General features: G+C 37.6%; 4 protein-coding genes across 9 annotated transcripts; all 4 read left to right on the top strand.

The window, feature by feature from the left end:
• Window positions 1-17,036: 17,036 nt before the first annotated feature.
• LOC141599413 (reticulon-like protein B11) lies at window positions 17,037-22,451 on the top strand. Its single transcript, XM_074419414.1, has 6 exons — window positions 17,037-17,305; window positions 18,246-18,426; window positions 18,541-18,682; window positions 18,928-18,997; window positions 19,097-19,277; window positions 22,223-22,451. The coding sequence occupies exons 1-5, from the start codon at window positions 17,245-17,247 to the stop codon at window positions 19,267-19,269; spliced, it is 627 nt and encodes a 208-aa protein (XP_074275515.1). The 5' UTR covers window positions 17,037-17,244; the 3' UTR covers window positions 19,270-19,277; window positions 22,223-22,451.
• A 2,110-nt stretch (window positions 22,452-24,561) lies between these two features.
• On the top strand, window positions 24,562-25,775 carry LOC141599412 (polygalacturonase inhibitor 2-like). Its single transcript, XM_074419413.1, has one exon. It carries the CDS (start codon window positions 24,590-24,592, stop codon window positions 25,742-25,744), a length of 1,155 nt encoding a protein of 384 aa, XP_074275514.1. The 5' UTR covers window positions 24,562-24,589; the 3' UTR covers window positions 25,745-25,775.
• A 14,289-nt stretch (window positions 25,776-40,064) lies between these two features.
• LOC141599410 (dehydrogenase/reductase SDR family member FEY-like) lies at window positions 40,065-50,749 on the top strand. Of its 3 annotated transcripts, XM_074419405.1 has the most exons (9): window positions 40,107-40,243; window positions 43,697-43,817; window positions 44,497-44,614; window positions 45,755-45,891; window positions 47,541-47,642; window positions 48,264-48,356; window positions 48,472-48,544; window positions 50,065-50,294; window positions 50,692-50,749. In XM_074419405.1, exons 1-9 carry the CDS (start codon window positions 40,107-40,109, stop codon window positions 50,704-50,706), a joined length of 1,026 nt encoding a protein of 341 aa, XP_074275506.1. In that variant the 3' UTR covers window positions 50,707-50,749. The 3 variants fall into 3 exon arrangements, with proteins under 3 accessions (XP_074275509.1, XP_074275506.1, XP_074275508.1); XM_074419408.1 differs by having other exon boundaries at window positions 40,065-40,243; window positions 50,065-50,749; XM_074419407.1 differs by lacking the exon at window positions 40,107-40,243 and adding an exon at window positions 42,375-42,667 and having other exon boundaries at window positions 50,065-50,749.
• Window positions 50,750-54,302: 3,553 nt separating this feature from the next.
• Window positions 54,303-63,768, top strand: LOC141599411 (dehydrogenase/reductase SDR family member FEY-like). 4 transcript variants are annotated; one of them, XM_074419412.1, is made up of 8 exons: window positions 54,303-54,553; window positions 56,975-57,095; window positions 57,559-57,676; window positions 59,328-59,464; window positions 61,376-61,477; window positions 62,052-62,144; window positions 62,251-62,323; window positions 63,347-63,768. In XM_074419412.1, exons 1-8 carry the CDS (start codon window positions 54,336-54,338, stop codon window positions 63,607-63,609), a joined length of 1,125 nt encoding a protein of 374 aa, XP_074275513.1. In that variant the 5' UTR covers window positions 54,303-54,335; the 3' UTR covers window positions 63,610-63,768. The 4 variants fall into 4 exon arrangements, with proteins under 4 accessions (XP_074275513.1, XP_074275510.1, XP_074275511.1 ...); XM_074419409.1 differs by lacking the exon at window positions 54,303-54,553 and adding an exon at window positions 55,848-56,052; XM_074419410.1 differs by lacking the exon at window positions 54,303-54,553 and adding an exon at window positions 55,848-56,052 and having other exon boundaries at window positions 56,923-57,095.
• Window positions 63,769-72,089: the final 8,321 nt, after the last annotated feature.

The following is a 72,089-nucleotide window of genomic DNA, read 5'->3' as shown; positions in this document are numbered from 1 at the left end:
CTCTGTCCAATAAGCCGCTCAAAGCTAAACAACTTCCAGGATCTGGCAAGAAATAGCATAGAAAAATACAATATAAACAAACAAGTAATAATTGATGTCTGAGAATCAAAGTAACAGGGATGGAGTAAAACAATATCACACAATCTGCTAAACAATATCACATAGTCTGCTAAACAATATCACACTGGATACATATCACAACCATCATCTTTTGCTATATTCGAGAATTCATATCACAACAATAATCTTTTGTATGAATATCAATATCACAACTTAATGAATATCACAACGATCATCTTTTGTTATTTGCATCAAATAAAACTGAAAATAACAATAAAGGTAGATGAACATAAGAATTAAAATAGAAATAAATTAAAAATAGGTACGAAAATTATAAGAAGCGCAGTAAGATGCCTACGAATTGGAAATATATGTACGAAAACGAAAATAACATGTGATTTTAAGTTGAAATTAGGAATTAAACAAAATAAAAAGCTGAAATCAACAACAATAACGTACCTAACATCGAGATTATGATTGAAATAGGATGATAATCGATCAGAACTCGAAGAATGAGCTGAGATTGAGATGAAAACCTAGAAATCAGGACGGAAACATAACAAATTTAGGGAAACAGCAAATAAAGTTGAAAATAACAATAAAGCTAGATGAAATTGAAAATATAAACACAAAATTAGAAGAACAGTAAGATGTGTGCGAATTAGAAAGATATGTACGAAAAATGAAAAAAAAAAGTGATTTAAAGCTAAAAATTACAAATTATTAAGTACATAAAGCTGAAATTAACAAGAATAACGTGCACAAAAACGCGATTGTGATTGAAATTGTATGATAGTTGATCATAAATCGAAGACTCAAAAATTTGAGATCAAACAAAAAAACTAGAAATGAGGAATAAAAAGTAAGGAAAATTAGGGTTTTCATGGAAGAGAGAGTAAGAGAAGAGAGAAGGCAGAGAGAGACGTTGGTTTGTGAGAGAATGATGATTTTGGCTGAAAAAGGGGTTTATATATGGGTGCGAGAAAATGACAATTTTGCCCTTAATGATCCGCGCTCAATATGGGACATTGGATCTCTTAGATCTAACAGCTGGTATTAATCCTCAATCCTCAAATATATGAGTCATACTCACATGATCTCATTCCTATATATATATATATATATATATATATATATATATATATATATATATATATATATATATATATATAAGAAGGATCAAGTGAGTCCACCTTAAGTCATTAAGTCCATAAGTCACATTTAGAGCCCTTAGATTGTGAGGATGAATGGCTAAGATTACACCAAAAAGCAACTTATAACATTATAATAATATGTAGAGTATTTACCTCTCTCCTTAGGGTGATAGACTCACTGTTCAAATTTTGCATGTTTGTTCCTTCATCAGTCATACACACGTTATTCAACTTCCCTCCACTATCTCATACAACTCCTCTAATAATTTTAAAAAACCGTCCTTACTAATTCCTGTCTTTCATCTCACATTTCTTCCATTTTCTTTTCTACATATCCTCTTCCTTACCAAATACAACAAATCCATTTTCTTCTCTATATTTTATCCCATTCAAACGCTCGTAGTTCCTATCTTTGTTTCTTTACCTCACTTCGAAGGTAATTCATTGATCATCCTTTATTCTTTTCTTTGTTGTAATTTTTTCAATTTGTAAATTATCCTTCAGTCGTAATTGTTATATTGGGGTTATTTCATTTTTGTATTTTGTTATTTATAAGTTTATGATTTTATTGCATGCTTAAATTTATGTGATTTTTATTATATTTGATTATCCATAAACATTTTGATTCATTAGTATGTTTGAATTTAATTCTAAGTGGGTAATGTAAATATTATAGTCTTTGAATTGCTAATTAAATTGATAGTGTAAATCTGAACTGATGGGTAGTGTGAATGTATTTGTTAGGGTTTCAATCGAGCCTGTTTTTGGGGATTGTAAATCTGATGTAATTGGGACTGTGAATGTGAGGACAACCCAAGTATAAATGTGAACCAAAAAAAAAGTGTAAATGTGAACAAATAGAAAGTGTAAATGTGAATATAGGAGAAGTGTAAATGTGAACAAATAAAGTGTAAATCTGACTAAATTGGAAGTGTAAATGTGAAGATACTGAAAGTGTAAATGTGAGGATAGAGTAAGTGTAAATGTGAACACTTAAAGTGTAAATCTGACTAAATTGGAAGTGTAAATGTGAAGATACTGGAAGTGTAAATGTGAAGATAGAGTAAGTGTAAATGTGAACACTTAAACTGTAAATCTGACTAAATTGGAAGTGTAAATGTGAATATAATGGAAGTGTAAATGTGAGGGTAGGAGAATTGTAAATGTGAACAAATAAAGGGTAAATCTGACTAAATTGGAAGTGTAAATGTGAAGATACTGGAAGTGTAAATGTGAGGGTAGGAGAATTGTAAATGTGAACAAATAAAGGGTAAATCTGACTAAATTGGAAGTGTAAATGTGAAGATACTGGAAGTGTAAATGTGAGGATAAGAGAAGTGTAAATGTGAACAAATAAAGTGTAAATCTGACTAAATTGGATGTGTAAATGTGAAGATACTGGAAGTGTAAATGTGAGGATAGAGTAAGTGTAAATATAAATGTGTAGCCTGTTATAGGTTGATTGATATTGTGCATTTCTTATGTACTTTTTTTTCCTCATTCAGATGGTATCTGATGGAGAACTACCTGAAAACGAAGAACAACCACAAGTTACCCCTCATTTTTAGTTAAGTGTCGCCCCAACAGGCTTCACAAGCTTATTAGTAAGCTTAACATTGCTCAACGAGCCGCTGTACAAAGGATTGGATTTGGGGGACTGCTTCATCTTAAACTCATAACTTTCCCGCTTTCACATGTTCCTGAATTTCTCGAGGCTTTCAGCGATGGTTCTTATGTTTTCAGGGCGTCGGAGTTGAAGGAGTTTATGGTTACTAAGTATGATGTCTATGACCGTTTCATGTTACCTGTTGGTGAGAGAGAAATGGAAATAGTACCTACTGGGCATATGCCTGGTGCTAAAGATGAAAAATATGTGCGCATTAAACAACTGTGGCGCAAAAAGTTCAAAGTGAAATCAAATTCTGATTCTATTCCTTTAGGATACGTCTTCAATTATATTGAGTCAGAGCATTTCAAAGATGGAGGGGATGAATTCTGCCGCCTGTTTGTGCTACTTAGCATTTCATCATTCCTTGCGCCGACATTGAACAACGGCATTGAAATGAAACTTTTGAAAGTGGTTGAAGATGTGAGTGCCATACCGGAGTATGACTGGTGCTCGTATGTATTAGAATGTTTAGCTAATCTTTGCAATTTGAGGCTCGCAGCGTGCAGTCACATCTGCTTGGTTGTATCCCTTTCCTTATGATTACTTATTTTCAGCGGTATGATTACCGTGGTATGAGTTGCCCAGACGGCCTTCCACTTATTCAGCATTGGGATCTGAAAAGTCTATCGAAGAGGTTAAAGGATGAGCTGGACATGGGTCCATTGGGTCGACTAACTTTGTCGAAGGTGAAGTACCCCCGATGTCAAACCAAGACCCCTGATGAGAAGGACACTGGTAATACGATGTTGGCCATAGCTGGCGCGACCAAGGCGCCATTGGCAAGCCCTATGCCTCTTCTGATTTCAACGTCGGGTACAACACCCGATAAGAAGTTTATTCAGATTGAACTCCGCCCCGGTGTTGAAGATGACGATGAGTTGAAAGCTAGGGCTATAGATGTAAGTTTTATGTTATGAATGTTTAATTAATGGCATATTTTTTTTAATATATATATATATATATATATATATATATATATATATATATATATATATATATATATATATTGAGGAGGTATATTTTGTGTATCTAGACTCTTAAATCTTTTTTTGTTACCAACTGTAGGGTGTACACAAGCTGTACTTGAAGATTCAAAGGAACGTTGTGGCCTTCTATTCCTGGTATGCGGATGCAGCTGCAATGCTTAAGAATTTAACAACAGGTGCTACTTCTTCAACTGGTCTTGTTCCGTCACAAGCGACGCAAGCTTTTTTTGAAGGTGCAAAGGTGAAGGAATATGTTGAAGAAGTTGGAAATTTAGCTTCCCAAATGAAGAAATATAATGATAACGCTCCCTCATTGTCAGATGTTGGGAAGGTGGCCAAGAAAAAAACAAAGGCAAGCAAGAAAAAAAAGACCAAGGTTCCTAAATTCGAGTTTACGCCTACTGTAGAGCTTGTATCACTTGCAGAAGATTCTGATTTGGGTGATAAAGCAGGCGATGCGGCGATGTCACAGGTAATGGAGACCGCTGATTTCTACAACACCGCTGAACTTAACGAAGCCTGTCGACGAGAGGAAGAGGAATGCGGGCTAGATTTAACCGACGACTTGACTCAATTAACGGATCGGTAGATTCTAGAGAGAATTTATAGCCCGGATGAATTTCAAGAAGCTTACACAAAGCCCTCATTGAACGAGGAGCAGAAAAGTTTGGGAGGGGAAGCGCCTGTTACTAGTGGTGCCCCTGAGAAAGCTGAACATGTTGTTGAGAAGGGTAATTCAGAAGCAACGAATAAGGTGGATGCGGATGTGGTAGGTCGATCAATCAAGATGGTTCATCTTCGATTCAACTAAAATTTATTTCGATCTGATATTGAGAACGCGCCGCAAGGTTTGGACAGATATTGGTGATGGTGGTGGTGAAGCGGCAGGGGTCGCGTCTGAGAGAGGTGAGGATGAGTTTGTGCAGGGTATGGATATGGAGCTGGCTCAAGAACAGGGGCATGTTACTGGTGAAGGGGAAGTGTCTTATTCAAAAGTAAAGAACAAGGTGGATGCGGATGTGGTAGTCCCGTCAATTGAAGATGGTTCATCTTCATTTCAGTTAAAATTTATAGCGACAGCTGATATTGATAACGCGATGAATAAGTTTTTAGACAGCGGTGACAGTGAAGTGGCACAGGGTGGTGCATCGAGAGAACGGGACGAGGCTGTGCAGGTCATGGATATGGAGCCGCCTCAAGATCAGGGGCCCTGTCGTGGGCCCGAATCACCGGTAGTTGGACTAGTGCCTGGCGAGGATGTGGATGTTAGCGGTGCACCGAGAGACCAGGACGAGGCTGTGCAGGGCATGGACATGGAGCCGCCTCAAGATCAGGGGCCCTGCCGTGGGCCCGAACCACTAGTGGTTGGACTAGTGCCTGGTGAGGCTGTGGATGTTAGCGGTGTGTCAAACTTAACCAAGGTGGCAATGTGAATGTCTATGTGGCTTTTCCACATCCTACGTGGCTTTGTCTAGTTGTCATTTTTTAGGATGCCTTTTAATAGTATTTATAGATTCTCTTTCTCTATGTACTCCCTCTGTCCCGGTGGATTGTTATCTATTTCCATTTTGAGGTGTATCATTCATCTGTTATCTATTTCTATTTTGGGCAAGTATTGAACAAGTGGCTAATGTATGCAAGTGGACAATTCTTCCTTTATTTTATTAGTTTGTTTCACATACATTGGTCTTTGTGTAAAAAGGAATAGATAACAATTGACTGAGACGGAGAGAGTACTTTTTATAGTTTTTTTAATCCGCTACTTAATACTCGTGCAAAAAGCAAACATGCGAAGTGGAGTTGAACGGAGGGAGTATGTAATTAACATGTTTGTATAAATAATCATTGGAGATGTAAGAGTTACGAATTAGAATTGTTGGATATGTGTAATGTAGTACTTTTTATTTAAATCAGATGGATAGTTATAACTTTATGGTATATGTCTATGTGGGACTGCATGCTCATTGCATTATTATGTCCATTTAAACCTGTCAATGCTTGACCTGACCCGTAAACCCGACCCAACCCCGTATTTAATGGTCAAGCCCGTCAAGGACCCGTAAATTTTGACCCGCGCCCCGAAATAAGCAGTTATTTTAGGGTCAAAACCGGACCAGACCCGTTCGATGGGTCAAAGATAAATCAATAATATTAATAAAATATTGACATTTTTATATTTTATTTGAAATTATAAAAAAAAATCTTTTTAATATTTTAAATAAAAAAACAAATTTTAAAATTAATTTTAAAAAGTAGACTCGTTCGATGGGTCAAAGATAAATCAATAATATAGTTAGGATATGTAATTAATATAATTAATTTAATATTAAATATATTTAATTTTAAAAAGTACGTTTTCGGACGAAAAATGGTAAAATAAAAGACGTCATTAACTTTTTTGTACCTTTATTCTCACCTTAATCCAACTCGAGATTCGAGACGTATTTGACCCGTCCCGTATGACCCAGCCCGTTTGTCAGGTCTATCGGCTATGGTGGATGTCACAAAGGTGGTTTTTAAGCCATGGATATGGTGATGGTGTTTCCTTGGGTCATTCTTTTGCTTAAATATTAGTTCCGTGCGATTTGCGTGGTAGTGTGTAGAAATGCATTGTGTATTGGCATGTATTTATATGTTTTTCTTTTTACCATAATATTAGATGATAATATAGAAATAGGAAGGAATACGAATGTAAAATTATACATTTTTATTTTATAAATGGTAGATTTATTACATGAATAACTAGTTTTATAACCCGTGCAAGCGCACGGGATTCATTCTATTTCACTATCCAATCAAAATCATCATTAAGTAATAAAATTTAAAACTTGTGAAATTCAAGAGTTAAAAGAGAATATTCCTCGATATGTGCCTACAAAGGCCCTACATTTAGAACAAATTAGTTCTTTTAAGGGCTTACTTGGAATAAGAGTAATTATTAATAGAGTAATAAAGCTAAAATAAACTAAAAAATGGAAGGAAGGGATGGGGGTTGGAGATAAGAATGGATAGAAATGGAAAAATATAGTGTAATAGTCACCCCATAAAGGGAGTAATTGTTCCCTACATCTCCCCAACTAATGCATTACCTCCATATGGCGGTAATAATTCCTCCCTCAACTCCTCTTTCCACTCTCCACAGCCACCACAAAGCACCAATCTTCTCCTATTTCTTATTATTTTAGCTCTCATTACTCTCTTAATAATTACTTTCATTTCAAACAAGCCCTAAGTGTTATTTTTTTCTTTCTCGTTTTGTTAAGGAAATATATTTATACGTTTTAGACAAAAATTAAATAAACAACATAAACATAAATTAAATCGTAAATTGTAGGGGTGAGCAAAACCGGATATCCGATCCGGATTTCAAAACCGGATCGGATATCCGAATTTAAAATTATCTTTTTTCGTGATCCAGATCCGATCCGAATAATTCGGATATCCGAAAATCTGGAATCCGAAAATTCGGAAATCCAGATTTCGGAAATCGGTTTCGATCCGGATTCAAAAGTATAGAAAAAATTCCACAAGTCTGGTATGCCTATAGGCTGTATCAGTGATACTGGGCTATTTCGGTCCATTTTGTTCCCATAAATTACAAGTCTTGGCATAAATTACAAGTCTCGAATCTCGATCGCATAAATTACAAGTCTTTATTACAAATTTCAAAACAAGTCTAGCAACCGCGTAAACTAAACATAAAGTTTCAAAGCAAGTCTAAAAACTAAATCGGGCAAACAATTTCCGCATGTTCATTCAACTATCATCAACTACGATCTCAGGTTGCCCCAACACCAAGTCTTCCATTCCTGCCATTTTTAGATTAAAAAAACACAATTAGTACGAGTTCCATTCCTGCCATTATATATACTGGATTTCAAGCCCGGGCGTTGCCCGGGTCATACCATAATAGCGGCTTCAAAGTATCTTTCGTGTCGTCCTTATAAAAGAAAATTTCTTTATTTAAAATGAATATTTACTCGTATTTTAATCAGTTTGTACACTTAATATTAAAGAAAAAATAGGGTGTTGATAGTTCTCGGGTAATATAAAATCAGTCAGTCTCTCCTAAGACGAAGGTATCCATCTTAACAATAAAACGGGCCAAATATCACCCGTTTGGGTATATAAGGCAAATAGGCTGTCTTTCCCTATGCATTCTACTTCATGTAATTTTCCTATATACTCCTTTCGCTTAATTATTTATTTACCTTTTTCATTCTTTGCGATGAATATTCTAATTCAAGGTAATTAAATAACTAAGACAAATTAAGTTCAGATGCATATTCTCGAAAAATTACTATACGGAACAGGGGAGTGTCGGATGAGGTATCACTCTCAAACTAATTTACTTGTCTATTATAAGCTTACACTTAAGTGATAATATTGTCATACGGAATACATAAATCAATTTATTTTTCAATCCTAAATCCCAATGTTGTAACATCAAATCTCATGGCCTTTCTTTTAATTAAATCCTAAATTTACATAAGTAAACACAACTCTGGCATAATACTTACTAAATTAATGTTATTTTAAAAAAAACAAAAAAAAAACTTTTTTTATTTTGCTTTTATCTTAAAACTAACTAACTACCTAACTAAAAGTGGATTTAGTGCGTATGAAATCAAAAAAGTAGATAACAATGAACGATTAATACACATCACTTCATTGAGATTAAAATCATATCTACATATATTAGACTCTTATCCTCCACAAAGTTTAGAACATCCTATAGCTTAAAAATATTAACTTTGATTTTCCCATTTTTCTTAGTCTCACATAAATATGTCCAATAATCAATGTATAAGGAGATGGATTATACATAGTAAAAAAGAAAAAGTTAAGTGAATATTGAAGCAAAGACTTAATTGCAGCGAGTACTTCCGACCAAATTCATGAAAGTTAATATGACCAAATTGCATTTATAGTTTGTATATTGTAATGCAATTATGCAAACATATACACATATATCAGTCCGTAGTCCGTAGACAATAGTATACATAGTGTGATTATAGTCATAGTTACCCGAACTCATATGCACATATATAGATGCTCATTTGACATCGTATCTTAGCTTTCAACCAAACAACCATGCATTCATGATGAGCCGCCTAATAATAAGAGAGAAGTAAGAAATATCATTAGGAAACTTGTTAGAACGACAAAAGTTATAACCCAACTAATCAAGAATGAAGAAACAATAATTAAAAACTATACAATTAAATGGTATGACATGAATCAATAACGCAAACACAATTGAAGAGTAAGAGACGACATATGGAAAAATAATAAAATGAAACGATGTCGTGCGTGATGATATGTAGTAGTAGTATGCAACGTCAGAGAACAGAGAGAAAAAAAGCAGATATGAAGAATAACTAATGAGCATGCAAGTTTAGGTACGTAGAGAATGAAGTAGTATATACACAATTAGGTTATTGTGTTTGCTTAGGGTTTGTTTTCTCTAGAAATATTAGTTTATTATTAGTAATAATAATCAAATAAGGGAGTCGGCAGATTCTTTTAATTTGCATTATCTTAGGATATGGAGTAATTTCTTTATCTTTATCTTAGGATATGGAGTAATTTCTTTATCTTGTAATTAATAGTTATTTATCTTTCCTATTTATATTTTTAAATACACATAATTTATTGAACAAAATCAGTAGCCAATGAAATCGCTGGAAAGTAATAACCAATGAAATCGTTTCAAAACTTCCTCTTTTAAGTATATATATTGATTATACAGCTTTAATAAATACTCTATAAGAAGAGAAGAACAATGAGGCAAAGTATGAGCAAAAACATGTACAAGACTATAATGAAAAATGATGCGGCAGACGCAACACTATGTAGAATGTTAGCTGCTAGTAACTTTACTACATAATTCAAATTTAAATCATTTTTCATAAAAAAAAAAAAGATAGAAACCAAACCACAAGTAAGAGATCAGAGAATAAAAAATGGACTCACCTTCTTCAATTCTCTCCATGTCAAATAATGTGTCTTCAATGCAAAGTGGAGTACCGGAAGTACGGAGCCAATCTTGTGCGCATACAAGAGCCTCCACCATTCTTGGAGACAAACAGGTACGGAATGAATCAAGAACCCGACCGCTTGTGCTAAAAGCGGGCTCTGAAGCCACCGAGGAGACCGGAATAGCAAGTACATCGCGGGCCATCATAGTAAGTACGGAATATCTTTTTTGGTTATCCTTCCACCATTGTAGGATGTTAAAAGACGATTCCCTACTTTCTCGAGGATCATCCAAGTACTTCTCCCATTCTGTTTTTCTCCCCACATTCTCATCACCCATTTCCATTTCAAACTCACTACTCAAAAGAGCACCAAAGTTAAAGGTATCATCTTGTTTTTGATCCTTTGGATGAACGCTAGTTCTGGTTATGTTAGTGGAACTAGAAGAAGAGGCAGCAGCCTTTGATTGAGGAATAGAAGAAGAATACTTCTCAAACAAGGTTTGGAAAACGTATTTGATATTCAAGCTTAAAAGTTTACCATTGTCTTCACCAAATGCTTTCTTCACCATCCACTCCACACGAACCAACTTCCATCTTGGGTCAAGTATTAATGATATGAATAAAAGCAAATTTAAGTTCTCAATCTTACCCCAATACTTGTCATACTTCACCTTCATTTTAGCTGCCATTTTTCTAATGTCGTCATCTTTATGAGTGAGATGCTTAGAGAGCACCTCACCAACACCAAATATCACCTCAACATAAGAATTACTAGTGACATAAAGAGAACCCGACATTTTCAATGTGGCATCATAGAAAACTTTCAAAAAAGGTAACAAGGACGACACTTGTTTCCACTCATCAATCGTAACATCATCACCATGCTTGCTCATTTCATTTTGGAGAGTGGAGTCTTTCACATATAAAAGGCCAAATGCCTTCTTAAACTTTAAAGAAGACTCAAGCATCATGTAAGTGGAGTTCCATCTAGTCTCGACGTCTAAACATACGCTACTTTTACTTGCTATTTTCTCCTCTAACACACATGCCTCAAATTTTTTTCTTCTAGCAGGTGAGGACCTTACATATTTACATAAAGCACGAATTTTGGTAACTGCTTTTAAAAGTTCATGTAAGCCATATTTAACCACTAAGTTTAAAATATGGGCAGCACATCTCATATGTAAATACTTGCCTTGCATTAAATCACTTTAAGAATTATTGAACTTCCTCTTTAAATAATCAACAGCAACATCATTAGAGCTAGCATTGTCTACCGTCACAGTCAATATTTTTGTCAAATTCCATTCAGACAAACACTTTTCAACCGTTTGACCAATTATTTTTCCCGTATGACCAGAAACTTGACAAAAGTTAATGACTCTTTTATGCAAATTCCAATCACGATCAATGAAATGAGCAGTTAGACACATATAACTTAAATTCTGACCAGAAGTCTACAAATCAGTGGTAAGACACACCCTAGAAGACATAGTTCCAAAGAAATCATGCAACTTTCTCCTTTCCTCAATGAATAAATTGTAACAATCTTTAGCTACAGTAAATCGTGAAGGAATGGTAAATAGAGGTTCATGTCTTTGCAAAATCCTTTAAAACCATTTTTCTCCACAGTGAGAAACGGTAACTCATCCACAATTATCATCTTAGCAAGCGACTTTCTAGTTCTATCATAGTCATAGGCCCACAATGTTGGAACACTAACATTTTCGATGGAACCGTCTTCATTAACATTGGTCGTGGTCTCAAAATTAAGTAACTTTTGTTTGATATCAACATTGGCAGGCACACTTGGACACTTTTTTAGATGGCCAGACATAGTACTAGTCCCATTATTTGATTTGCAATTTATAATATCATGACAATAAATACAACTTGCAGTTTCTCCATTACCAACTTTTTCAAAATGATCCCAGTAAGGAGATCGATTTTTTATAACCTTACCCAGCTGAGTTACAGTACTATGGGTGGGTGTTTTTGGTGGTTTACCTCTCCTTTTGGTCGTTGATGGTGGAGGATTCATTCTCGCCTTTTTAGTGGAAACATGCTCTTCACTAGCATCATCATCTTCAAGATCGATGAATCTCGCATCACTATTGTCATCATAACTTGATGTCATCTGCATAAAATGAAGAAAGAAAATAGAGATTTGCATCATAAACAACTGTAAATAATCATCAAGCTATAATCACACAGAAAACCCACAAGTAACTAGAAGAATGCAGCCGAAAATAAGATTCGAAATCAGGATAATTAGAACTCCAACAGGTCTACTACAAAATACAAATTGCCATAAAGTTTTGTGGATCATGTTTTATACGCAAGAAGTCAGACAGTATCATATTGAATAACATATACCCAATACAATCAAATGATAACAATGTATTGGTGTGAGAACAACAATATAATGTTACTGGAATCAACAAAATTAAATAAGTAAATCAAATATCTAATCATGATGATTATTTATCAAAACCGTCTGATTTCAATTAAGTAATTAATAGAATAGGGTACATAAATTTCAGATTAAACACAATCGAAAAACAAGAGAAATTAATTACCTTAGTGATGAACTTATGATTGATGATGAGCGATTGTCGATTTGAGATGAGCGATTGATGATATTGAGATCTGAAAGAGAGTAGGAGAGGATAGAGATGGTCAGATGGAGGCGTTATTTCATTTTTAGGGTTTCTACTTTGTAGAAAATAGAAATGTGATTGACTGAGTGGTTTTTACTCTTCTCAATTTTCATTTTTTACGTTTTTTCTTTTTTTTTCTTTTTTTTTTAAATCCGGATCGGATCCGGATATCCGGTTTTAAGAAAATCACAATCCACATCCGATCCATTTTATTCGGAAAAAACCGGATCGGATATCCACTTTAAACGGTATCCATATATTCGGAATATTTTTTTCGGATTTCGGATCGGATTCGGAAAAAAACCCGGATCGGATACTTTTTGCTCAGCCCTAGTAAATTGTACTCCACATAAGTTGTCGTCAGTAAATAATAACTTAGATAAATGTTATCTTATCTTGTCCACCATGTTTAACCAAAACTCTTTGATGTACACATTTAAATAAACCAACTAATGAGAATTACCTATTCGTATGTTAATTGTGACACAATTATCGTAATTCCATTACTCTAGTGGGATTAATGGAAACAAATAAGATGTTTGCGTAGGGCTCATTCTCGCAATACTCATTACATCCGTACCACGTTGCTTCAACTATTAGTTGACTTGACTCTTGGATGATCTGCTTTGTGCCTCTGATCAAACCCGTTAATACACTTTTGGAGATATCCATTATGGAATGTTTGCTTTGCGCAAGGTAAATATAACACTGCAGCAAACCAAACACCGTTATGGCTGTGCACACACCTAACTCAACCAATCCCACAAAAGCCCTTCTATGGGCCAGTAGGCCAAAAGACCGCATAGCAGTCAAATCCTTGCCAAAACCACTTCCTTCCGAGAAACCCTCAATCAAATACTCTCATAGTTTTATTTTGAAATTTTTCCATTCTTTTTTTTTTTGAAGGCTAAATTTTTCCATTCTTTGTTGTACAATGATTTTGGACTGGGGTGCTTGCGGATGATAGGAGGAAGTATCTATTAATGCAAAATCACTATCATACATAACCCTCATAAGGAAAAATGGGTGCCACAGGGTGATAATAAGATTGTTATTTGCTACCATCCGGTAATGCCCTATCGTTATCCCCTATTAGAGCACTATAAATAAAACTAAAAGTCTAACTTCATTGTTATGGTGGTTTATTTTTAAACTGAGATTTGAAATTGTACCAATTTTGACTTTTGCCAACAGAGAAGTTGAGTCCTACAATTTGTTATGCTGCAATGCTTTAAGAGTGAAGACTTCGTTTTGTATGAAGACACCTTTGGCTTCGTTATTTGGAGTGACTTCATACCGATTCGCCTATTTGACATAAAAGTGTATGAGCAAGCTTTCAATCATGTATATTTTGAAAGGTTTTCTTATATATATTTTTAGTGTTTAATAATTTGTATTAATCAGTAAAATATCATTTGATGAGTTTGAGGGAAATCTCCGACACAAATTTGCTTAACAATCAACATAGTTGGGGTACTGAGTTCGACAATCCAATAAGCTACAACATTGAGCTTAAACCAAATAAAAATTCATATCATCTTCATAAAATGGCAAATGTACACATACAAATTCTAGCACCATTTCTAAGACCATCTTAACTTAAAATGACTCTCACACCCGATAAAAATAAAGGTGGAAATAAAAGGGGGTTGTGAGGGGTCTTAAGTTAAGAAGGTCTTAAGCAAGACCAACCGAAGTAAAAGAATATTCCAGCTTTTAAAAGGAGCATGAACGTTTAAGATTAGTTTTTAGCGGACTTTTTTAGATGCATCTCCCTTAACTTATTTCTCCCCTTTATAAAATCACAGCTATGTAGATTAGAGTTCAAGATTTGTCATAAAATATCAGTATTTCAAAATATCATATAAAGTCCTTAAAAAACATTTAAAAGTAAACTTAGAGTCCTCTTACATGTCTTGGTTGTCTAAGTCCAGCCTGCTTATCGAAACAGATTAAAGAACTAAAATAACTCATGAAACTAAAGAACCTAAATTAATCATCACGAATACACAAACATGAGTTGCGAGTACACAACGCCTACCATATATTCTCACTTGAACAATTAACCACTGACACGTCAATAAGAAAAGTAGTCCTTGTAAAAGTTAAACAGGTGGGCTACTGGTCGAGATTGGATTCTCTCTAGTTCTTAAAAAGGATGTTTTCTATAATTAGTACCGACTTGCAATTATCGTGTAGAGGCAACTAAAACAGCTATATATGGAGTAGCCATACTCAAGATTTATGGATTCTTAATTATTTATTTATCTTTTACTAAAATACCAAGGTAAACAAAATGAATAGGACTCAGGGAGCAACGCAAAACCAATAATTGGTCGTCTTCACATGATTTTAAATAGCTTTCGAAAGTGAATCAGGGATTGGAATCTCTAAGGCGGTAATTTTAATTAAAATTGGAAAAATAAATTGGGAATACAAAAATATAGACTCAAGAAAAGGGAAGTGAGAAAATGTTGTTGCCAAATACATTCAAGTATTGCACCTGTGGAAAATAATACTCTACGAAAATTGCTGCCAATTCAAACTCTACTGGGTTTTGTACATCTAAATCTAAATAATCTACCCCTTTTACCATCTAGTAATAATTTAAAGAGAAGACCATCTGAACTATTGAATAAAACATAAAAATCAATTATGTGGGAAAACTTCTTTGTAATTTAGTAACGATTTCATCCTAAATTCTCGTTCTTAAGGACAGACAATTGTATATTTAGAAATTTCATTATATACACGATTAAGGTTCAATGCATTTGATTAAAGTAGCCTCACAAAGAATAAAATAAAAGGCAAAAAAATTATTGTGACGGAGGGACTATGGAGTATGATTCATTCACAAACACAATAATAGAAAAAAAGTTTGAAATTAAAAGAAGAAACCTACCATTTTTCTGTGATTGTGGAGCAAAGATGTATATATAGTAAGGGGATATTCAACCACCAAGGGGGTAACTAAATCGTTACACATGCAATTCAATAGAGTTTTATCAATAGAAAGGAGCCGAAGAGATGATATAAATTATATAATGGCAGATGGTCTCCACTCTCCACTAACTATTGAATTGGGAACGATTAACCTTTTTCTTACGGAGTAGTTCTAAAGCTAGTGGGGTTATCTATTTTTTTTTCTTTTTATTAATTTTTAGTGAATGAACTTAGACTCTAGGATAGACTATTGTGTGTATTACTCCCTCTGATCCACACCAAAGGTAACATTGACTTTTTCACACTTGTCGAGACACGTTTTGCAACGTAAATATCTTTAGCTACACATTATTAAAAATTATAAAAATTTGATATTCTTATAGCATTCATGACGGTGAATCAAACAAGATCTCACATGAATATATTTTGTCTTATAGATTAAGAATAATATCGAAGATTCTCTACGACCATGAATAGTGCCAAAAAGTCAATGTTACCTTTGGTGTGGATCGGAGGGAGTATGATTTATGATGAGCCCACGTCATATTAGTTCATCTTTATGTATTGTCTTTTTATATTATTTATAGATATTTATAGGCGTTTTTGAGGAGAAGAGTCATTTATGATAAATGATGAATTATGAGCATTCATGACAAAGAAGCGTTTTGAAAATAAGATGAATAGAGAGAAAATTTATGTTAAAGTTTATCTCTCTATCTTCTATCATTAAACATTAATTAATTCACTATAATCATCGGTTTTTGCTCAACTTCAAGCAATTTTAACCGCACGTGGCATTCCTTAATCAAACGTGTCATTTCATAATCCTACGTGGCTTTTCATAATCCTACGTGGCTTTGTCTACGTGGCGTTTATGAGTCATTTTAGCCTAGGCTTTTAATAGTATTTTATAGATATAAATGAAGATTGTGGTCAATGCATTTAGTACGGGTATATGGGACAATCTTGAATGCAATATATGGACATGGAATATAAACTTGCCATGTAATCATTGCTTCACCCATAAGATGTTATGTCAACGATTATGTTAGAAGATTAATACTCCCTCCTATTCTTAATAACCCTCCGCTTTCATGGAGGGCACGAGAATTAAGGGAGAGGGAGTATTATACGGTAAAGTATTGTAGTGGGGGTAGGAGATTGGAGAGAGGGAATGTATTGTGTGATTAAAATAAGTATTGTTGTGGGGTAATGTGATTAAAATAAGATAAAATATGAGTATTGTGGGGTATTGTTGTGGGGTGAGGTGATTAAAATAAGTATAAAAGTTTGCCAAATAAGGAAATAAGGAGAGTATTGTGAATAGACGAAAAAAGAAATAAGGAGAGTTATTTAGAATAGGAGGGAGTATATATATAGATAGATATCGAAGATTCCTTACGACTATGAATAATGTCAAGATTCTCAATGTTATCATTCGTATGGTATGGAGGGAGTATATAAACTGAACCCATATATTTTATCGGACCCAAAATACTTCAGACCGTTATTGTACCTGAACCCAAAATTACCATATCCGTAACCCGACGGTTCAATACATTTGGAAGGTCTAACCAGTAGGTATGTAGTGCTTGAAATAAGAAAGGAAATAAAATGAAACCTGAACAACCTGTAAAGATAGTGCAACGGCACCAATTTATTCAACATCACCTTTTGCATCAAAACTAACCTCCCTTAACAACTCTCACCATCTTTCTTTTCCGATCCCATTGCCGGAAATTCGCAAACCCTAATAGTTCTCACAATCACGAACCCTAATTTTCTCCCTAAATGGACGATTCTCATACGATTCGTCGCATTTCTGTTCATCAATTTCTCGGTGCTGGCTCCGGTATTTTCCCCATTTCATTTTTTTTTCGTTTTTCTTTTTGCTTTTTCATTTGATCTTCCTTTCATCAATGATCTTCCGTCGGGTTGAACTTCGATCGTTGCGATTAATTTATGATTTGAAAGTTTTGTGTGTAATTCTGCATTTACTGTCATGATCACTTTAGTCACTGTCTTTATTTGTTGGATTAATGTCGTAGTTTTGTGGAATTCATGTGTGATTGTGGTGTAATTGATGTTGAATTTTACATAATTACTGATTTCTAATTTTAAATTTGCTGTGGCGGATTAGTTAATGATCTCCAAGTTTTGTATGCATTTCTGCATTTACTGTCATCAGCATCACTGTAGTTAATGTTGTTTTTTGTTCGATTGTTTTGTGAATTGATATGTGATTTTGGTGTTCAAATGTTGAATTGAACGTATTACTGATTTTTTATTTAAAGTTTGCTGTGGCGAATTGATTTATGATAATGCAGGTTATGTAATTCTGCATTGCTGTCATCATCACTGTAGTTACTGTCATGTTTTCTTCGATTAATGTGGAAGTATAGCTGATTGATATGTGATTTCGGTATAAGGAACTTTGAATTGAACATATTACTGATTTCTTATTTTGAAATTTGTTGTGGCGGATTAATCTACGGTGAGCAAGTTTTGTATATAATTCTGCATTTAATGTCATCATCACTGTAGTTACTGATATTATTTGTTCAGTTAATGTCAAAGTTATGTGAGTTCTGTGTGTTTTGACACAGAAAATGTTGAAATTGCAGTGGCGGATTAATTTATGATATGCAAGTTTTGTACGTAATTCTGCATCTACTGTTACTGTCATCTTTAATGCGATTAATCTCGAACTTTTATGGATTGTTTTGTGATTTTGGTGTGACGAATGCTGAATAGAACAGATTACTGATTTTTTTTTTATTTCAAATTTGCAGTAGCGGATGTGTTGTTGTGGAGAAAATGGAGTGGAAGTCTTCTGTTGCTATTCTCTACGACGTCATTGTGGTTTCTTTTTGAACGCGCTGGTTATAATCCATTGTCTTTCGTGTCAAGTGTGCTTTTGCTTCTTGTTATTATCCTCTTCTTTTGGGCTAAGTCCGCCTCGCTGCTTAATAGGTAGTTTTCGATATTAATGATATTAGGCTCCACATTTTTATAGTTGATAGTTGATGGTGTTTTACTTAAAGGTGATATACTGGTTTTAATTATGTTTTTTTGATCCGTTTTTAGACCTCTTCCACCTATCCCTGATATGGAAGTGTCTGAGAAGTCGATTGAGCAGGCAACTGCTGTGATTCGCATCTGGATTAATCGTGGATTGTCTATTGCTCATGAGATTGCTGTTTGTGGAAATTTGCGAGTTTTAATTCAGGTTGTGCGACAATCTTTGCCCTAATATAGGGATTTGCTAATTTTCTCCACGTAATTTTCATTTTGGTTCATTAGGAAACAAGCCTTTGTGTGTTTTTAACATAGGGATAATGTTGCATGCATTCGAGTTTCGACCCCTCCTACCTTGCAATTCGCGTGAGGTATCTAGGCACCGGGGTAATATTGTTATTGTTAAGATCATTGTATCGATGTATGTAATGAAATAATGAATACCTTTGTGTTCAGGTTGCAGCATTGCTGTGGCTGGTTTCTTGCGTGGGTAGTCTCTGTAGTTTTGTGACATTTGTATATATGGGTGAGTAGCTTTGACTTTGTTGTTACTTGTTAATTCTCCATTCCTGTTGCTCTTGCTCATAAATGGTGGATTTTGTTATATTGGTTGGTATGTGTTTAGGATTTCTTCTGGCTTTATCAGTCCCAGTATTATACGAGAAGTACCAGAACCGGATTGACGATAAGCTGTGTGTGGCATGTAGAGTTATCGAAGGTGGTTATCGAAAGTTTGATCATATTGTGTTGAGCAAGATTCCAGTTTCTTTGTACAAAAAGAAAAAGAAGAGCCAGTAGGCTATATGGTAATCTTTTCTTGTATGTTTTCAGTTACTGACAGACGTGTCTTAGTTTCTTATGAAAAATGCGTGGTTCAATAATTTCATATGGTATGATTATAGCAAGTTACATATGTGCTCTTTGAAGCTCTCTTTCCCCATCTTCCAGTCTAGTGTTTTGTATCTTCAATATAGGAAACTTATTCTATGTATTATCATGTCCGTTTATTATATTGTCTACCTGCTTTCGTGAATTCTACTATTCAATATTTTTTGGTTAGAGGTCTTCTCTGTCTTTTTCTGCTGAAAGGTACAAATTTGCTTTGAAGCTGAATTAGGTACTTGAAATTGGAAACCACTGTGGACAGTAAATGTTGAGCCATGATTATAAATATATGCTGGTCTTTTAATAGACTGCCAGTTTTGATTTTTGGATAAGTCAATTAGTCAAGTACCTTTTGATTGAAAGATGATCTCTAAGAAGCTGTATGTGAAATTTCATTCCTTTAAGGGAACGGTTTGCTGCAGTATCTTCTTGTATAATTTGTGAAGATCTTTACATCTTATGTTGTCGGATAATGTCAAGATTTCGACTTAGTTCGGGGAACAAAGTGCTGAAGTTGCATTTTAAAAAACTTGGTTGCCTCTGTTCGTGAACTGCTGTTTAGCAGTATGTATTATAATTCTTAGAAAGAATGTCTGTGATGCGAATATGCTCCTATTAGATGAAGTCTCATTGCATTTATGAAGGGATATTGAAACAGTTTAGTAAGAGAGGCATACAGTGGTGATTGCCAACATTCATCGATTTATTTGGATTATTTGAATTGAAAACAATTTGAAAGTCGATCCGAAAGTGTATGATTGATGAACTTGGCACTTTGAAAATCCTTGATGCATCGACTTGGATGGCTTCTTTGGTTTGAGGTATTAGCATGGAAGGATAGTAATGAAGTGAGCTTTATGTAGAATGTCCTTTATGTAGAGCCATGGATGGCCTTTAAGGCAGAGCTCCCAACCAAGTATATGTGTTTTGTTCTTCCATTTTTATTGCCACATGTCCTCAGCTTTGTGGTAACAATAAATAGTTAATAAAGAAATACGCACTTCAGGTGGGATATTTGTACAATTTACTAACAAATTTCAAACTCCAAGAATTTGAGTTTTGAAACTGCGGGTGTAATGGTGTTTGCTTATACGTGTGAATGGCTGATGGGTAACTTTTTACTAGTCAAGTTGAACAGAGAAGTTGGGGAATTTGATTATGATTGATGCCTTTGAGAGAGAATTTTCGGACTCCATGCCATGGGCAGGTCGCTGGTATATAGGCTGTTGGAGTGTATGGACAAGGATAAAGATTAGAGAAGCTGTCTGATTAACTATCTTTAGAGAGTTTCTGGTCTTTCAGGAATGGTAATCTGAGATGTGTCTGGGAGAGGATATACTCTTTTACCTCGGGAGTTTAATGCTGATATTGATTTTAGTGTTTGATAAATAACATTTTCATGGTTAGGAATATTTTGCTGGAGCATCGAGTGTCTATGTACATTAATGTACTGAGCATTTGAGCAAAGGTGGTCTACAGTTTGTACCGACGCTCAACTCATGTATTTAGAGTTTGTTCATATCTGAACTGGTCTGAACTTATGATTTGCTATCTTGAAGTTTAGAACTATGTTTGTGTGCCATCTTGAAGTTTAGAACTGTTGAATTCTACTAGAAAATTCTCTCTCGTCTATATTTTAGATGCCCACAAATGTTGATTTGTTATATACTCCGTACTTGATACTTGAAAAAGTTTATCTTGACAGTCACAACACGATAGAAGCATAGAGCTGGTTTGCCGTCAAAAATATTTTTTCTGCGACGCCTATCAGTCAGAGTGTTGGGCCGTGAAACATTGTCGCATTCAAAACATGAGTAGATGAGTGTGGTGGAGATGCGTATGTTGAGGTGGATGTGCGGCCATACAAGGAAAGATCGATTAAAGAATGAGGTGATTAGGGAAAAGGTAAAAGTGGCGTCAATAGAGGACAAGATGATGGAAAATCGTCTAAGATGATTTGGCCATGTGAGAAGGAGACCTATGGACGCACCAGTTAGGAGGTTGGAGACTTGGAGAACAGAAAATGCCCCTAGGGGTAGAGGGAGACCGAGACAGACATGGTTGAGAGTGATAGAGCACGATATGAGATTTTTGGGGCTTGAGGAGAGTATGGTGACGGAGAGGGCACAATGGAAGGAAAGGATATATGTGGATTTTTAGTATTTGGTGTAGATTTTTAGCAACCACTTTCTTATATATTTTACTTGGTTTACTTTTAAGGTATTTCGAATCCTTAAATTCTACTTTGGTTTTCAAAATCGTTTTAATCTTTATTCTTGATTAAATTTTAAGTTTTGATAAAAGAACTCCGGAATTCGATTTTAAAACCTATAACACCTTGACTTTGTATTATTTTTCGCTCTCCCTTTTGTTTTTCATTTTTCACTCATGGACGGTTCTAAAGAATGATTCATGTCAGCCGACCCCAAATCATTTTGGGATTAAGGCTGTGATGTTGTTGTTGTTGTTGCCTATCAGTCAGAGTCTTAATAAATTTTTATCATGTGTTTTCTTAATCTCGGTGTTAGTGGTGCGGTTAAGAATTCCCAAATCTTAATCACTCATTCTGCCAAATCATTAATTCTAGGATGTGTTGTATACTTGTATTGTGCAGTTTTATAGCTAATACGAAGTATTTAATTAGTACCGTTGCTATAAATACGGAGTATTTAATTAGTACCGTTGTTATAGGTTTCTGCAAGGGTTGAATGCCCGAAGATGCATTGTACCATACCTGTCAATAAATCTCGATTTTGCTTGTGTAATGATACAATAAATTGTGATGTGATGCTTAGTTTGGTCTCAGTTGCAATGAAATAGATCATATGCTCCATGTATTGACCCAATTTTTTTATTTTTTTTTCAGGATTCTTTTGAGATGTGCATATTACCCATCCGTAGAAAGCGAATGTTCAAGACTGATGGTTTTCAGATGCTGATAACAGGGGGGGCATTGAGGTTTGCTTTGCAAGGGTTTTTGGTAAATCGTAGCTGGAAACTAGTCGGGTTTTTTCTTGTTAGATTGTAATATGTTTTCACATTTTAAACTGGAAGCCGTCATGTTTTGATTTTAGAAGTACCATTAGCAAATATCACTGTAACTGATCAGTAGTTTCATAGCGGTTTCTGATTGTATTGGTACGCCATTGATCACGAGTTTTCGTCTCCTTATCGACATAGGAAAAAAGAATTTAATGTGTCCCCATTGAGCACTAGTTGAAGGTCATCTCCCACAGTTATCTCCCATCTTCCATTTCATAGTCTGTTTTATATTTGCACTTTTGTAAGTTCTTATACCATATTGTATGCAGAAGGTATTCTGAAAAAGGAGTTAGACATTATTTTTCGGACGGATCATGACCCTAAACTTTAATACTTATTCAGTACTTTGCTATTGATACGAATTGTAAGGATCCGAATCATAGAAGGTAGTTTCAGTTGACCCGTGATAGATATGAGCATGCTGCATAATCGTATGCGATGGAAGTGTGGACGCGAGGAAAGAAAGTCTAAAAACGGCTGCCACATTATTGATCGATCGATTGCTTTGGGAGTTGGGAGATACCAGACACACCATTTATTTCAAGGGATTTTGTGATATTAAATCCATATATTTCTAGGCCCAAAAATATAAAAATACTCTTAAAATATGTACAATCGGAGTATCGTACAATGCTATTGATGTCGTTAGATTCAGATTTTTTTAAAGTAAAATTAGAAATCACTCTCTTTTAAAATTGACAATATTTTTCACCTAATTTTTTTTTCCTCCTTTTAGATGGTCATTTTCGTCTGAAGGTTTTAGACGGGCTATATGCCTATATGTGACCAATTTACAGCGAAATATGATTCAATTTAAATGGTTACATTTAACTAAATAAATGACTGGTTTTATACGGAAAAGTTCTAAAATGAGAATTAGTGTAACCCAATTGGCTAATATATTCTCATATGTCCCCCGTCCCAGTCAATAGTTTAAACTTATATTATTTTTCTCTCACATAATAAAGTAACTATAAACTATTCATTGGGACGAAGTATACTACGAGATTCTTATCAGTAAGTATTATACTCCCTTCTATTCACTAAGTTCTTCCACAATGTTGGATTAGAATTTAGCGGTATGGTGATGTGTGGATGTAAATGAAAGTAAGTGAGAGAAAGTGGGGTTATAAGTTATTATAACCACAAGTATTAGATAAATAAGAAAAGTGAAAGATCTTTGTGAATTTATCATTTTAAAAAATGTGGAAGATCTGTTTAAGAGGGAGTATTTAATTATGGGTTATTTCATAACAATAATCCATCTTATTGATGGTATGCAATAATCACTCCATCCTATCAATAATCCTAATTAAATCCAACCTAAGCACCATACCTTCTAATAATAACCCAACTGATATTTTTTTGAAGTTTATGTTGAAATATTTGATAGTTTTTGGACAACCAAGCTGGTATATGTGAAGTTTATGTGTAATATTTTCAAGTGATGAATCAAGAACTTGGTTTATTTGATGCACATAAGCATCACAAAATATCAGCTGGTTCGTTATTAGAAGGTATGGTGTTTAGACTGGATTTAATTGGGATTATTGATAGGATGGAGTGATTATTGCAGACCACCAATAGGATGGATTATTGTTATGAAATAACCCTTTAATTATTTATAGCATGAGATTTTTGATCATGTGCATAGTATCTTTATGGACTTAGAGCATCCGCAAAGGTGAGGCTCCCCATATTTTCTCTTTCCTTTTCTTATTCGTCCACCTCATTTTCCACTAACTTTTCCATTTACCCTCCTCATTTCATAACTACATCTATACAACAATGAGGTTCCCCAATTCACACACAAAAATTTGGGAACCTCCCCAAAAATAACACAAATTGCCTTACTTTTCTTTTGGGGACCTTCTCTAAAAACAGTGGAGCCCCAAATGTTGGGGAGGTTGGTGCAACAATGAGGAGCCCCATATGAGGAAAGAGAGTGTATATGGGGAGCTTGATTTCCACCTTTGCGGATGCTCTTAAGCACCCATAGAAGCATACTTCCGCGAAAGGGCATTCTTCTCCACGTGGTTTCGTTTTATGGGTCTCTATTTCTTTTGCATTCCTCTATAAAGAATGAGCTCACAACTCGCAACTTACAAATCAGATACCTTTCTATTATTAGCTCATCAACACTACCACACTACAAAGTATTTGGTACTACTAACATATTTGTTGAAGAGAAATGAGTCCATCAAAGTTGAACTCATTCCCTCTTCTCTTCTTCCTCCTCCTCTCACAAGCAATCGACTTTTCTCATTCTCAAAGCACCCCGGATCTTTGCCATCCACACGACAAACGTGTTCTCCTACGTATTAAAACCGAATTGGGCCACCCTTCTTCATTTGGTTCATGGGATCCGAATACAGATTGTTGTTTCTGGCTTAACATCCAATGTAATGACCAAGGCCATGTCACTTCCTTAAGCATCACCGAAGCCAATGACATCCATGGCCCAATCCCACCATTCTTGGACCGGCTTCCTTCGCTTACTGGGCTCTACATTTCAAATGTTCCCAACCTTTACGGCCCAATACCGTCGTATTTAAGTAAGTTAACGAACCTCATATCCCTAGTCATCTCCGGGACCAAAGTGACCGGCCCAATCCCTAGTTTCTTAGGCCAGTTCACAAACTTGGCCCAACTTGAGCTATCCTCGAATAAACTTAGCGGCCCAGTTCCTTATTTTTTGGGCCAGCTGAAAAGGCTCACGTACCTCGACCTCTCTTCCAATGGGCTAACCGGTGTACTTCCTCCGACTTTAGCCCAACTAGCCAATCTCGCCCTCCTTCGCCTTGACTCAAACAAGTTATTCGGCTCAATACCCAAGTATCTAGCCCGTTTACATAATCTAAACTCGATATATTTCGACTCAAACTCACTTTCAGGCTCAATTCCAACATCATTAGGCCAAATGCCAAACCTGACAAGCCTTTCATTGTCCAACAACAACTTATATGGTCCCATTCCACACACTTTAGGCAGGACTAATCTATTTACCCTTAACCTTGCTCACAACAAACTCTCTGGTGATGCCTCATTTTTATTTGACAAGGCTAACACAGCCCGAATTGACATTCGGGTCGATTACAACCTTTTGAAGTTTGATTTCTCAAATGTAGACTTGGGTCGTAACTTAGCGGGTTTCAACATAAGTCACAACATGATATACGGGTCTCTTCCAAAACGTTTGGGTCAAGTACATGTCGATTCAATTGACGTGAGTTTTAATCAACTATGTGGCCCAATACCAAATGGCCGCCGTTTTAAACGGGTTGACCCGACTATATTTTCTCACAACAAGTTTCTTTGTGGTGGTCCTTTACAAGCTTGCAAGTGATTTTCATTAACAATGTTCATGGTTAGCCCTTTTTTTTAATGAAAACCAGCATGTTTGATTTACTTTAAATTATGAGTTCAATTTGATTTAGCAAATTATGTCCGAAGACAAGGTTGTGATAATATGATGGTAGCATTTCCACCTCAATTAACATTTTCTTGAACTTATCAATCCGATAGAGTTACATGATCCAAAACGTCAGTTGATTTCTTGAAAAATCATTATACAAAGTATATTAACTTGTAATAATTTATACATCTCACTTAGCAATAACAACTAAATGAACTACATAAACAAAATAAGGTTATTATACTATATACAGTTTTGTTTTGATGTTTGCGTCTACAACATATGAAGGACAAATAACCCAAACACTACAACACTAGGTCACTTGACTAAATTCTTAGGACTAGGGCTCAACTATTGGAGGTGCCTAAAAATTGGAACTTCATAAAATATTTAAGGTTTTTTTTTAATAATTTTTTTTTCCATATTTGAAATTTATTTTTCCATATATGTTTTTTTTATTATCCCATCTAATACCCTTCTTTTTTTTGGTTAGTAATATTAATTATCAAACAACCAAGTGATACAACCTTGACATCCTTACAACCATTTTGAACAACTTACTAGACTACAGCTACTAAGATAAAACAACATAATCAAATCAAACCAGCAGCTCTACACCATATACTATCCTTACTACTTAATTGACCTTGAAACATGCTCTGAAACCTCCTCCTGCATTCAATACGAACAAGCTTAACCAGATGACCCGGTTGCATTACATAACTCTCTAACCTGCAGACATTCCTACACCGCCAAATCCAGTAGTAGACCCCAACCACAACAGCAACAGTGAGTTGACGAGTGAGCACAGAGGATCCTCTAAGTTTCATCAAGCTTACACAGTTGGAAAGATTATGAATAGGGATATGGAGCCAGTCTGCAACCAACTGTAAGCATTTCTGAGTGAAAGAACAGTCCTGAAACAGGTGTACATGACTTTCAGAATGTGAGCCACATAGAAAACAATCTTCAGGCACATTCATCCCCATTTTTGTCATCCTGTCAAGTGTGAGTAATCGTTGGTGCTGAACCAACCACATGATAAATTCCCATTTAGGGAGATCATACCTGTTCCATACTACATTATACCAGGGAACTTTCGAACTTGGAGCAGCCATTAACCATTCATATCCATCAGCTATAGAGTAAGTATCAGTACCTCTCCATCTACCATTTATGTAGCCATTTTTTAGTGTGTTCTTCACTTCACAGATCTTTCGCCAGGCCCAGGAACTGTAACTAGTAGGATCATAAGATAACCACGGAGTATCTTTTAAATAGATGTTATCAATCCATCTAATCCACAAGTGGTCCTGTTTAGAAGCAATCCACCAGACTAGTTTACCTATAACTGTTGTATTCCAAATTCTACTGTCAATTATACCCAATCCACCTTGTTTTTTACCTTTGCATAATACATTCCAGGCAACCAGAGGGACTTTAGAGTACTTATCATCACCATCCCAAAGGAAGTTCCTACAGAGAACTTGGATTCTGTCCATGACACCCATTGGTAAAACAAAAATTTGAGACCAATAAGTATGAATAGTGGATAAAACAGCTTTAACTAAGATAAGCCTTCCAGCATAAGAGATTTTCTTGCTGTTCCAACCTCTAATTCTCTTAAGCATCTTATCAACCAAAACATTGCAATCAATCTTAGTCAGTCTCTTATGAGAAATTGTTACTCCCAAATACTTAAAAGGAAGCTCGCCTTTCTTAAAGCCAGTACCCTGGAGGACTTTCTGAACTGTTGCAGGAGCCATGCCATTGCAGTAGAAGTCAGACTTATCTGAGTTTATATGCAGTCCAAAAGCATTGGAAAACCTCTTAAAGACCTCCATAATAATACAAATAGACTTGACACCCCCTTTGCAAAATAACAACAAATCATCTGCAAACATAAGATGATTAAGCTTGAAATTTTTACAGAGGGGGTGAAAGTGAAAACCTGGCAGGTCCCCAGCAGTAGACAATAATCTGCTCAAATATTCCATACAGATAGTAAATAGCAAAGGAGACATTGGATCCCCTTGTCGCAGACCTCTACAACCATTAAAGTAACCATGCACTTGTCCATTCAAACCTATTGAGAAGCTAGTGGTTGTCACACATTGCAAAATCAGATGAATCAACTTGGGAGGGAAATTCAATCCATTCAACATTTGTTCAATAAAAACCCATTCAATAGAGTCATATGCTTTCCTTAGGTCAACCTTCATCAGACATCGAGGAGAAACACTCTTCCTGGTATACAATCTGACTAAATCTTGCCTAATCAAAATGTTACCAACTATACTCCTTCCTTGAATAAACGCACACTGATCAGGGTTAATTATCTGAGGAAGACTACCATTAATTCTTTGATAAATAAGTTTAGAAATAACCTTGTAAAGTGTATTACAACAGGCAATTGGTCTGAACTCTTTAACAGATCTTGGATTATCCACCTTAGGAATAAGGACAAGGGTAGTACTATTCAGTTGCTTAAGAAGTCTCACATGCTCAAAAAAATCCTTAACTGCAAGACAAATATCCTCCTTTATAGTGTCCCAACTAGCCTTAAAGAAACAACTAGTGTACCCATCAGGGCCAGGACTCTTATCATCTGGAATAGAGAAAACTGTCTTCCTAATCTCTTCCTCAGTAGGGATAGCACACATCTGATCCCAATCATTCTTATCTATTTTGGGCCCCTGAGCAACAATATGTCTATAAAAATCAGAGGTATGGGCTTGGGTGCCAAGCAAGGTTTCATAAAATTCCACAAACGCTTGGAGAATCTCATTTGGGTCAGTACACTCCACACCAGCACTATTCTCAATCTGGAGAACTTTATTGTGTATCTGTCTTTGTCTAATAGCCTGATGAAAAATATGAGTATTTGCATCTCCTTCTTTAGCCCATTCACACTTAGCTTTCTGTTGCAGATAGTCCTCCCTCGCTGAAGCCAAAAGTAGATAAGATTCTCTAACTTGCCTCTCTTTATCCATCAACAGAACATTAGTAGGATCAGCTTGAAGCTGCAGCTGACAATCAGTAAGCACACTCTGAGCCACATCTGCATTCCTCTCAATATCAGAAAAGAGCTCTTTGTTGAGTCCTTTTAGAGCAGGTTTCAGACACTTTAATTTCCTCACTACCCTGAACATAGGTGTACCACTGACATGAGAGTGCCAAACCTTACTCACACAGAGCTGGAAATCATTTACTTTGGTCCACATATTAAAAAATTTAAAAGGTTTCTTCTTCCCTTCATCCCTCACACCAGAGGATATAATACATGAGCAGTGATCAAAATAACCCTCTGGTTGATAGTGGACATTCCAGTCAGGCCAGAGATTCAGCCAATCACCATTAACCAAAACCCTATCAATGCGACTAAAAACTCTAGTCTCACTTGGTTGCTTATTATTCCAAGTGAAAAAAGAGCCAGTAGTATGCATATCCTGTAGATCACAAGCATTCACAGTTGATTGAAAAGGCAACATTTCATCATCCTTAACCAACTTCCCTAATTTCTCATTAGCAAACATGACATTATTAAAATCACCAAGCACAACCCAAGGACCAGCCACATTAAGTCTCATAAGAGCATTCCAGAGAGGGACCCTTTCCTCAATTTTATTATAAGCATAAACAAAAGTAGCCATAAACACCTGTCTAGTACAATTATCCTTTATTCTAACATGAATATACTGAGCATCCATCTCAACAATGTCAAGGTTGATCTTATTCTCATTCCACAGAATCCAAACTCTACCCCCAGAGTGCAAAGAGGTATTAGTGACATAACTCCAATTAGAAAAAACTTTACTAACAATTTTATTTAGAGACGCAGGCTTAACCTTTGTCTCAAGGAGCCCAAATAGGTCCACACCATTTTGATGTAAGAACCACTTAACATCTTTCTGTTTACTATCACTATTCAGGCCCCTCACATTCCACACTCCAAATCTAATCATTGGGAGGGCATATCCTCCCCCCTCCACCTCCTTTATCAACCAATCCTGAGACATTAGAAGCTTCAGCTAACTCAGCATTAAAATTAACAGTAAACCCTCCTTCCCTACCTTCCACTACCCGAGACTCATGCCTAGTCATTCTGGTAATCACACGAGCAGGGGTGAAAACAGGACCATGAGTAGCAGGAGCCGGGGTAACAATAGTAGGTGGGACAGTCTCTACACTGGGTCCTGAAGCAATAGGCACTACCTGAGTAGGAACTAGAGGAGGGAACTCCTTTGGAACAACATTAGCCTTAGTACCAGGCAGTTTTGGCTTCACGACTTGTCTAACATGCTTCTGAGGAACAACCCTGTTTGGTCCAATGACTCTCTTCCTGCAAGCATTGGTTTGATGGCCTATCCCTTTACACTTTTGACATGTAATAGGGAGCTAATCATACTCAACAGGAACAGTCACCTTAATCCCTAATTCATCCTCAAAAATTATACGATTTGGAAATTTCTGGTCAAGCTCAACCTCTACCATAATTCTAATGAAATATACTCAGTAATATTCTGGTGCATCTAATACCCTTATTATTATTATTTCGTTAATTTTCCATCTAATACTCTTATTATTATTATTATTATTATTATTATTATTATTATTATTATTATTATTATTATTATTATTATTATTATTATTATTATTATTATTATTATTATTATTATTATTATTATTATTATTATTATTATTATTATTATTGATGGGGCATATTCTGCACCCCCTGACCGAGTCAACATATCGAGCAAGGTCAAGGATCAAGAGACAGCAAGTCAACATGTTAGACCGCCTTTTCAGCCTCAGCCTTGACCCTCTCAGCTTCCTTCTTCGCAGCAGCGAGCTCAAGCCTGAGCCGATCAAGCTGTGGGGCAACTTCAGCCATGATCTTTTCTTGCTCCATAATATGAGCACCGACCACATCAGCCCACTTCGCCAGCATCCTGGACAAACTTAGGCCCTCCGACCTAATCTGGGCGGGGGTAGGCTTCGGGAAGGAGGAGACGACGGTGGCATCTTTACCACCCGTCTGCGCGCAGGTCGCTTCTCGACGCCGTTCAACGGTGTGTCCTAGAGACGGTGGCGGTTGATCTACAAAAAATTCAATCAAAGCATTCATGTCAACATTCATGGACATACCCGAGAGCATGTCATCGGAACGCCTAATGAACCGAAGCTAAGTCCGAGCCACGGAGTTAGATCTGTACCGAGGCTTGGCCTTCTTGGCCGGAGGACCCATTTTTTTTGCCCCTCGGCGACGAGAGAGAGTAGAGTAGTAGCAGCAGCGGCGCAGCAAAGAATCTCTTTTCTCTTGCGTAAGAGAGGAGATTCCTCTGCCAAGGTGACCTCCTCCTCGGTAATATCAACGATCTCCACCGTCTCCTTTTGGACTGAAGGGATTGGAGGTGGAACTGATGTTGACGCCGTCGCCGCCGAAGACTTTATTTTTCGCGTTCGGCGCGGTATGTTACCGGCAACCTTCGCCTGGGCCGCCGACACATCTAAGACCTTCAACTGCTGGTCCATGAGGTCGTTTGGCGCCGGTTTGCGATCACGCGTATCGGCCTTCAGATGCATCTCAACAACGTTCTTGTCTTTGTCAAGTCCCATCTTCAAGAGGATTTCCTCGGATGGTCCGGGCCAAAACGGTGCAGAAAAGAAACGAAACAAGAGTTAAACAAAAGAAATAAATCAAAGTTCAAAAAACAGAAACATTAAAAGCAGAGATGGGCCTCACACCGACCCCACTCACCCTGTGCTAGGGCCGATATGAGGCCGACGTGGCAGAGCGGCTCATCTTGAAGAATGATCTGCGTCGGGGGCATCCATCCCTTTGGCGACCCATCCTTCTCAGTCTCAAACAACTTCATTGTCCGCCGTTCGTCCGCATTAAGAGGGACCTTCAAGGCGTCCATCTTAAGCTTGCCCCGGGATACATATTTCTCACGCTCCCCTTTGCTCTTGCACCGCAAATTGACTTGGTGCTGGAAGGACCGAGGCAGTGGATAATCCCCTGGAACCTCAACATATACCCACCGTTTCTTCCAGTCCTTGCAGGAAGTGAGCTTGGGGACGGTGAGATAACCTGCTCGATCAGATGCTATACCACCCCCGCCACCTTGGACATTCAGTCGAAGGTGATGAAGCCGGCGGAATAGGTTCACCGTTGGGGCCTCCCCCTTAAACTGACATAGCCACACAAAGCCAACAAGCGTCCTGATGGCCAACGGATGCAGCTGTGCCACAGCGACGTTCATCGCCTTAATTATAGCAGCAACGTATGTATTGAGAGGAAACCGGAGCCCATACTCTAGGTGTCTCATGTATACGCCGATACAACCCGGGGGAGGGCAACAGACGGCCTGACCCTCTATAGGAATAACAATCTTATACTCCCTGCCGAAGGAGAAATGATGTTTGAAAAAGTCAGGACCAGAACAACTGGCGAACTTATGAGTCCAAGCACGATCAGGGCCGATTTTAGAGGCGTCGCCGTGGTCCAGGATTTGCGGCCTCTCCTCATCAGGATGAGTCCTTTCCTCATCATCACTGTCATCATCACCGTCATCATCACCATCGTCATCATCCGAGAAACCATCAAAATACTGATCATCAACCTCAGGAGAAGGAGACCTAGGGCCCCCAGACCTTATCGGGATGGCGGCCAGTGCCTCCTCCTCATCAAGGCGCGACGGGGAACCCCCCGGCGCAGGATTACTAGGACCGGCATCGCGAAAGACATGTTCACAACAAAAACTTAACAAGTAAAAAGTTGGAAAATTTGTTTGTTTACCTTGGGAAGAGTGTTACGCCGAGTAACGCTTCGAAGACTAGAGAGAAGTTTCGTCAAAGAAAACTAAGCGAAAAGAAGAAAATTTTTGAGAGAATGAATTTGGAAGGCCAAATTCAGGGGCTAACTCTCCTATTTATAGGGCAAAGCCCACTCAATCCGACCAATCAGGGCAAAGCCCATGAAGCGTCAAGCAATCAACAACGAGACACATGTCAAGCATGCAGCCACGGAATGTCAATCGTCACAACAGTTACCAATCTTCTTTGACACGCTACTTGGCAGAATGCCAATCGACGTATCTTCTTCAACACGCTCCTTGTTATCTACTTGCCAAACGGCGGTGACCCAACCAAGCTTGGCAAAGACCGGGTGGGGCAATCAACGCATCCGGCACTCTTAACCTTGGACCCGCCGGCCAGCGACATCTTCTTTTCCACATTTGATGTCCATTACACATCCATGTGGAGGGGGGATATGGTACGGCCTGAACAGAAGCAAGCCGAGGAAGAGGAAGCCGGGGAGGAATTTTTAACTTGCGCAGAATACGCTCAACACTCATCGAAGGTCCATACCACGACATAGACTACGCTGGGGGCAAATTGATGGGGCATATTCTGCACCCCCTGACCGAGTCAACATATTGAGCAAGGTCAAGGATCAAGAGACAGCAAGTCAACATGTTAGACCGCCATAACTGACGCAGCCTGTCGGCCGGTCACCTGGGTCCCGGCTGAGCCATCAGCCGACCGGGAGACATATCCACGTGCTCATATCCAAGACCCCTCGGCATGGAGTCAACCGGCCTGCCATGGGCTCCCCGGCCGAGGGTAGAACAATCTTTCCACCTGCTAGCCACTTGGCCACTTGGCCACTACGTGACAAAAGGTGAAAGTCTATAAATACTCCACTTCTCTCATTGAGAAGAGGATCCACAATCTAACCTAAAGTTACACTATTCATCTGGTATAAACTCCCTTATCTCTCTACAATATACTTTGTCAAGTAACATACAACTTAATCCCTTTAAGTTCACTGACTTGAGCGTCGGAGTGAGTACGCTCGGTGCAAAGCCGAGCCCTCAGTTTGTTCATCGTTTCAGGAGAGACCGAGAGGAAGAGTCAAGGCAAGGAAGGACATCCATTCACCGAGCTTACGTGGTAAACAATACTGCTCTGGAATTACACCCGGAACAATTATTATTATTATTATTATTAATATTATTATTATTATTATTATTATTATTATTATTATTATTATTATTATTATTATTATTATTATTATTATTATGATTATTATTATTATTATTATTATTATTATTATTATTAATATTATTATTATTATTATTATTATTATTATTATTATTATTATTATTATTATTATTATTATTATTATTATTATTATTATTATTATTATTATTATTATTATTATTTCAATTCAGTTCAGATAAATTCTAATTCATTCAGTTGAGTTCAAATCAGTTCAGTTCAACCAGTTTCAATCTAAAAGAACTTGAAATCTTAATCCTAAAATGTTTTAGGACTAGGTAGTCCGATTCCAAATGGCCAACGTGTAACACCCTCATAGTTCAAGTGCCTTACCAGGACCACCCAGGTATAAGGATGTTACCATCTCGGTTACCCGAGGCAATGATAATCAAATAAACAATAATGAAACAACGTTTAAATAGAAATACTTTAGTGAAAGGTTACAATCCAAAAAAACGAAACCAAAATACGTATACATGCTCTCAAACCAAATGTCTACTGATCTAACTGAAATGTTTATGAAAACTACTAAGCTACATCGGAAGACTTCTAGCATCAGATCGTGGCACATCCCAGCTATCCCAGTACTTAACTCATACCTGCTCAATATCTGTTCACCATCCCCGAATGGATCGCCGCAGGTTTTAAAACAATAAACCGGGGTCAGTACTATTCACACAATTATATACAACCAACGATACAGTAATCAAGATAGCTCAAACAGTCACACACAATCACCCACTCCAATCAATCTCCATCACCGACGTCCACCGGACCCGCCACGCCAAAGGGGGGGACGCAGCCGTACCCACCAAATCCCCGCTCATCATACCGAGCGATAACCCTGTCCCATTAATGTGCACATCCCCTTCCGTGGCGGGTTCCACGAAGGGCGAAACTAGGGCGTGAAGCCACTCCCGCAAGTGACTCCACTGAGCCGAGAACGCATCTCGAGAACCAGAGACAAACAACCACAATTACAATACAACAACACCATCCGTCTGAATCAATCAACAATCACTAACTACAGCACAATCACCACGCATTATGTAAATACTACTGAGTAGGGAAACCCTACCTGAAATGCAACACAAACATCAGACGATCTAGCAGCTGTCTCAAAACCTTTCCTCTACGAACCCTTCTCCTAACATACAAACATATAATCACTACCAAGTATAACATACTACAAAACCCCCAATTCCCCAAATTAGAGTTTAACCAACTTTAAAGAAACATTATAAAAATGGTATACAGGTCTTACCCTCGACGCAAGGATCACAACGGTATAAAGAAAGGTGAAATCCGACCTTCCAAGCTCCGGGATTTGCCAACAATGCGATTAAAGCGAAGAACGTACTTTGTTTTCTCTCTTGACAGTAATTAGGTTTTGAAAAGTGTTTTAAGAACAATGACGGAAGTATTATATACTCTAATCGCATTATTAACAAAACCCGAGAAATCATCTCCCGTAAACCGGCTACTCGATCGAGTAGATAAGGTACTCGATCGAGTGCCCCCTTACTCGATCGAGTACCCATATTACTCGATCGAGTACCCAACAGGTCAGAAACTATTTTAATCTGCAACTCGCCCTTACTCAACAGAGTAAGGCCTACTCGATAGAGTACCCCGAGACTCATAAATACGTAGTATTACACAACGTCTCCAACAGGTTGACCCAAATATATTCGTTCATAACAAATGCTTATTGACACGCCTAAAACGTCGCTATTTAAGACGGTCAAATTAACAATTTATATACCACAATACGTACTAATCAAGACTAACTATAAAATAAGTAAGTAACAAGTAATGGGATAGAGCCCGAGAGAAGGGGGGTTTGCAAAGGTGATTATCAAATATGAGAGGAAAACATAACCTAATCATCCATGTGGTGAACCTCTAATGGTTGATCCTTAACACAATCAATCCCCAATTAGTTATTATTACTCTATTGTGAAGACAAATCCATAAACCTCCTTAATAATGGTTAATGACAAGAAAATCACACTTAATCAATTAACCCAACTCATCAATCCTACCAAGTAGAAACCACATACATTGGTCAAATTAATAAGAGGATAAAGTATAAGAGATTCAATAGGGGTAATTAGACACAATAGAACACGATTAATGCATAATCATAAGTTAATCCCTTTCATGTAGATCAAGTTAGGAAGAGATCACACTCACTAATTCAAACACAGGATGCTAAGATAAAATTGCAAGGAACCACACTTAACAATTCTAACAACAATAAATTAAGGGACTTGATTTGATTAAGAAACAAGGAAATCACACTTAATTACTCAAATCAAACAAAGTTTCCAAAATTCAAACAATAAACACAAGGGATTAACAATAATAATAAAAATTAGGGAAAGATTAAACTTTTACAACCAAAATATTACACCTTTAGGATTGAATTAAGAGAAAGGATTAGTTCTCCCTTCTAGATCTAAAAACCCAATTAAAATGATAATCTTCAAATTACAACTTGATTAACAATAATAAAGCATAAGATGATGAATCCCTAATGGTATTCATCTATATATAGTTCTAGGTTAAAGAGAAAATGATGGGCTTAAGTTGGATGGAAGCCCGTAATCAAAACGTGAAACACCCAGAAAAGGCGCACGGTGCGCCCTTGCCCATGGACTGTATTTTTCAAAAGGCCATATCTCTCTTGTTACTTGGCCAAATGAGGCGTGTCACCTGTCATTGGAAAGCTAAGAACGTAAGCTTTCACCTCCACTTGTTCTTGCATCTATACGAGCTCTAGAACTCAAGATATACTCATTTGAAGTCGATCCTTATGCAAACGAAGCTTCAAATCTTCGATTGCTTCATCCTTCTACTTCTTCATGTCTTAGCTAGTCTTCCTTCTTGCTTGTAGATGTTTGTATCATGATAGACTTCAAGACATGCCTTTACTTCAAAACATCACTCAAAGGTTCATTACCAATCCGACATTAAGAATATGGTAAATGTGACGTAAATCATGTGAAAACACGTCCCAATGCCGCTTTATTATGCATAAAATAAACCAATTATGTAGATGGTAAGATAATGAGCTTATCAATTTATGTGATGGTTCATTAGAGCATCACCTGCATGCAACTAATTGCAAAGGCTGGCAAACATAAATAATGTTAAGTAACCTTGTCCTTACTTCTTGTTTTCAATCATCCTCTTGTATAATCTAATCCACCTCATTTTTTGATAACATCCAAACAAGTTTTAACTTTTAAAACTTTTGTATGTTAGTTTTACACCACTCTTATTTGATAATCGGGTAATGTACAAAGTAATAAACGGAAAATTATGGAGTGTGGGAAACAAAACTAGTTTTTATTAAGAAAATTATGTAGAACGTTAATTATTTTACATTCATTTTATCCTATAAAGCATATTTTTTCAAAAAAGAAATTCTAAAACGCAAATAATATTTTAAGATAGAAGTAATCTATCGAAAAAAAATGTGTGCCTCCAACATCAAAATCTTGCATCAGCTACTAATTTGTTTTATCTCGCCTTGTTTTAGTAATCCTTAGCTTTAGTTATAACTTAATTTAAACCTAAATAACTAACGAATGAACTTAGCAACTAAGGCCGTATTCTTCGAAGTTTTTGCTTAAATGGGGTTGAAACTCAAACTATTTAACAAAATAGTGTCGATTTCAAACTATTTACCAAAAATGGGTCCACGTCATTATTTCCGGATTCCTTTTTTTTATAAGTTCTTAGTTTCTCGCTGTCCCGGACAGCGAGATATTGATTGACATATTACGGTGATAGACAAGCAACTTTCGTCCTCGCCGTTCTCCTTGCCCGGACTACCAAATAACAAAATAACACCTTCATTCTCTTCTTCACACTTCCCTTATCATACGCACATCTTTGTTTGAGTTATTAGCTTAATGTTTTGCGTAAAAGACGACCCGCAATATCATTGTCCACTAACGATTTCGGTTTTGTGGCAATCCATTTATATTGTCTCAATCATCTTTCTCTTGAATCTGTAAAAGTTGAAATGTGACAAAAACTAGCAAACGTATAGTAAGGAGTAGCCAAGAAACCTGGAGTTCAACTTGACTAGGGTAGACTTAAACAAAACTCAACTATGTCAAGGTTGTGAACTATGGGGATTTGATATAAATGGATTGTCGCGAAACCGAAATCGTTAGTAGGCGGTGATATTACGGGTCGTTTTTTGCGTAAACCATTGAGCTAATAACTTAAACAAAGATGTGCGTATGATAAGGGTAGTGAGAAGAAGAGAATTGAGGTGGTATTTCGTTATTTGGTGGTCGGAGCAAGGAGAACGGCGAGGACGAAAGTAGCTTGTCTATGATTGTAATATGTCCAGCAATATCTCGCTGTCCGGGACAGCGAGAAACTAAGAACCCATAAAAAAAAAAAAGGAATCCGGAAATAATGACGTGGACCCATTTTTGGTAAATAGTTTAAAACCGACACCATTTATTTAAATAGTTTGCGTTTCAACCCCATTTAAGCAAAAACTTCGTATTCTTCCTGGCTTAATTTCATCTCATTTTTGTTCAATATAGCTTTATCATTTTGGGATTAAGGCTCTGATGTTGTTGTTGTTGTTGTATAGCTTTATTAAGTTGAGTTCAGCTCAATTTAACTCATCTCTTCACAAATTAATTGGACACTGTTTTTTTGGACATAATTTCAGCTCATTTTAGTTCAATTCAGTTCACATATTCAAAAATTTAGGCTGAAAAGAGGTGAACTGAACTAAATTTAATGGGGTTGAACTGAATTTAACTGGATGGGCTTAACTGAACTGAAATAAGAGTTAATTTGTGAAGAGTTGAGTTGAGTTAAAATAAACTGAACTGAATAAAAGTGAAATTAAGTCCTAAAAAACAGTGCCTAATTAACTCTTACTTCAGTTCAATTTAGTTTAGTTCAGTTCATCTCTTTTTAGCTGAAAAAAATAGAGCCTCGCTTCAGCTCAGTCCATTTAGATCGGTTTATTTCAGCTAAACTCCATCCCCATCCCCATCCCCATACTACTAAGAGAATAAAAACTCTTAGTAGTTTTCCCGCCTAAGAAAATAACTCTCAAAACTATATATGGAAATAATATTTCATTTATATTTACCTCTTTTACAAAAAAAAACAATTATTATCCCTAATTTATTAGTATACAATCATTTCCATAAATATTATCATTCATCAGTTACACTCTAAAATTACGCAAATCTCATTTTTATAATATGGTTTTCTAAATGACGTGACAATTTTTTATGTAAATAAAAATAAAAAATATTAGTTAATTATTTGTAAATTATCTTTTTTAAAGGCGTAGTATCTGTTTTTACCTGTTTTCGTTATAAGGTAATATTCATTTTAATTAGATCTTACATCACTTAATTTTATTTTATGTCATATCAGATAATGATATAACATTATAGTGTTATTTTTAACAGTAAAGTAAAAACAGTTTCAGACAAAAATAACTTATAAAGTGCCTTTTGATGATAGTAAACTTTCGTTTTCTACCTCTTACTAAGATTATATTTAGTACTCCGTACATTATAACATTAAACTCCAAGTATAGTTAATTTATACAATTAATTTAATAAGAAATTTTCTATATAAAACAAATCTAAAAAATACTGTGCTGTAGCACGGAACTATACTAATTTAATTTAATTTAGTTCAATTTAATCTCTTATCAATGGAGTTCGACACCCTACTGGCTACTGGCCTACTCTCATACTCATAATTTGGTGGTTAGGATTATTTTACTTTAAAACTTGGTGTGATGACTGTAACCTCATTGGCTGCTTCCCTTACCTTACGGAAACTCAAACTTACGTAAATCCATTTATTTTTTTTTAATATATGCGTTTTTCCTCTTCTATTATTAAAACAAAAATTCATTATTTTGATCATACAAAAGTCAAACACAGCCCAAAATGACATGCATGCACATGTTCTGCATAAATGCACACCATCAAGCGAGGAAGAAGAGGAAGAAGAGAAACACAAATTCTCGACGGACAAAACCCGTCACTTTGAAGAGACGTGAGGCAAAGGGGCAAGTGGAACTGTGGAAGGGCAAGTGGGGAGAGGCTCTAAGAGATCTGTTTGAAGAGTTCGTCACAAGCAAGACTAATTGGTAAAAATAGAGGAAGAAATAAAGATGAAGGATAGTTTAGGATGTATTGAATGGATAAAAGGGATGATGAATGTGATTCATGAGATGTTTTTTCAAAAATATGATGCTAGACATCTGCATAATCCAATGCAATTACCTTCTCTTCATAATCTTACCTTCATCGTTACTGGCTCTACTAGTGGTATCGGCCTCCAAACCGCCAGGTACATACTCTCTATTTCATTTTCATCCCTTGTCTTTTAAATCTCATCACTCCTAGAGATTCTTATGCGTGCAGGGTTACCAGATTCACTTGGGTAGTTGGGTACCATACGAATTGCGAGTCGTTAAGAGCGAATTCTATCATGTCTCTTAATGAAATACGCATAACATACATTCTGTAAGAGCAAAACGCAAATTGATAAGGGCATATTCATAGCGAATCTGGTTACCATGTTCTTACGTCCATTGGGTATATATACCGCGTCCTTGACATCTAATCTAATATACATGGTTGTAACATAACTTTTTCATTCTTTTCACTTGTACCTAGACTTGGCAAATGGTCAATCGGTTTAGGTGTGGGTTGGGTTTACAAGAATTCGGATCACACCGAGTCGGCTTAGGCTGGGCTGGGTCACATTGGGTTCTTGTCAATTTCGGGTTTGTTGTTTCAAGCTTTCTAGGGACAACTATTACTCTGTTAGTGCATGTGCAACAATAGACATTCGGATCTAGGGTTACAGGTCAAACTTGAATCTTCACTTCGGATGTCGTGTTGAGTAAGGGTGGGGTTATTCAAGTAGGTCACTTAAGTTAGGTCGGGTCAATTTTGTCAGAGCTACTTATATAATCATATCCCTCTTTGTTTTGAAAAAGAAAAGAAAAGAACTTTGACTAGAAATAATTCATGGTTACAGCCTTACAACACATTAATTTTTTCGTTAAAAATTACATGTGTTTACATAATTTTCAGTTTGAAAAAAAAAATTTTTTAGTTCCTAGTCAGCAATTGTGGTCCATCAAAATTTTTTCACAAAACAATAAGAACGATTTTTTTCCCAATTAAGCGTCTTCACAAGATCTTTAATTTGGGAATAAAAATTAGCATTTTATGACTTGTAGCCAAAGAGTAAAGTATTTTTTTACTCCCTTCGTACTAGATCAATGGTAACACTTACCTAATACAGTCGTACCACACCGATGATAACATTTCTTATTTGGCTCACAATTTGACCAAATTCTCCTCATACCCATTTGATATTTACACAAAATGTCAATACACACCCACCTACCAACCCACAATCTAGGTTGCACGAACACTCCTCATAATCAGCGTTCCCGTGTCGGACACCCGTGTCAGACACGACACTCGTCGGACACACGTCAAAACGTGTCGGACACTTGTAAAGCCGTGTCTAACTTTCACCTTTTATTTGGGCACGTGTCCGACACGTGTCCATGGTATTTTGAGCCGTGTCCATGGTATTTGGACACACCTCCAAACGGAATCAAGTTGAATTTAAGGTAAATGGCGAGAGTTGTTATATGGTTGAATTTGGTGGGGAAATAAGCTGAATTGGAGACAAATGATGTTCTTTAGACTAGTAATGAAATGTCGAAATAGATTGATTATAAGTTGGTTTTTGGTTTTGAAAATGAGAATGAGTTATAATTAACGTAAGTTTTACTTTAACTTATTTAAATTTAATATTCAATACTTTTTCAAAAATAAAATCACACATATATAACTATAAAATATATATTTTATTAAATTTAAATGACGTGTCCCGTGTCCTAAATTTCATGGGATGCCGTGTCACGTGTCCGTGTCCGTTTTGGTGCAACCTAGCCCACAAATCCACAATTACATACCCACCTATATTTTTTTCTCTCTTTACCCTTGTTTTTACCCTCTTTTCTTAAAAACCTCATTTTTTTTACCATGTTACTTTTGGTCTGGTATGAAGGGAGTATAATATTGTATGTTTGAGAAATGAAATTGTCAAGTAAAGTGAGAAAAGGTAGGATATTGTCATATTGCTAGACTTTATAATATCAACCTGATCCGAAAAGGTCAGATTGACTTGAGATCCGAAATTGACCCGGATTACAACTTTTGAATATGATCTGAAATTCGAATTGACCCGACCTAGCCAAAACATGACTTGAGCCTTGCTGACTTGAAACTGACCTATCCCGAAAAGACCCAATTCTAAACCAACCGACCAAAAATAACCCGACAAAACATATCGTTAATTAAACAAAGAAAACTTGAAATGACTAATTTATAAGTACACTTATTATTTCGGTGAAATAAAGAATCAATTACCAAAACTAAACTAAACTCGGTGATATTACCAAAAAGTAGTTTTTTTCTCTCTTATTCAATGGCCTGATCGCTTAACCCGAAAATGATCCGACCAACATACCCGAAACAACGTGACCCGACCTCACCCGATAATATGCCAGACTCGAACTGGCCCGACCCGAATACGCCCCATCCAAACCCGGCACCCGTTTGCCGGATAGTAGATATTGCCGAGGTACAACCGTACAAGTGTGAAATAGTAGCAGAAATACTATACAGAAGGAAAGTAGGCTTCTTCTTCGCGAGGGTGTCCGGTGACATGGGACATTCCGGGGACGTAAGAAATTTTCCTTGCTTTCTGTCCTAATTTGGGTTTCTTTGTTCAATTTGGCATCTGTGTTTTGTTTAGATTACTATGTTGTCAGCTTATAGATCAATTTCGTATATGGGGTTTGTCTAAATCCGATGTGTATGTTTTTTGTTGCTGTAATTTGAGTTTTTAGTTCAGTTTGGCATTTGGGGTTGGTCCGGATACTATTCTGTCTACTTTTTAATTTTCTGGTTCAATTTGACAAATGGATTGCTAATAATACGGTTTCGTCGATACGATGTCTGCAGTCGACTTTCGAGTTTGTATATTAATGATGGCATTTAAGGATGGTTTAATTTGTGCATACGATGTAATTGTATGTTGGGATGCAGTTCTGTTTTAGTGGGTGAAATCACTGCTTGGGTCTTAGCAGGGCCTCTAGCAGTTTCAATTGTAGTACCAAATAGTGGCCTAGTGGTTACTGAGGTACAATGTGATGTAGATTCGGCCTCTAGCAGTTTTAATTGTAGTACCTAATGGTGGCTTAATGGTCACCGAAGTCCTATGTGCTGTAGGTTCGAATCCCCCTCCCGTTTTTACTTGTAATGACCTTGTGTCTTTTCACATCACAAGTAAATTTCTATTGTCGTTAGCTGTTGATGATTATGGTTTAGAACTTTAGATCTGTCTTGCGGTTAATCTTCTCGCACAGATTAAGCTTGAGAGACTGAGAGTACTTGCAAATTTGCAATGGATCTTTCTGAAACAGTCCACCACCGCACTTGCTCTTTTTCTCTGTGCTCTTTACGATTTTTTTATAAAATAAAATAAGTCACCTTGTCTTTAAATTTAGTCGTGACTTTGCTGTTTTTAGAAGGTGAGAAAGGACGGGAGACCTGGGACTCTAGGAGTGGATGGCAAAAGATTTGTGTCCTTATATGTTATAAGCTACATTAGCTCATGTCTTTAACATAGTCTTTATGACCCAATGCTCTTCTGAACAAGCTAATATTGCTTCTTTCTCTCATTATGTTGTTTCTGTCGTGTACAAACTAGGCAACTGGCAGAATCTGGTGCACATGTTGTAATGGCTGTGAGGAATACTAAAGCAGCACACGAGTTGATCCAGAAATGGCAGACTGAGTCGCCTAGTGAAGGCCTTCCTCTTAATATCGAGGTATTAATGACTTGGTTGATGATCATGAATGTAACTTTCAAGATTTTGATTCTCCTGCTCATTTAGTAAATCTGAACTACACTATTCTTAGGCAGTTATGAGGATGGATCTCTTTCCCTCTCTTTTCTCCTACACTTTTTCTCCTTAGACTCTTAGTAGTTGGTACTAATGAGGGGACTGACACGACCCGCAAAAACGACCCGAATCCGACGCGAAATTAACGTGTTTGGTTTTAGACAATGACCAATTTATGTAAGTTGCTCGACACGAACACGAACACGAGATTTAATTGAGTCGGGTTTGGGTTGAGTTTTCTAAAAATGAAACGGACACGAATAACCTATTTATTAAATTAGCCCTAAATTATTTTAATCCTGCGTCACATGAATATATTTACATTTTCAAAACATTGACATGACATGAAAACACGGCACGAGTTTGACGCGAAATTAACGGGTTTAGGTTGAGGCTTGATGACCCATTTATGTAGCTGAGTCAACATGAACACAACACAAGATTTATTTGGGTTGAAGGATTCATGACACAAACAGGAACCCGACACAACCTAATCTGTTTGTCAAGTCTAACCAGTACCCTTCCGTCCTTATTAATGGAAATGAGCAAGAAAGTGCAAGGCAATTAATTTCAAAAGGCTATTCTAAAAACCTGTTTATTGAAGGTTATGGAGATTGATCTTCTGTCACTGGACTCTGTTGCACGATTCGCAGATTTATACAATGCACGGTCAGAGCCTTTGTATGCCCTAATAAACAATGCTGGAATATGCTCAATTGGAGGTTGTTGCCTCTTCTTGTTTCGTCCTATTTTTATTTTATATTATTTTACTTTGTGTATTACCCTTAACCGTATTGGTGGATTCGAGCCTAAATGGATTTGGATAATGTTTCATGTGAGCCGACCCTTGTGAGTTGTGACTAATGCTCTATTGTTGTTGGAGGTTGTTGCCTCTTCATGTGTATATGCAATTTTCTTTCAAAAAAGGCTCTTGATTTATGCAAGCTTTTCGTGTATAATTTGAAATTGGAGGCTAATTTTGTCTATATCACAAGTTTATCTTCCAAAATTTACAGTGGCTGATTGAAGCAATACAGATTTGTTGGTACCCAGGGACCTATCCTAGTTTAGACATTATATGATTTTTCTCCTCTTCCTTTTCTAGCTATGATTTCTGAGAAGAAGAAGAAGAATATACTTTGAATTTTCTTCGAGAAAGAAGCAATAGCATTGGCTAGGCAGCATCCTAAACAAGCTAAACTTTACTATACGATGGAGGCGAGCAAAATGATTGGGATTTATCCCTAATAGGCCGGACGCCGGACGGTGGAGAAGGAGGCCCTCTCTACCCTTCAATGGAAAAAGAGGAAGGAGGGAGATTTCCGTTTCTGAGTAGTTTTGTGGGGATAAACCCATCCTTGTACCTGAATCCTAGAACTACATTCCAAGTAACAGCCTGCGAGTTCTAGAAGATCGTAATACAATGCAAAAACTCAAGGATTGTTGTTCTTGCACTAACGGAAACAGGAATAAGTATGTTGTCAGTGAAAAGATGCGAACATCTGCAGAAGAGCATTACAACGATTCTCTGGTTTTACAATGCTGCAAAATTAAGCAGGCCGCGGGGTAAAAGGTGCAGCAAGAGTAAAAATGAAAAGTTAAAATTGAGAGCTAAATTTGGGCAGTTGTTAACTGGCTGTAAATCAAAGAACTAAAATCTACTTACTTTCTGCTACATTTCCTTCGACACAAAATATAACATCCCTCGTGATTACGTTGATGGAGTTTTGCCTTGTATGCTGATTGTTGATTGGCGTTACCTTGATTGTGTCTTCTTAGTTCGTACGAATGCACCTAGGCTGAGGCATTTGTGTGATCGATTGTTTATTAATTTTTTTTATTTTTTATTTTTTGCTTTGAAGTGCCACAAAAGTTCTCAAAAGATGGCCATGAAGTGCATATGCAAGTGAATCATTTAGCTCCAGCACTCCTAGCGGTGCTTCTTTTGCCATCCCTCATTCGAGGTTCACCAAGCCGGATAGTCAATGTAAATTCTGTGGTAAGTTCTCTACTCATAAATCTCATTTAACTCAATTCGATGTGCAAATTTCAGTGATTTTTATTGTCATAATTCTTAGTTTATAAGAACAAAGATTTTGCTTGATGTATAAATACCGCTAGAAGCCTAGAATGTTGGAGATAGAGTCAATCACAAGTCACCATTCCCTTCGGCAAGACTCATATTTTTTTCATTCCTTCCCATGTTCATCTTCACTTATTTCATTGGAGTTTGGTAGTGAAAAGGCTGGGTTAATCTCATGTGGGTTCGAGATAAAAGGTGGGAGACCACCTAGGTTACTTCGACTCGTCATTTGTAGGATCGTACCACTATCTGACATAGTGACATGACACTCAAGAATATAGGTATAAATTTGCATCACTGGAAGGCTCACATAGTCACATGACATAAGTAAGAGGAAAGGCAGAAGAGATGGTGTATGAAGTATGTACTATATAGAACTATTTTTGTACTCGTATGATATTAATTAAGCCTTATTTCTCAGACATCTTTCTATCTGCATTATAAACTCTAGAAAATTCAATACAACTTTACCCCCGTGTCTCAAACTCTCAATAGTAGCTCCTTGGCGCCCGCAAATTGAGGGGTAAGGGGGTTGGATGTATGCAGCCTTACCCTTGTTAGCAACACAAAGAAGAAGTTTTTGAATGACAAAGATGAAAATTGCGTCCAGGAATCGAAAGACCACTACTTCGCAAGAGAAACTGAGAAAGAAGCGCAACCACTTTAGTGAGCGATTTTAATTTATTCCATCATCTAGAAATAAAGAGTAATGAGTCTTTGAATCCATTGGTATGGAAATACTTTAGAAAATTCAATCTTATAATTAAACTTTTTTTTTTTTGAAGACGTGACCCCAACCATGTCCGGAATTTTTTTTTTGTGTGTGTGTGGGGTGGGAGGGGGGGAGGACTTGAGGGGGTGGTAAAAATTTACTCATGGCGAGTTCGGCAATTGTTTATTGGATTTGTACCCGAGTCTCTCACTCATAAATCATACCAGAGTCCGAGTAACATCTTGGACCACTGAAAAGGGCAAAGTAATTTGTTGCATAGACCAACAATATATAAAATTATATAGTACTTGTATTAGTTGTATATATTAGCGTAAGTTTGTGTCTGGTAACAAAGTTTTATTTCAAAACGTTGATTTGGATTTGAGAAATTGTGGAATCTAAATACTATTCCAGAGTTTGGCAAATTTGAACATTTTAAAATTAGAATTCGAAATTCAATTTTACTGCACAATGACCTGGTATGAGATTAATTCTCAAACCAAGATTTCATACCCATGCCCATATCCTTCTATCCCAGTTCACATATCATGAAAATTTTCACGTAATAAGATCTGATCCTCGGTCTCCTTTAGTATCTGTTTACCCAAGTCCGGGTAACATAATGTGCTCGCTAGCATCAGTGCTGAATATTTAATATTTTTACATGAGAATCGTGGGTTCTGCTAGATGGCTATCTTGTACATTTAGAGATTCACATACTATATTTTTTTTAAACAGTTGCTACTTCTCTTCCCAATTGTCCCTATTTGGACAAGTGAAGATCAGTTAGATCACTGATATGTTTTTGAGTTTCCTTCACCAGTTTTGCATGAAATTTCGGCTCTTGGTTCAGGTTCATTCTCTTGGATTTGTTGACCCTGAAGACATGTCTTTTGTCAAGGGGAACAAGAAATTTACAAGTTTTGTTGGATATTCAAGCAGCAAGCTGGCTCAGGTTACTCATGCAAATAGTATTGATATATTCTGTCCTTTGGTGTTTAAGTTCAGTGATCTCTGCTTATTGAAGAAAATGTTGTTAAAAGATTTTTAGTCGGATAGAATATTTATAGATTTAAGCTTAAGTAATTACTTGTGTCTTTTCTTTTCTTTGAGAAAATAGAATAAATTAAGGACCTACACAAATTTGTTTTCCAGCTTATGTTGCTCAGAATTCCTTAAAGTGCCGGACATGAGTGCATGTGGCAGCATCCTATTTTGTGAAATTTGTGTTTACTGGAATAAAAGTGTCTAAATCATGGTGTCGTAATTAGTGATGTGTCAACTTTCAGCTAAAGTGAAGTGTCGAAGTAAGCAAACTTTGAAACGTTAGTGTTGCAAACTCCATTCTTTTGGCTCTTTTTTCTGGAGCAGTGGAGGTGGAGGGCAGGGATTAGTTAATGGAGTCCTTAGATTGGGCCATCGATTAATTATGTGAAGATAAGATGGTGTGTTGTGTGATATGGCTCTATTTAAGCCTTTTAAGGGGATACAAATGGACTACCGAAGTTTACATTTACATGACAAAATACATCTTGTGCATAATGACTCAAGTCTCAAGTTGGTTTGTCTGTTTCAGGTCATGTTCAGTGGCATTCTCCAAAAGAGGTTACCAGCAGAATGTGGTATCAGTGTTGTGTGCGTGTCCCCTGGCATTGTTAAAACTAATGTTGTAAGCTCATAATTTTCAGCTCTGGCCTAAATGGCTATATGTAATATTTGGTTGTTAAATTTAATTACTCGTGCTTGGAAAAGAGGAAAATAAATTAACTCGCTGTTTCTCGCAGGTAAGGGATCTTCCTAAAATTGTTCAAGCTGCTCATGCCTGGACACCGTATATCTATTTAAGTCCTCAAGAAGGTAATCGGTGGCTCTTGTTATTTCTTTGGTTCTTCTCCAGTTCTTTCATGACGAGTAGTATTATCGCTCTTAGTGTTGCAGTGCACCCTCTTACATGAATTATGAGTTGTGTCTATTGCATATTTGATGAGGGAGAAGATAATCTGAGGTGGTCTAGGATGCAGTTGTTGGTCATTTGCACTCTTTTACTTTCAATTCAGTTTGAATATTTTTTTAGACCTCGATTTTGGCTTCCCCTGGCAATATACTCGGTGTTATTTTAAAAAAAAAAATAAAAAAAAACTAACATTTAAGATTAAAGGATATGAAAATTCTACAGACACTAGTTAACTAAGATAAGCGTCTCCCTGTCTCAGGAAGACCACCCATGTTTTATGCTCCTTTTCTTCATGTTAACTTGCCTATAACTTTGCAGCTTAAATAGGACGGAGTACTAGTTAGTCCCTCCTTTTCTTCATGTTTGTCCCCTTTTCCATTTCGAGAAATTTCAGTGGAGGTCGCATTTTGACAATTTTACTTGTTTGGCAAAAATAGGACCAAATTGTCCTTATAAGCTCATTGTTTTTACCAGAACGCCATTAATTGAATCTAATTGGCGTCCTTGTAAACCTTTTTATCTTCATTGATAACACCATTTAGAAATGTAAGTCTCTGTTTGCTGATTGTTCCTTTATTTCCCAACCTTGTGGGCACTGTGCAGTAGGGTGTAACTTGTAAGGTTCAAACTCCAAGGGCAACCTGGTAATAAATATATTACTTTGTATGTAATTTTATGTAGTGAGATGGGTATAATCTTAAAGCCTGCTTTGACCGTTAAAACGTATACTACATCCATTCAAGTTCAAATACCTCATTTCCTTTTCGACATTATTCATGTGCCTAGAGAACATTCCAAATTCTTTGCAATATACGGAATATAAGATTGAAATAGTATTGCGGCATCTTGTTTGATTTGTTGGGTTAAGTCCCACCTGAGACTATGAATCTTAATCTGAATTCGTAACCTGGCGCCCTCTCCCTTTGATTGGCCGGGTCGAATCCTAGGGCCATGCCATGGTAGAAGAATCTGGCCCAGTTAGAAGAATTTCCTTTGAAAACACGGATACGGATAAAGTTAAAGCCCTCAGACAAAGCGGAAGATCATCGGGTTCCCTGTCCTCGGAGCTGTAGATACACGGGCCCCGCTTTACAAAACGAGAAAATAAGGAACGAGAGTATAGAGTGAAAGCATCTTGATGAATAGGGAAAGCCCTTACAAAGACAAAAACTAGTTTGATGTTGGCGGGTGGAGGGAGGAAGGGAGAGGAGCCCTCGCGTTTGTGTTATAAGTACAATAAGTATGTTAAACCTTTATAATTTTGTACAATGTAGAATTAAAGATATTCACATTATAATATGTGCATCGGGATGTGTGAAAAAGCAAATGAGGTATTTGGAGAGTTCGGTTATTTGGACTCTTCGCTTTGATCATTAATATCCCTAAATTATAGAAAAACAGTGCGTGTTCTCATAACTTGCAGGTTCAAGAAGCAGTCTATTTGCCGCAACTGATCCTCAGGTTCCAGAGTATTGTGAGTCGCTAAAAGCAGATGAAAGATCAGCTTGTGCTTTTTTCTCTCAAGATTGCCGGCCTTCAAATCCTGCGAAAGAAGCTTGGAACACTGAAACATCAAGAAGGGTATGGGAGAAGACATTTGAGTTGGTCGGTCTACCTGTTGATGCTGTTAACAATCTTGTTCGAGGAAAAGAGGTCAAATGCTCCTTCGGTGATCAGTACAGATAATTGTCTCTTATGTTTTACCTTTGATGGATATATGATACTCCCTCCTATTCCGAATAAGTGTCCCATTTGGACAATGACACGGAAATTAAGGAATATAGTTAAAATAATGAAAATTATTGTATAGGGGTAAGAATATATGAGTTAAATAAGGAAAAGTATTGAATATGATGGGTTATGGGTGGTTATGGTGGTAAATAAAGAAAAGAGTTAAGGGTAGGAAAGTAAAAAACCATGTCCAAATATGGCAAATGGGACAGTTATGTGAATAGACGGAAATGGCAAATGGGACAATTATTTAGAATAGGAGGGAGTATATCATATCCAGTACCCTTTGGTCATTTTGTCTTTCTTTTTGACAAAACAGGCTACAATTGTATAATGACGAGATAACACTTTAGTACATGACTCGGGTTGATTGCGTATGCGCTGTGATTTTCGAACTCCTTTTTAAGTTGAAGCAAATCTGACTGCGAGATTAGTGAAGAGCAGATATCATACATTCTAAAACCGCAAGTCTCAGCCGAGATATCCAAGGTTTCGACTGTGTACTACAAATGTGTTTCCTGATATGTGATATATGTCCCAAGACATCTAACATCTTGATGAACTTATCAGTCGATACAATTACACTATCATAAGTTCATAACATACTGCAGTTGATCTCTTGAAAAATCGTTATACAATGTATATTAACTTATAATAATTTATGCATTTCGTTTAATTTTTTTTTTTTTTTGACAGCATGAATTACATGAACAAAATAAGGTCATTATAATAATACGGTTTGGCATAGGATAAGAAGCTAAAATAGGAAAGTGTTAAAATGTATTTTTTGTGAAGAAAACTAAAAGTGATGAGATATTACAATTTCCCATGAAAATATCATTTAATACTTTCTTTTTTTGGTTTATTATCCTATGCCTAGTGGGCATAGGATAGAAAAACCCATAATAATAATATTTGCGCCTATGAGAGGATTCAAACTCCAACATATGAAGGACACATAACCCAAACACTAGGCCACTTGAATAAATACTCGTAACCAGGGCTCGACTACTGAAAATGCCTAAAAGTTGGAACTAAATTAAATTTTTGAGGTTTTTTTGGGGAAAAACAAAAACGCCGCTATTCTCACACAAAGTTTAATATTAAGTGAATTAAACGTTTTCCAACCCCAAATCTAAATTCACTTCCATGCAATAATTATAGTTAGAGTTCAAAAATTTACTTTTTAATTGAATAATTTGTCTATTTACATCAGGCCTCAAGTTTACATTTGAAACAGGGCCTCCAAGGACCCTGCCAAACACACCAGCAATGACTCATTTTGAAATAAAATAATGGGTGACAAGGTTTGAACAGGTGTACTAGTTTTATACCCATGCAAATTGTACGGGATTGTTATTTAGGTGGTTGTAAAAAAACGTGTTAATAGTGGTTGCTCTTTAGATGAGTATGTATCCAAAATATCTAAAATATAGCAATAATAAAGTTGTATCTATCGAGAGTATATATATTAATACAACAATAAGTCAATAACTCCACGAAAATGCCAAAGCATAACAATAAGCCGTTACGGTGTAAAATCATAAGTAAATTGTACTATAATTTCTCGAAAACTTCTTTATAAATTACGTTATTTGTTCTAGTGGACACGCTTTTATCATTATCGCAAATCAGAATCCTCAGTCCTTTTTTGCTTGTGACTCTTGAAATAGCCACAAACTTGTAAAGGTGAATTGGTCTGAATAGTAATATACCCGTGCAAATTGTTAAACCTGCTTTTCATTTAGTGCACGTTTGTAGAACCCGTGTAAGTTTAAAATAATTTTAACCCATTTTTCATTTAGTTTGTTAATTAGTAAAATAGGACAAAATTAAAATCGTCACTCGTGCACATTTTAAAACGCTCGTAATATTATTAACACTACTACAAATCCAGGCAATTACAACGCCCCTTCAACAACGATTATTCACGAAAATCACAATAGACGTTGTAGAATGTATGGCGCGAATTTTACTAAAATGAATTACAACGGGTATGGTTATAAAAATCGTTGTTATAAGTTTTAACAACGGGTTACACATGCACAACCGTTGTTAATAATTTGGCGCAAAATTGACGCAAAGTTAGTGAAAAGTAATCACAACGGTTACTTTTGGAACCCGTTGTTAAAAATTATTTTACAACGGTTGTTGATTTACAACCGTTGTTAAAACTTATTTGACAACGGTTGTTCTTTATAACCGTTGTCAATACCTTCCATACTATAAACCACACAAACACAAGTCTGCTACAGCCACAAAACACAAACCTTAATACACAAACACAAACCCAGCAGACAAACACAAACACAAACACAAACACAAACACAAACACAAACACAAAACACACTTTCTCATCGTCTCTTTCTCTCTTTCTCATCGTCTCTTTCTCTCTTTCTCATCGTCTCTTTATCTTCTCGCCACATCATTGATTTCATCGTCTAATTTTCGTGTAAATCTCGCCACATCGTTAATATAATCTTTTTATTATTATTTCATTCGATTCGATTCGATTGAATCGATTCGATTTAGTTAGTTCACTTCACTCCATTAAGTTCATTCGATTCGATTCGATTCAATCAATTAAGTTCGATTCGATTCGATTCGAGACAATTTCAGTCCAAAAGAACAGAGCCTTATTGGTTTTTCATGTACGAATTTTAGAATTATACCAGTTTTGTTTTATTTTAAATAAATTAAAAGATTAGAATTTATTTAAAAAAGATTATAATGATTAGATATTATATCTTAATTACAAGATAATAATTTAATAAAATTATAAAAATAGAGTCTTATTCCGTATTTAGCCATATTTATTTTGGAAACAAAGTTATTAAAAAAAATATTATTCTTTTAATAGTGAGATGGATTTTAGTATGTGTTTGGCCTAGTTTATAAAAGTGTTTTTGGACTCAAAAATACTTTTTGGCCAAACACACGGTTTTCGAAAAGTTAAACAAAAATTATCAAAAGCTAAAAATTCATATTTTTGCTCATAGAAATAGAAGCAGTTATTTGTTGTCTCTACTTTTGAAAAACACTTTTGAAAAATTAAGCTTCAAAAACAAAAACTTATTTTTGAGAATCAAAGCCAAACATGCTCTTACTTTAATTTGGTTTGAATTGTGATGACCGAAACCTCATTGACTTTTCCCTTACCTTACGAATACCGAGCTGACGTGAACGCATTTTGTATCCCATTTTTCACAAATTCTCGTTATAGACACAATACCAAATTTCTAATAAAACAAACAACAATTGAGGTGATCGGGGAAAAAATGTTATCACTTTCATCATATTTGATGACCCGTTTATAAGAATAAACGGATATACCCGTCTATAGCAAGACTAGCTGCCCATTTGTTCATATATGCGTTTTCCTCTTTTACAAAATACAATAGGTCTTGGTATAGACGGGTGGAGCGAATAGATGGGTAAAGACCTCTAATAAAATGGGTAGGGGGGACAAGGTGGGGCACCCCCCATGTGCTTCCCACTTTATGACAAATGAGTATTTTGTGAGGGAAAGTGGTATCCGTCTATACATATAGACGGATAGTGTCCGTCTATAATGAGAATTTGTGTACAAAATACTTCCTCCATTCAACTCCACTCTACCTATTTGTATTTTGCACAAATATTAAGAAGGGTGGGGTTGGGTGGAAAATATTGTAAATAAATAATGGGGTATAATATAATTAAGTGGGGTATGAGTGAAAAAGGGTGGAGTTTGATGTAGAAGTAGTGGGGTATGAGTGACAAATATTGTAAATAAGTAATGGGGGTATGGGGACAAAATGGTCATTTGACATTCCTTTGAAAGATGGTAGAGTGGAATTGAATGGAGGAAGTATTCATTATTTTGATCGCCCAGAAGTCAAACACATCCCAAGATGACATGCATGCACATCCTCTTCTTGACTGCACACCATCAACTCATCAAGCAAGGAAGAGTAGAGAGAAATGAAAGAAGAAGAAGAAGAAGAAGAAGAAGAAGTAAAGATGAAGGATAATATAGGATGTATTGATTGGGTAAAAGGGTGGATGAATGTCATTTCTGAGATGTTATTTCAAAGAATTGCATCCAAACATTTGCATAATCCAATCCCATTACCTTCTCTTCATAATCTTACTTTCATTGTTACTGGTTCTACCAGTGGTATCGGCCTCCAAACCGCCAGGTCTTTATTTCCTCCCTTGTCTTTTAAATCTAATCACTCCCATATATTCTCATGTTCACTGGTACTTCCTCCATTCAACTCCACTCTACCACTTTACTTTTTCACGTTTGTCAACGCGTGTTTTACGCGGTAAATATCGTTAGCTACGTATTTGCAGAAATTATAAAAGTTAGATATTTTTAATGTACTCGTAAAGACGAATCAAACAAGATCTCACATGAATATATTTTCACTTATGTATTGAGAGAAAATTGAAATTGAATGTTAAGTTATGAATAGTGTAGAAAATAGAAAGTGGTAGAGTGGAGTTGAATGGAGGAAGTATATCTTAGCTGAGTTGTTATAAAAAGAACAAATAAAGAACAATAAAAGACAAACGAACAAATTTACGTGATTCACTAACAATATGTTAGCTACGTCCACATGGCAAAAGGGAGAGAGTTTTATTGATATGTGAGAAGTTTTCAGATTACAGATTCAGACGATATGATAAGCATGATTGCTAGGTAGAGTCTTAAAAAGCTTATATAATACCTAATATAGGAACCCCACGTAATCGTTCGAAGCGGCGACTAACAGAATCAAGCCACAAACCCAACCTAGAGTAATACTTGAGTGTATCCTCTAACCTTTTCATTTTCTTACTCGTAACTACTCCCTCCATTCAACTCCACACTACCATTATCTATTTTGTACACTATTCATAATTAAGCATTTAATTTGATTTTTCTCCCAATATATAAGTGAAAATATATTCATGTGGGATCTTATTTTATTCGTCGTTACGAGTACATTAAAAATATCTAACTTTTATATTTTTTGCAAATACGTAGCTAACGATATTTAGCGCGTAAAAGACGTGTTGGCAAACGTGAAAAAAGAAAGTGCTAGTGTGGAGTTGAATGGAGGGAGTACTAACTAGTCCGCAAGTGGCAAACAATCAATCAGGTTGGGTTTACAAGAATTCAGGTCACAATGGGTTGGGTCAGACCGGGTCACATCAGTTTAGGGTCATTTTCGGGTTTGTTGTTTCAAGTTTTCTAGGGATATAACTCATATCACTCTTAGCGTGAAACAATAAACATTCGGATCTGTCAATTTGGATTACGGGTCAAACTCGAATCTTCACTTCAGATGCCGCGTCGAGTACGGGTAGGGTTATTCGGGTTAGGCCATTTGGGTCTGCTCAATTTTGCTAGGTGTACAGTGTACTTGTGCCCTATTTGTTTTGGAAAAAAAAAAAAGAATTTTGATAATTCTTTTCTACAACTTCAGAAAATATTACGTCATTCTTTCTTGAAAGTAAACGTCTTTACGAGATTTTTGGTTCGAAAAAAAAAATCAGTTTTTTGAGTTCCCAGTAAGCAGTTGTGTTTCCTCGGAGTCGTATTAAGAAATAAACTTTGAAGAATTAGAATTCCCGGGTACAAATTCCACAAGGATGATTTTTTTTTGGGTTATTCCCATTGGTACCCTCGAGTTATCCACTTTTCTCACTGGTACCCTCGCCTTTTCATAATCTCCAATTATACCCCTTAACTTTCTTCTTTACTCCCAACTGTTACCATAACTATTTTCCGTCAAATACTTCCGTTAGCTGTGTTTTGGGTTTCTTTGTTCAATTTGGGGTCTGTGTTTTGTTTAAATCCAATTACTATGTTGTCAGCTGTCAACTTTTGAGTTTTATAGATCAATTTCGTATATGGGGTTTGCTTAAATCCGATTACTATGTTGTTTGTTGTCTTAATTTGAGTTTTTAGTTCAATTGGCCAATTTGGCAACTGGGGTTGGTTTAAATCAGAATACTATTCTGTCTACTTCCAAATTTTCTGGATTAATTTGACAAATGAATTGCTAATAATACGGTTTTGACGTTACGCCGTCTGCAGTCGACATTTGAGTTTGTATATTAATTATGGCATCTAGGGATGGTTTAATTTGTGCTTATGAGGTAATTGTATGTTGGGATGCAGTACTGTTTTGGTGGGTGAAATCACTGCTTGGGTCTTGGCAGTGCCTCTCGCAGTTTCAATTGTAGTACCAACTGGTGGCCTAGTGGTCAGACTGGTCACTGATGTCCTATGTGCTGAAGTTTCGAATCCCCCTCTCGTTTGTACTTGTAATGACCTTGTCTTTTCACATCACAAATAAGTTCCGATTGTCGTTAGCAGTTGATGATTATGGTTTAGATCTGTCTCGCGATTATGGTTTAGAATACACGCTGTTATTGAAGGTCACATACTCATTTCATATTTGCATGTTTGTTTGTATTCAAAGAGTTCTTTGTGTTCTTCTATGTTATATGAATATAAGCTACATCAGCTCATGTCTTAAACATAGTCGGTATGACCGAGTCGACTTCTGAACAGGCTAATATTGCTTCTTTCTCTCAATATGACGTTACTGTCAATTACAAAATAGGCAACTGGCAGAATCTGGTGCACATGTTATAATGGCCGTGAGGAATACTAACGCAGCACATGAGTTGATCCAGAAATGGCAAACTGAATCGCCCAGTCAAGGCCTTCCTCTTAATATTGAGGTAATAAAGACTTGGTTGATGATCATGAATGTAGCATTCAGTATTCTGATTCTCTTGCTCATTAGTAAATGTGGACTTAGCTTCTTGTTTTGCTACACTATTCTTAGGCAGTTATGTGGATGGACCTCTTTCACTTTCTTTTCTGCTACACTTTTTCTCCTTGGACTCTTGGTAGTTGGTACCAACTACCAATGAGAGGACTACCAGTAGAGAGCTGACAAACAATGACACGACCGGAAAAGCGACACGAAATTAACGGATTTGGGTTGAGACAATGACCAATTTATGTAAGTGGGTCAACACGAACATGACCCGTTTACATATGACACTAACACGAACCCGACACAACTTAATTTGTTTGTCAGGTCTAACCAGTACCCTTCCCTCCTTACCAATGGAAATGAGCAAGAAAGTGCAAAGCAATTAATTTCAAAAGGCGATTCTAAAAACTTGTTTACTGTAGGTTATGGAGATTGATCTTCTGTCATTGGAATCTGTTACACGATTTGCAGATTTATACAATGCACGGTCAGAGCCTTTGCATGCACTAATAAACAATGCTGGAATATGTTCAGTTGGAGGTTGTTGCCTCTTCTTGTTTCGTCCTATCTTGATATTTTATTTAACTTTGTGTATTACAATTGACCGTGTTGGGGTTTTTGGTACAAATAATATAAAATGCAAAGACACAATATTTTTGTTATGGACTTAACCACAACCCAACTTGTATTATTATTCTTAAACCTTAACAATAATACAATCTCAATCCTCCAACACTTAGCTACTAGCTAAGATTTCCAACTATGCTTAACTCGGGATATTAAGCACACTCTCTTATTTCCAACATAACTAGTGATGACCTTTATATACAACTATACAAGGTCCAAGTCCTAACTCCAATATAGCCACATTAAGAGCCTTAATATCTAACTAATCTAACTCCTAACATTTACACTTAGTAATAACATATAGTATTGCTTAAGGATAACATTAGTAACCTATCTACAAACTAGTAACCATTAAAGACTCTAAATGCTATATTCAAAACCTTGACTTTAACTTATGCCTTGGATTAATGTTGGGATTACTTTCCCAACAGACCGTATTGGTGGATTCGAGCCAAAATGGATTTGAATGATGAGTCATGTTGGCCGACCCCAAACCATGTTGGGACTAAGGCTCTATTGTTGCTGGAGGTTGTTGCTTCTTGATATGTGATATGTACAATTTTCTTTCGAAAAAGGATCTTGATTTATGCAAGCTTTTCGTGTATAATTCGAAATGGAGGTTAATTTTGTCTGTATCACGAGTTTTTCTTTCAAAATTTATGGTGGCTGATTGAAGCAATACAGATTTGCTGGTACCCAGGGACCTATCCTAGTTTAAAGCTTTAAACAATATATGATATTTCCTCTCTTCCTTTTCCAGCAATGATTTCTGGGAAGAAGAATATTCTTTGTATTTTCTTCGAGAAAGAAGCATAGCATTGGCTAGGCGGCATCCTAAACAACTAAACTTTACTTTACGGTGGAGTGGAGGCGAGCAAAGTAATGGGGATTTATTCCTAATAGGCCGGAATGGTGGAGAAGGAGGTCCTCTCTACTTCAATGGAAAAAGAGGGGTTGGGGTGGGGGGTAGATTTCCGTTTCCGAGTAGTTTTGTGGGGAAGGAACCACACACTTGTCCTAAACCCATCCTTGTATAGTTGTACCTGAATCCTATAACTACATACCAAGTAACAGCCTGCCAGTTCTAGAAGGTCGTAATATTCAATGCGAAAACTCAAGGATTGTTGTTCTTGCACTAACGAAACCAGGAATATGTATATTCTCAGTGAAAAGATGCAAACACCTGCAGAAGAGCTTTATAAGGATTCTCTCGTCTTACAATGCCACAAAATCTAGCAGGCCGCAGGGTAAAAGGTGCAGCAAGAATAGAAAATGAAGAGTGAAATTTGAGAGCTATAAAATTACATGTCTCTGAAAGCTAAAATTAGGCGGTTGTTCACTGTTTGTGAATCAAAGAATGAAAAACTACTTACTTTCTGGCTTCTGCTACACTTCCTTTGACATAAAATATAACATTCCACATGATTACATTGAGGGAGTTTTTCCTTGTATGCTGATTGTTGATTGACGTTACCTTGATTCTGTCTTCTTACCTCTTACTAATGCACCTAGGCTGAGGCATTTGTGTGATATATTGTTCATTAGAATCTTGTTTGTTTTGAAGTGCCACAAACGTTCTCAAAAGATGGTCATGAAGTGCAAATGCAAGTGAATCATTTAGCTACAGCACTCCTATCGGTGCTTCTTTTGCCATCCCTTATTCGAGGTTCTCCAAGCCGGATAATCAATGTGAATTCTGTAGTAAGTTCCCTACTTAAATCATAATTTACTCAATTCGATGTTCAAATATTCATTAATTCTTACTGTCATAATTCTTCATTTTTAGAACAACGATTTTGCTTGATGCATATATAATGCTAGAATGCAGGGATAGTCAATCACAAGTCACTATTCCCCCTGTCAAGACTTGTATTTTTTCATTGCTTCCCTTGTTCATCTTCACTTTTTTTTTTTTCCTTCATTGGAGTTTAGTAGTGAAAAACTCGGGTTTATCCCATGTGGGTTAGAGAAAAAAAGTTGGGAGACCATCTATGTTACTTCGACTCACCATTTGTAGGGTCGTACAACTATCTGGAGTTGAGATGTCATCTCCTGTCCCACTTTTATGCCCCATCTCCTGTCCCAACACCTTAATCTCGGAACACATCACACTTCAAATAATAATAGTGGTGATAACTTATACCAAAGTGATCATGTGTCGTAAGGAGAAGTAATGGAACATGAGATGGGACAGAAGATTTGCATTGCACTATCTAACATAGTGACATGACACACAAGAATATAGGTATGAAACCTGTGCTTAACACTGGAAGGCTCACATGCACAAGTAGAGGAACTACGGAAAAGATGGTGTATGAAGACTGAAGTATATACTATATAAAATTATTTTTATTATTATATTAAGGGTTTTTGGTCATAAGGTACCTAATATTTAGGTAAGTTTGGGCTCAGGGAGGGAGGATAAAGAAAGGAGTTTGGGGGAGAAGAGAAGATATAAGGTAACTAAGATAAAGGTGGAGAAGGTGAAAATAGCCAGATAGGTGATTAACGAGGGAGGAGATAGGGTGAATGGGGTGGGAGATGGAGCGGAGAGAAAAAGTGGTGAGGTCGAGAGTTGATATATAAGGTGGCATAGGCAGAGAGGAGGAAAAAGAATTAAATTATGTAATAATTACTTAGTTTTAAAGAAAGGTATTAAGAAGAGAAGAAAATAAATCACATTTTTCCATCAAGTCAAATCCCAAAGTCAACTTGTTTTGACTAATAATGTTAGTTGGTAGTTGTTTGAAAATGACAAACTTTAGGTACTTTTGGGCAAAAAAAAATAAAATAATGTTAGGTACGTGCATGCAAACTGACCTAAATGTTAAGTATCTTCTGTCAAAAAAAAAAAATTATATTAATCTAAGCCTTGTTTCTCAAACATCTTTCTATTCCGCATTCTGAACTCTGGAAAATTCAATCTTATAATTTTTTTTTTGAAGACGTGTCCCCAAACCTGCCTCCACATTTATGGGCAGGTTAAAAATTGACTCATGGCGAGTTCGACACTTGTATATTGGATTTGTTCGGGAATCTCTCACTCATACCAGAGTCCGAGTAAGATCAGGGACCACTGAAAAGGGCAAAGTAATCTGTTGCATAGATTAACAATATATAAATTACTTGTATCTATTAGCGTAAGGTTGTGTTTGGTAACAAAGTTCCATTTCAAAACGTTGATTTGGATTTGAGAAATTGTGGAATCTAAATACTATTCCAGTTTGGCAAATGTGAACATTTTAAATTAGAATTCGAATTTCAATTTTACTGCACAATGACCTACTCTGAGATCAATTCTCAAACCAAGATTTCATACCCATGCCCATATCCTTTTATCCGAATTCACGTGTCGTGAAAATTTTAATCTAAAATGATCTGATCCTCAGTCTCCTGTAGTATTTGCTTACCTAAGTCCGAGTAACATAATGAGCTCTCTAGCATCAGTTTGGGTTCTGCTAGATGGCTATCTTGTACTTTTAGAGATTCACTTACTATAACAGTTGCTAGTTCTCTTTTCAGTTGTCCCTATTTGGACAATTGAAGCTCATCGATATGTTTTTTTAGTTTTCTTCACGAGTTATCCATGAAATTTGGGCTCACTTGGTTCAGGTTCATTCTCTTGGATTTGTTGACCCTGAAGACATGTCTGTTGTCAAGGGGAACAGGAAATATACAGGTGTGGTTGGATATTCAAGCAGCAAGCTGGCTCAGGTTACCATGCAAATAGTATTGATATATTCTGTCCTTTGGTGTTTAAGTTCAGTGATCTCTGTTTATTGAAGAAAGTGTGTGCTGTTAAAGATTATTAGGGGTATAAAAACTATATATATTTGAGCTTAAGTAATTACTTGTTCTTTTCTTTTGTTTGAGAAAATAGAATAAATTAAGGACTTCCACAAATTTCTTTGCCGACTATGTAGCTCAGAATTCCTTAAAAGTGCCAGACATGGGTTTATCCGTGCATGTGGCAGTGTCGTATTTTGTGAAAAATCATGTTTACGGGAATAATTTTGTCTAAATGATGGTGTCGTAAACCTGTGTCAACATTCAGCCAAAATGAAGTAAGCAACTATAAAACATTAGTGTTGCAAGTTTGGATTTTAAGTCCTACAACTCCATTCCTTAGATTGGGCCTTCGATTAACTATCTGAAGATAAGATGTTCAGTTGTGTGATACGGCTCTATCTAAGCCTTTTAAGGGATACAAATAGACTAACAAAGTTTACATTTACATGAGAAAATACAATTTTGTGCATAATGACTCAAGTTGGTTTGTCTGTTTCAGGTCATGTTCAGTGGCATTCTCCAAAAGAGGTTACCAGCAGAATGTGGTATCAGTGTTGTGTGCGTGTCCCCTGGCATTGTTAAAACTAATGTTGTAAGCTCATAATTTTCAGCTCTGACCTGGATGTTATTAATGGTGGTTGTTAATTACTCGTGCTTAGAATTGGAAACGAGGAAAATAAATTCACTGATTCTTACAGGTAAGGGATCTTCCTAAAATTTTTCAAGCTGCTTTTGCCTGGACACCGTATTTCTTTTTAAGTCCTGAAGAAGGTAATTGGTCGCTGTTGTTATTTCTTTGGTGCTTCTCCAGTTCTCCCATGACGAGTAGTATTGTCACTTTTAGTGTTGTAGACTTGCAGTTGCACCCTCTTACATGAATTATGAATTGCGTCTATTGCATATTTGATGCAGTTGCTGGTCATTTGCACTCTTTTACTTTCAATTCAGTTTGAATATTTTTCTAGACCTCTACTTTGGCTTCTGATGCCTCACCAATATACTCCGTGTTATTAAAAAAGATTTTAACATTTAAGATTAACAGATATGAAAATTCTACATACACTAGATAACTAAGATAAGCGTCTCCCTGTCTCAGGAAGACCACCCATGTTTTATGCTCTTAACCCGTATACTTTCACCATTAGTTCGCTAACTTGCCTATAACTTTGCAGCTTAAATAGGACGGAGTACTAGTTAGTCCCTCCTTTCTTCATGTTTGTCCGCTTTTTTATTTCGAGAAATTTCAGTGGTTGTCCCATTTTGACAATTTTACTTGTTTGGCAAAAATAGGACCAAATTGTCCGTATAAGCTCATTGTTTTTAACAGAACGCCATCAATTGAATCTAATTGGCGTCCTTGTAAACCCTTTTATCTTCATTGATAACACCATTTAGAAATGTAAGGCTCGGTTTGCGGATTGTTCATTTATTTCCCAAACCTTATGGGCAGTGGGGTGTAACTTGTAAGGTTCAAACTCTCGACCTCAAGTTTGAAATATTGCCACTTAAGCATTGAGCCAAGGGCAACCTGGTAATAAATATATTCTGTTATTTTATGTACTGATATGGGTATAAACTCTAAGCCTGCTTTGACCGTTAATATTTGATATCGTATACATCCATTCAACTCCAAATACCTCATTTTCTTTTCGACACCATTCATGAGCCTAGAGAATATTCCGTATTCTTTGCAATATATAAGAGAAAATAGTAGTCTTGTGGGATCTTGTTTGATCAATAATATCACTAAAATATTGAAAAACAGTAGGTGTTCTCATAAGTCATAACTTGCAGGTTCAAGAAGCAGTCTATTTGCTGCAACTGATCCTCAGGTTCCAGAGTATTGCGAGTCGCTAAAAGCAGATAAAAGATCAGCTTGTGCTTTCTTCTCTCAAGATTGTCGGCCTTCAAATCCTGCGAAAGAAGCTTGGAACACTGAAACATCAAGAAGGGTATGGGAGAAGACATTTGAGATGGTCGGTCTACCTGTTGATGCTGTTGACAATCTTGTTCGAGGAAAAGAGGTCAAATGCTCCTTCGGTGATCAGTACAGATAATTGTCTCTTATGTTTGCTTACCTTTGATGGATATATCATACGGAATATTTGGTAATCACCCTTTGGTCTTTTTGACGAAACAGGGTACAATTCTATAAATGATGAGATAATAGTTTTGGTACATGACTTGAGTTGATTGCTTATGCCCTGTGATTTTCGAACTACTTTTGTAGTCGATGCAAATCTGACTGTGAGATTGAAGTGCTGGCGACAGCCTGGCGTAAGTCTCAGCCACGATATCGGAAGTTTTGTTGAAGGGTACCACAACTGTTTTTCGGGTGGCAAGGTATTCACAACATTTATGGCATGACGATTGAGATTTAACCGCTGTGACAATGAATCCGAGATCGATCTCAAACAGATATTTACTACCAGGGGTGTCTAATAGGTTGAGTTAGTTTGGACCCTCGAAGAGGTAGTAAAAGGTGAGAAGAGAGGAATTGGCCAACTCAAATGAGGAGTCGAGACGTCGAGTTGAGATGGGTTTTAATGTTTCAAAGACGGCTTTGACCAGTTTGACCCACCCCTCCTCGTAATGAGTTTAGGTGATGAAGAGAGAAGTTAAGATTTCGCAAAATTCTCAAAAAATGGATGTTACAGCGGTGTCTAATGTTTCAAACAGATATTTACTACCAGGGGTCAAGTGTAATGAGCCGCAGTTGTAGCGCACAATTCCTAAAAATTGTGCGCGCGGTCCTTTCACTTCGAACCCTTAGATTTCTTATTTGTACTTATGTATTTTCATTTCTGTTTTTAGTTTCATTTAGTACTCCAAGACTAGTTCCTGCGTGTCAAATCTTGGAGTCTCGTTTTTAGTTTAAGATATGTTTTTAGGCGTTTAGAAACATATCGCTATTCTGCACAATCAATGTATCCTGCTACCAGGACCAAACTATCAAATTTGCCTCTATGAGAGGTGCTAGTCAATTAAACCCGCTTCTCATCCAAAAGCTTGATATTGCTTGTGTTCTTGGTTTCAATAATCGTATTGCTTACTTTTATTGCTTTCGTGTGCCGGACTTGATAATCGTGATTAGGATTCCCGACACACGCCGACCGAGACCGATTACGAATGCACTAGTGATCCTTCAGTAGTGTTTGACGCTCTCACTTGCATTCTTGTCGGGTGTTAGACAAGGGTGCGCGCCACGATCCGGCTTAAAGTCCCGGACCGTGACATTTGGTATCAGAGCTCGGTCTTCACGATGAGCTCCTGCTACGATGACGGGAAAGAACGCAGAAACCGAGTGGGAACAAAGGAGAAACTAGGGCCGGGGTGACGGCCTTAGAGAAACTACTTGAGGAGAAACTTCCTTATCTGGAAGGACTCGTGGTGAGTCTCGGGGGCACTCACCAAGCCGTAGATGAGACGGTAAGGGGGCATGAGGCTCGCCTAGAAGCCGTAAACGAGACGATAAAGGGGCATGAGGCTCACTTTGACGCCTTAGATGCGTTGATCCCTCGTGAATACGCAGAAGAGATGGGCTATGTCCACGAGAGACTCGGGCAGCTCGAGAACATGTGTAATACATTAATGAAAATGGCCGTAGATGGGAATTTTGGTGGGACTCCCAAGGTGAACCCGCCTACACCTCACAAGTATAGTGGGGCGAGAGACTCGAAAGAAGTCGACAACTTCCTCTTCGACATGGAGCAATTCTTTCGAGCGAGTGCGCTTGACGAGACCCTGAAGGTCACGACCGCAAGCATGTATCTAATCGATGATGCCAAACAATGGTGGCGCTCCAAATACGCCGAGATTGAGGCAGGGAGCATAGTGCTGGAGTCATGGGACGATTTCAAACGACTCTTCAAGGAACAATTCTATCCGGAGAATACCGACTTCCTAGCTCGAAGAAAACTCAAGAGCTTGAAGCATACGGGTTCTATCCGGGAGTACGTGAAAGCCTACTCGACATGTATGTTAGAGATAACTGATATGACCGAGAAGGATCGCGTGTTCCAGTTCGTCGATGGTTTGAAAAAGTGGGCTCAACGAGAGATCATGCGACAGAGACCCGAGTCCCTCTCCGCTGCAATGACCGCGGCCGACAGGCTAGTCGATTATTATACTGAGCGTGAAGCGACGCAGAAAAAGGTATTCCCAGCAGCAAGCGGGGGTAACCCTAGATTTGGAGGAAACCCGTCGCAAGCCAAAACTCATTCTACGGGAAACAGTCGATTCCGTCCAGGAGGAGATTATAGAAAGTGGGGGCAAGCTAATTCCACCCCAACTTCCTCAAAGGGGAGCACCTCGGAAGCGTCTACTGCTAGGAAACCGTTTGCCTGTTTCTTATGCAAAGGACCACACCGAATGTCTGAATGTCCGCACCAAGGGGAGTTCAACACCCTCAAGAAGAATTTATCTAAGATGTCGGTTGAACCAAACCCCGAAGGGACGGACCTTGAAGTCGGCCCGGGGGATGATGACGAGTTCAATGAACAGGGAGAAGTGGCACGGATGGGCGCAGTGCACATGATGTGTTCGATGGGAAAAGGCACCAACTTTTCCGAGGCCAAGTCCACTGAGCTCATGTACGTTGAAGTAAAAATTAACGGAATTTGCACTCGTGCCATGATAGACACGGGAGCCTCCCACAATTTTGTTACCCCAGATGAGGCGAAGCGGCTCGGGATGGAGATAAACCGAGAAGGAGGAAGGATGAAAGCTGTTAACTCCAGTGCTAAGCCGATTCACGGCGTGGCCAAAGATGTAGTGATCAAGATGGGTGAATGGAGCGGGAAGCTCGACTTCACCAGTGTCCCGATGGATGACTTCAAAATTGTTCTCGGAATGGATTTTCTAAAGAGAACACCGACCTTCCTGGCACCCCATAACGGTTCCCTTATGATGGTCGGGTCAAACCCTTGCTTGGTGAAGGCCGTGGGAGGATATCGTAAGATGAAGGGACCCTTCCTTTCGGCGATGCAATTGAATAGAGGACTTCAAAAGGGCGAGTCAACTTATTTGTGTACCGTGTTCATAAAAGAGGACCCTTCTGCCGAATCAGAGGAACCCTCGATAATGCGGGTGTTGGAGGACAACAAGGACTTGATGCCAGATTCTTTACCTATGAGTCTTCCACCTCGACGCTCGGTAGACCATCAAATCAGATTCTCCCAGGGACAGGACCTCCTGCTCGAGGACCATACCGCATGTTACCTCCGGAATTAGCTGAGCTTCGAAAGCAGCTAGATGATTTGATTCGCTCGGGGTCGATTCGACCTTCTAAAGCTCCATATGGAGCCCCTGTGCTCTTCCAGAAGAAGCATGACGGTAGTCTGAGATTGTGTATCGACTATCGGGCCTTAAACAAGTTGACAGTGAGAATTCGCTACCCCATTCTGTGACACCCCCATACTCCAAGTGCCTTACCAGGACCACTAAGGTATAAAGATGTCACCATCTCGGTTTTCCGAGGTAATGATAATCAAAAGACAATAACGAAACAATATTTAAATAGTAATAAAGTTTAAAGCGATTACAATCCAAATCCAAACTGATAAAATGTGTAATACATATCCTCAAACCAAAAGTCTAAAACTACTCAAGAACTACAGCGGAAGACTCTAATCAGCTCGTGGTGACACATCCCAGCTAGCCCATATGCCTCTAATCATACCTGCTCAACAATTGTTCATCATCCCCGAAAGGATCACCACAGTTTTTCAAAACAAAGACGGGGTCAGTACTAATCACACAATTATATAATCACAATAAGACAGAAAACAACACAACTCAATCGTCACACAACCCGAACTCCATCACCAACTCCTCAATACTGACTACACACTAAAGTGTGTAGCCCTGCCAGAGCACCCATCACAACAGGTTACTCCTCGCCGCCAGTGGGGGACCGCAGCCGTTCCCACCTAAACCCCCTTCATCTCCGTCGAGCGATAAACCCAAATCCATTAATGTGCACATCCCTTCTGTGGCGGGTTTCACAGAAGACGAATAATGGGCGTGAAGCCACTCCCGCAAGTGACTCCACTCAGCCAGGGACGCACCCCGAAGAACACAGACAGATACAATCACAACAATCAACAACAACCAAATCCAACAACCGTCACAATATGAATATGATACTTTACAACAACCACAATCAACAATAAACCACATTATGTGACTAATACTGAGTAGGGAAAACCCTACCTGGAATGCAACACAAGAAGACGGTCTCAACAGCTGTATCAAAACCTCTCCTCTACGAATCCTCCTCCTAACACATAATCATATAATTACTAACAATCACAATTAGCCATCAAAACCCCCAATCCCCAAACTAGGGTTTAAACAAAGTTCATTAAATGCTATAAAATTGGTATGTAGATCTTACCCTTGACGCAAGGATCACTAAGATGCAAAGAACGATGAAATCCGACCTCTCAAGCTCCGGGATTTATCAATAACACGAATGATGCGAACAACGTAGTTTCGATCTCCTTTTTAAGTTTATTAGGTTTGTAAAAGTGTTTAATAAAGATGTCGATATGAATTATATACTAATCCGTGTTATTAACAAAACCCGTCAAAATTATACCCGTTAACCGACCTACTCGATCGAGTAACTAACGTACTCGATCGAGTGCCACTTACTCGATCGAGTACCCAGGCTACTCGATCGAGTACCCTACAGGCAGAATACTATTTCTAAAATCAAAACACCCTTACTCGACAGAGTAAGGCCCACTCGATAGAGTACCCAAAGACTCATAAAACCGTAGTATTACACATTCCTTTGGTAGCGGACTTGTTCGATCAGTTACAAGGCGCTGTGTACTTCACCAAGTTAGATCTGAGATCGGGTTATCATCAAGTTCGAATTGCCGAAGGAGATGAGCCAAAGACAGCTTGCATGACGAGGTATGGGTCTTTCGAATGGTTGGTCATGCCTTTCGGGTTGACGAACGCACCTGCCACGTTTTGCACGCTGATGAACCACGTATTCCATGAGTACTTGGACAAATTCGTGGTGGTGTACCTGGATGATATCGTTGTGTATAGTCGCTCTTTGGCTGAACACGCAGAACACTTGAAGCTTGTGTTCGCAAAACTGTGGGATAATCACTTATTTGTCAAAAAGGAGAAGTGCGAGTTTGCCCAACATGAAGTTAATTTTCTTGGCCACATCGTGGGAAAAGGGAGATTTAGAATGGATCCGAAGAAGATTACAGCCATCAAGGACTGGGGCACCCCAAGAAACGTGTCTGAGCTTCGCTCTTTCTTGGGGCTAGCAAACTACTATCGGAGATTCATCCGGGAGTATTCGAAAATAGCCGCCCCCCTAACCGATTTGTTGAAAAAGGATATCAAGTGGGAGTGGTCTATCGACAGAAGAAGAGCCTTTTAGAGGCTCAAGGAAGCGGTTATGCAGGAACCCGTATTGGCACTGTCGGACATCATCAAGCCATTTGAAGTAGAGACAGATGCGTTTGATTATGCCCTTGGGGGAGTACTCCTCCAAGAGGGTCATCCAGTGGCCTTTGAGAGTAGAAAGTTGAATGGGGCCGAGACTCGGTATGCTGCCCAAGAGAAGGAATTTCTTGCTATTGTTCATTGCCTGCGGGGATGGAGACACTATCTCTTGGGATCGAAGTTTATCGTCAAGACGGATAACACCGCGGCATCGCACTTCCTGGCGCAACCCAATCTCAACAACCGACAAGTTAGATGACAAGAAGTTTTGGCCAAGTTTGATGTGGAGTTCACCTATCGACCGGGAGCAGCGAATAGGGTCGCTGATGCCCTAAGCCGTAGGTGCGACTTGGCCACATTGCATACGATCGCTCACTTATCCACTACCACCGTGATCACAGATATTCGAGCTAAGGCGAAGGAACACCTCGACCAAGACCCCATGGCGAGGACTCTGAAACAGTTGGCCTTAGAAGGAAAGACTCGCAAGTTTTGGGTGGAAGATGGGCTTTTATTCACAAAGGGACATCGCATCTTTGTTCCAAAGGCGGATGGATTGAAGAAGATGCTTCTACAGGAGTGCCATGATACCTTGTGGGCGGGTCACCCGGGATGGCAGAGAACTTTATGCCTATTGAAGAGAAGTTATTATTGGCCGCAAATGAAGGATGATGTGATGGAGTACACGAAGACATGCCTCATTTGCCAGCAAGATAAGGGAGAGAAACAGAAGCCGGGAGGGCTGCTAAATCCATTGCCCGTGCCGACACGACCATGGGAGAGTATCTCAATGGACTTTATCTTTGGGTTGCCGAAGGTAGGGGCGTTAAGTGTGATCCTTGTCATTGTGGATCGATTCTCAAAATACGCGACTTTCATTCCCCTTCCTAAGGCGTGTAGCGCTGAAAAAACTGTCACAATGTTCTTCAGGCATGTTGTGAAATACTGGGGATTGCCTCAAAGTATAGTCGGTGACCGCGATTCTCGCTTCACGGGATTATTTTGGGGAGAGTTGTTCAATCTCCTGGGTTCGAAGCTGCGGATGTCCTCAAGTTACCATCCCCAAATGGATGGTCAGACTGAACGATTCAATAACATGTTGTAAGATTACTTGAGACACTTTGTTGGGGCAACTCAAATGTAGTGGGTGAGACTCCTTGATGTTGCCCGGTTTTATTTTAATGTTCAGACGAGCTCTTTGTCCAACAAGAGCCCGTTTGAGCTTGTTACAGGTCAACAACCATTATTGCCTCCCACAGTTGCAGATACCTATGAAGGCCGGACAAAGAAAGCCTACGAGTATGTGAAAGAATGGAATGTGAATGCCGAAATTGCTCGAGCTTACTTGGAGAAAGCGTCTCGCCGCATGAAGAAGTGGGCAGATTAGAATCAAAGACCAAGGGAGTTCAAAGTTGGCGACATGGTCATGGTGAAGCTGAACAAAGAGCAGATGAGATTCCTCCGAGGACGAGACAAGCGTCTAGTGTAGAAGTACGAAGGCCCCATCCAAGTGGTCAAGCAGATTGGAGAAGTAGCATACAAGCTTGACCGCCCTGCCTGGATGAAGTGTCACCCTGTCTTTCATGTGAGCTGTCTAAAGCCTTACCATCCAGATCCTTAAGATCCTACCCGCAACAAGAGGAAGCGCGCCAACATCTGTTTAAATCAACTTCCAGCGACATCAGCCGACTGAACCAGCAATGGAGAATTTCAAGCGTTGCCGAGGACGGCAACAAATTAGGTGAGGGAGAGTTTAATGAGCCGCAGTTGTAGCGCACAATCCCTAAAAATTGCGCAGGCGGTCCTTCCACTTTGAATCCTTAGATTTCTTATTTGTACTTATGTATTTTCATTTCTGTTTTTAGTTTCATTTAGTACTCCAAGGCTACTTCCTGCGTGTCAAATCTTGGAGTCTCGTTTTTAGTTTAATATATGTTTTTAGGCGTTTAGAAACATATCGCTATTCTGCACAATCAATGTATCCTGCTACCAGGACCAAACTATCAAATTTGCCTCTATGAGAGGCGCTAGTCAATTAAACCGCTTCTCATCCAAAAGCTTGATATTGCTTGTGTTCTTGGTTTCAATAATCGTATTGCTTACTTTTATTGCTTTCGTGTGCCGGACTTGATAATCGTGATTAGGATTCCCGACACACGCCGACCGAGACCGATTACGAATGCACTAGTGATCCTTCAGTAGTGTTTGACGCTCTCGCTTGCATTCTTGTCGGGTGTTAGACAAGGGTGTGCGCCACGATCCGGCTTAAAGTCCCGGACCGTGACATTTGGTATCATAGCTCGGTCTTCACGATGAGCTCCTGCTTACGATGACGGAAAGAACGCAGAACCGAGTGGGAACAAAGGAGAAACTAGGGCCCGGGTGACGGCCTTAGAGAAACTACTTGAGGAGAAACTTCCTTATCTGGAAGGACTCGTGGTGAGCCTCGGGGGCACTCACCAAGCCGTAGATGAGACGGTAAGGGGGCATGAGGCTCGCCTAGAAGCCGTAAACGAGACGATAAAGGGGCATGAGGCTCACTTTGACGCCTTAGATGCATTGATCCCGCGTGAATACGTAGAAGAGATGGGTTATGTCCACGAGAGACTCGGGCAGCTCGAGAACATGTGTAATACATTGATAAAAATGGCCGTCGATGGGAATTTTTGTGGGACTCCCAAGGTGAAGCCACCTACACCTCACAAGTTGAAGCAAACTTAGTTATAGTACGGGATGTTACAACACAACAAAGGGTCTTGCTTATAACGGTCTCTTCAAAGAGACCTCTTATAGCCCCTCTTCACGTGCCCTCTCACTTACCACCTGGTTTCACGTCTCTTCAAAGTGACAACACAAATAAGAATTTGTGACAACGCAATACTCATACTTATGTTTCATTTCTGTATGATAAACGAGACAGAGAATGGTCTTATATAAAATGATTGATATTCCTTCGAGTTAACCTTTGCAAATTAACGTTTTTGTTTGTATATTTTGTCTCAACCGCTTATCACCCTACCCCATACGATATATATTCGTTTAACCGATTGTGAAAGAGAAA

This window comes from Silene latifolia, chromosome 9 (assembly GCF_048544455.1).
Source record: "Silene latifolia isolate original U9 population chromosome 9, ASM4854445v1, whole genome shotgun sequence".
NCBI lineage: Eukaryota > Viridiplantae > Streptophyta > Magnoliopsida > Caryophyllales > Caryophyllaceae > Silene > Silene latifolia.
Note: the sequence above shows the minus strand (reverse complement) of the source record. Positions and strands in the feature narration are given on the sequence as shown.

Bases quoted from the DNA above. Each gene is read 5' to 3' on its own strand.
- LOC141599413 (XM_074419414.1), top strand. From the start codon at position 17,245: ATGGACGATTCTCATACGATTCGTCGCATTTCTGTTCATCAATTTCTC. The intron at 17,306-18,245 runs GTATTTTCCCCA...TCAAATTTGCAG, and splicing joins ATTTCTCGGTGCTGGCTCCG to TAGCGGATGTGTTGTTGTGG. The intron at 18,427-18,540 runs GTAGTTTTCGAT...ATCCGTTTTTAG, and splicing joins TCCGCCTCGCTGCTTAATAG to ACCTCTTCCACCTATCCCTG.
- LOC141599412 (XM_074419413.1), top strand. From the start codon at position 24,590: ATGAGTCCATCAAAGTTGAACTCATTCCCTCTTCTCTTCTTCCTCCTC.
- LOC141599410 (XM_074419408.1), top strand. From the start codon at position 40,065: ATGAAGGATAGTTTAGGATGTATTGAATGGATAAAAGGGATGATGAAT. The intron at 45,892-47,540 runs GTAAGTTCTCTA...CTCTTGGTTCAG, and splicing joins TAGTCAATGTAAATTCTGTG to GTTCATTCTCTTGGATTTGT. The intron at 48,545-50,064 runs GTAATCGGTGGC...CATAACTTGCAG, and splicing joins CTATTTAAGTCCTCAAGAAG to GTTCAAGAAGCAGTCTATTT.
- LOC141599411 (XM_074419412.1), top strand. From the start codon at position 54,336: ATGAAAGAAGAAGAAGAAGAAGAAGAAGAAGAAGTAAAGATGAAGGAT. The intron at 57,677-59,327 runs GTTGTTGCCTCT...TTTGTTTTGAAG, and splicing joins TGGAATATGTTCAGTTGGAG to TGCCACAAACGTTCTCAAAA. The intron at 62,145-62,250 runs GTAAGCTCATAA...TGATTCTTACAG, and splicing joins GCATTGTTAAAACTAATGTT to GTAAGGGATCTTCCTAAAAT.